A 68,409-nucleotide genomic window follows, 5' to 3' on the forward strand; every position below is an offset into this window, starting at 1 on the left:
TTTGTCTGATATGAGAATTGCTACTCCAGCTCTCTTTTGATTTCCATTTGCATGGAATATCTTTTTCCATCCCTTTACTTTCAGTCTATATGTGTCCCTAGGTCTGAAGTGGGTCTCTTGTAGACAACATATATATGGGTCTTGTTTTTGTATCCATTCAGCCAGTCTATGTCTTTTGCTGGGAGCATTTAATCCATTTACATTTAAGGTACTTATTGATGTGTATGTTCCTATTACCATTTTCTTAATTGTTTTGGGTTTCTTTTTGTAGGTCTTTTCCTTCTCTTGTGTTTCCTTCCTAGAGAAGCTCCTTTAGCATTTGTTGTAAAGTTGGTTTGGTGTTGCTGAATTCTCTTAACTTTTGCTTGTCTGGAAAGGTTTTAATTTCTCCATCGAATCTGAATGAGATCCTTGCTGGGTAGAGTAATCTTTGTTGTAGGTTTTTCCCTTTCATCACTTTAAATATGTCCTGCCACTCCCTTCTGGCTTGCAGGGTTTCTGCTGAAAGATTAGCTGTTAACCTTATGGGAATTCCCTTGTATGTTATTTGTTGCTTTTCCCTTGCTGCTTTTAATATTTTTTCTTTGTATTTAATTTGTGATAGTTTGATTAATATGTGTGTCAGCGTGTTTCTCTTTGGGTTTATCCTGTATGGGACTCTCTGCGCTTCCTGGACTTGATTGACTATTTCCTTTCCCATTGTGGTTTTGATTTGCATTTCTCTAATGATTAGTGATGTTGAGCATCCTCTCATGTGTTTGTTGGCCATCTGTATATCTTTGGAGAAATGTCTATTTAGTGGTTTGGACAGTTTTTAAAGTCTTTATTGAATTTGTTGCAATATTGCTTCTGTTTTATGTTTTGGTTTTTTGGCCTTGAGGCATGTGGGCTCTTAGCTCCCTGACCAGGAATTGAACCCGCACCCCCTGCATTGGTAGGCGAAGTCTTACCCACTGGACTGCCAGGGAAGTCCCATCGGCTGTCTTCTTCTTCTTTTTTTTTTTTTTAGCTGTCTTCTTGAATGTTTTTCTATCAGCAGTTGGGAATGACCTTCCTGTTTTTCTCAAAATTCCACAAGTTAGGGACCAGGAGGTCACTGCCAGAGCTCGCTGAGCTCCTGGAAATGATCAAGTTCAACTGCCTAATTTTACAGAAGGGAAAACTGGCCCAGAGAGGGATAAGAACTTCCCCATGGTCACACAGCAAGTCAGAGCCCATGCTACCTCTGGATCCCAGTTCCTGCTCCTCAGCCAGTGCTCTCAGTGCATAAGCATTCATGGGACGTGTTCAGGAGTCAGTCATTTGAGCCTGTCATGGGCTAGGTGATGGGTGGGAGGAACAACAGACGTGAAGCCCTCAGTGTCCCTGTCTGCCTCTGAGAAGTTCAGAAGGGTGTTTCCCAGCTGGGGCTGAGGCTGAGGTCAGTTGAGAGCACTCACCTGAGGCATAAGAAAATCATGCCAGCAGAAAGGGAATGATGGGAGGGCTGGGATTGTGTGACTTTAGACCCAAGGCTGTCATGCATGGTTGGGCTTAATCACTGGACAAGAATGCCATATCTAAGGGGGAGGGTGGTGCCATTCCTACACAGATTGTACATTTATGTATTTACTATGAGATATTTCCAGCAGATGGAAGTAAAAGGTCTTGTTCTAATAACATCAACACATTGGTTTTAATTTTCCTATAGATGGAAATGTCTTTATTTATTATTTATTATTTATTTTTGGGTGCATTGGGTCTTCATTGCTGCCCGTGGGCTTTCTCTAGTTGCAGTGAGCGGGGGCTACTCTTTGTTGTGGTGTGCGGTCTTCTCGTTGTGGTGGCTTCTCGTTGCGGAACACGGGCTCTAGGCATGCAGGCTTCAGTAGTTGTAGCACACGGGTTCAGTAGTTGTGGCTCATGAGCTCTAGAGCACAGGCTTAGTAGTTGTGGCACTCGGGCTTAGTTGTTCTACAGCATGTGGGATCTTCCCGGACCAGGGCTCAAACCCATGTCCCTTGCATTGGCAGGCGGATTCTTAACCACTGCACCACCAGGCAAGTCCTGGAAATGTTTTGAGGGGATTTTTTTTTTTCTAATTTGCACAAAGGTGTCATACGGCTGGCAGTGGCCCTGGTCCCCTCTACCCTGTAGACCTCAGGTCTTCCTGTGTGAGTTGAGTCTGGTCCCAACATTGTCCAGCATGCATTGCCTGCTCTGTGGGTAAATTTTGTGATCTCTAAAGTTTGGGGTAAGAGCACCCTCTGGCTTCGTAGTAGAGAGTCACAGCACATTAAAGGCTCTGAGAAGGCCTGCGTGAAGAAGCTGGTCTCATAATCCAGGGTGTCCCACATGTATTTGGCCATGGGACCCTTTTTTATTTTTAAAAATTTTATTGGAGTATAGTTGATTTACAATGTTGTGTTAGTTTCAGGTGTACAGCAAAGTGAATCAGTTATACATATACATATATCCACTCTTTTTTAGATTCTTTACCATATAGGCCATTACAGATTATTGAGTAGAATTCCCTGAGCTATACAGTAGGTCCTTATTAGTTATCTATTATGGGATCCTTTTCTAAACTTCTCATGCCCTGAAGGGCCCTGCCAGCTCTGACTTTCAGGGACCTGTGGCTCTAGGGTGTATGCCAAGGATGGCCTGGCTGTCCCACTGTGGGTAGGGACCACCTGTGGGCTGGGTCCTCTGCAAGTTTATGGCCTAGTGGGGGAGGCGGGGGAGGCAAGGCACATACACATACACACACACACAGACCCACCACTCAGATTGTCATCACTTTCTGGGGATCCAGAGTACCTGGAGCCATCACATTCGTGAGTGTGTGTGTGTGTGTGTGTGTGTGTGTGTGTGTGTGTGTGTGTGTATGTGTGTGTGTGTGTGTGTGTGTGTATGTAGAAAAGGAAAGGGGTAATAGCCTGAGGTGGGGCAGCAGCCCAGGGAGGGGGTGGACAAGGTCAGGTAGAGGGAAGTTATTTTGTTCGGGTAGCCCCCATAGGCAGGTAGATTATCTAGGGTACCCCCAGGAGTCAAGGGTACCCATTTAAAACTCCTCACCCTCTGCCCACCACCTAAGCAGGAGGGCTTTGTTTGCTACTTGCTCCTTGGTGGGGTGCAAAGAGTTCCAGCCTGGGAAGCCGGAGACCTGGGTTCTAGTCCTGATGCTGTGGGGGTCACTATCCCTCGCCAAGCCTCAGTTTCCCCATCCATGAAATGGACGCCTTAGACCTGCTACTCTGTAAGTTTTCTCTGGCTGCTGTAGTGCTATAATTTGGGGCTGGGGGGGTCCTTGTTCTAGGCAGGGGTGTGACAGCCCCACCCCTTGGACCCTCCTCTGTCACTGTCCCAGGGTGGATGATGGAAAACCAGGAGCAGGCAGAAGATGGGCTAGTTCCACCCCTGTGACCGAGTAGCTGCCCAGTGAGATGCCCTAGAGCAGAGCAGTGAGGTGACAAGGCTGCCACACATGCCAGCCAGCCTGGCACAGCCAGCAATCTTCGGGCCACCCGCTGTTGCCCCTGAAGGGTTGCTGGGTGTGGACGGGCCACAGGCTGCCCCTTCCTCCACTAGGGGCCAGAAGGAGAAAAAATCCATCCCAATCCCAGCCAACGCCTTGAGATCAGACTCAGGAAGACCTCATCCACTGCCGTTTAGCAAATTTTCGAAATTTTGCCCATTTTAATTCAAAATATGATAATGCTTATGGTTTAAAAATTAAAGTACAAAAGAATAGGTGAAAAGTAGATGCTCCTCCTCCTGTCTCACCCCCTTCCCAGTCCCCAGTCCTCCCCCATGGAGGCAATTGCTACTTTTCTTCTATATCGCCTCAGGAAGATCTATGCATATACAAACATACATTTGTTCATGTAAATATTTAAATATAATGGGTTTGATTCAAGAGTTTCAAGCCCTCAAGGTATAAACATGAAATAGTTTTATTTTTCCAATAACTGCTCAGATACTCATTTTGTTGACACCATCTTTCCCCACTGGATAGCAGCCTCCCTTAATGATGTCTCCATGGAGGTCCCTAACTTTTCTCTCCCTTGCTGTTGTTAAGACAGATTCATTTTTGTTGCTAAGGCTCAACCCATCCATCTTGGAACTCCAACCTCATCTTTAACGAAGGCCCTGGTAGCGCCCTCTACAGGCTACTGGGGGCTGCGCTGCCTGTTCTCCACGCCTCCCCCTTGACCTCCCCTTGCACCCCCATTCACTGCCTCAGCCAACAATTCCCTGCTCCCAGCAGCGGGATGTCTTTCTCCCTCCCGACCTCCTCCCTTGTCACTTCGTCAGAAAAGCTGCCCTCAAGCAAGCTGTCGCCTCCTGCACCAGGTACAAGCATCTCACACCAAGGCCCTGGCCTTCTCTGAACTGGGCTCTTGGAGAGTTTAGGGACTGTTCTCAACAGGTTGCTGTTTCTAACCATAATCCCTGCCCTGGATCAACATTGCAGGGACAGGAAGCGCTTGAGATTAGGAACCGCCAGGCCCTGATATTTCAAAACACAAACTGGCGGGGCAGGGAGCGGCCCCCATGCTGCATGTCACTCGGCACAGTGCCCGTCCCTGCTGGGTGCCAGGTCCGGGCAGCACACACTGCTCTCGGAGGCACGGCCTAGGGGGAGACAGGGAAACCAATAGGCAAGGAGACCACGGAAGCTCAGAGAGGCTCCAACTAAGCCTGGGGTCCACAAAGACTTTCTAGAACAAAGATGTTTTAGAATGCTGGGGCCGCTTTCCCTCAGTTTCTCAATTATGCGTTTTGTGGAAGATGCTTTTAGGCAAAAGTCAGCAGCAATTTTCTTTTATGAAACTTCTTACAAAGAGAAGATGCTGTTGTCCTTTTAGCAGCTGATGGGCCAGATATGAAGGCTGCTGTCTGCCGGAGGTGCTGAAGTGGCTGCAGGGCCCTATTTGGGTGCCAGTATGAGTGTGAGGGGTGTGTGCTGGTGTCCTCTTAATGACCCTAACCTGGGAGATGGGGGGGTGGGGTGCAGGGAGGGGGGTGGCACCAGCAAGTCTGTGCTATTCCAGAGCCCTGAGGGGCTGGCCCAGCCCAGGCCTCACTGTGGGTGATTTGAATCTGCCCATCCCAGTTCCTCGGCCTAAGAAGCTTCCTCAAGGAGAGGGTCTGGATATCTGGAAATTCAGTCAATATTTATTGATCTAATCCATAGACCTGCACAGCACAGGGAGTGCAGCGGGGAGTGAATCAGACCTGGACTCAGCCCTCAAGCCGCTCGGTGGAATAAAAAGTGAATTCTCGTAGTGGGTACACCAGGACCGAGCAGCAGCCAGCCTGTGAGGGACACCAACAGGAGCACGAGGAAGCGAGGGGTCACCCAGCTGGCCCGCCTTGAAAGGTGTGGAATCTAGTCAGCTGGAGATGGGGTGAAGGGCTGGATCCAAGGGGCCACCAGGTGGCAGGAATGGCGTGATGACAAGTACGGAGGTGAGAAAGCCCATAGTGGAGCAAAGGGCTCGTGGAGTCAGAGAAGGGGCAGGGTCAGTCTGGGAAGGACAGAGGGGCCGTGCTGAGCCACCTGCCACAGGGACATGGCTCCCCATAAGGCCACCCACTCGAGGTTCACCCACAGATCTACTCCCTGAGGCCAGGGGTCAAAAAGAAATGTCTCCAGGATCCACGCTGCTCGGTCATGTGAACAAGAGAAGCAGCCTTATTAACACTTCACAAAGAAATGTGCCCTCTTGGCTGTTTCTTGAAACAGGCTGTCTCAGCATACTGCCCACTTTCCACTGTTGTTAGCAGCACGGGTCTCAAGGAAACAGGAGGGTAAGTGTTCTGTTAAATGGCCTCTCTCATTTGGCCTCAGCGCAACAGGGAGGTGATAGGGGAAAGTGGCGACTGTGGCTCACCTGAGACCCCACAGCCCACCCGAAAGGGAGGCCCTCACTACTGGCTCAAACGGTGGCTGCCAGGCAGGAGTGAGTACCCAGGACTGCTCCAAGCTCCTGCTCTTAGAAACCAGAAACCAGGATTAGGATTTGTATGTGAAATCATTCCATTTGTAATTTGGGGCTCAAATTTCTTTAAATACTGGGTAGGCCAAACAAGGCCCACCCAGTCTGTGACCCGCTAGGTAGTGGGAGTTGCAGAGAGGTTTTGAAGCAGTGGAGGGTCAGGCTCAGAACTGCTCTTGTTCAGGGCTCTGCTGCCTGGGACAGGGTCCCGAGCCCCTGGCCCTCTCTGCAGACTGCCAAGAGGCCCCTGCCTGGGCGTTGCTTTCCCCGAGCTGCCTCAGAAGGACAGTGGCACCTGCCCCAGCCCCCCTCCTGCATCCCTCCATGAGATGGCAGCCTCGGCTGGTCCTCTTCCCAGGAGCCTCTCCTCTGCCTGATGAAACCCAGGGCAGGGCTAAGCTGCCAGCCCTCAGGTCCCAGCGATTCCCCTATGACCAGGAGCTCAGGGACAGATGCCCTGCACTCACACCAGTAAATGCTGTGATAACCCAAGGGGGTTACACTGGGCAGGGCCGCCTCTGAGAACTGCAGGGGCTCACTGGGATCCATTTCACAGACTTCTAGGATGGCAGAGGTGGGGGGTCTTTGGCCATTATCTAATCCACCCTCACCTGATGCCAGAATTCCCTTCACAATGACCCACACATGGGCTTGACCAATCTCTGCTTGAATACTTCCAGAGTTAGGGAACTCATCACTTATTAACAGTAATAATAACAGCTGACATTTGAGTGCTTACTTATTTTCACTGTAGGGGCTGATTTTAGGAACCAACAGGAATAAGTCTAAGTCTTCTAGTCCCTGAAAACTTATCAAATATTTGAAAACAGCTCTCATGGTCCACCCTGGAGCCATTTCTCCCCCATCCACTACTGCAAAGGTCACAGGTTCCAGCTCGTGTCACTAGTAATGTCCCATTTCTTAATCCGGGTGCTGGTGGCATGGATGCATCCATTGTGTAATCATTCATAAACTCTACACTTATGATTTGTACACTAGGCTATATGTAGGTTATACTTCCATCAGAAAACGTCAAACAAGAAAACAAAAGAAACAGTGGGAAGAATGCATCAAGGAGTGTGAGGTTGAAGGTGTGAGAAAGAGAAGGATCGATGGATCCTGAAAGGTTCCTGAGCTGGTGGGAGGGGAGGGGCTGGCATCTGGAGCCGGAGGGGGAGCAGACCTAGGACAGAGAGGGCAACTTTCCTGTTGTAACTGGAAAGATAGAAAAACAGGAGCAGATGGGAGCATATTTGGTGCTGAGAAATGAGGAAGTTCCTCTCTGGTGGCTTCTGTTTTCTCTGCCAAGTAGGAGACAGGAGGCAAGGCCATCTCAGGATGGGGTGTGTCCAGGTGTTTGAGGTGAGCGGAGAAGGAAGATGGCAGCCCTTCCTGTGGAGAGCAGGAACTAAGACGTGTCGTGGGACTGCCGCTGTCCTGGAGGCCCATCCCAGGTTGGTGACATGAATTTAGAGTGGAGCCACTGGCCTGCTGGGGACTTTCTCCAGCAAGGCTCTTCCGCTCAGGTGTAAGTGGGTTCACCTGGGGTTTGGCCGGCAGTGCCACTGGGAGACGAGGGGCATGGGCGTTGAGGGTATTGCCAAGATGTTACTGAAATGATGGACCATGGGATCTAAGCTGGCTCCGGCTGGAAGGAAGATGCCCAATGCAGGGAGGGGAGACAGATGGGGTTGGGGGCTGGAACCTCCAGGAGGTCCAGAACATTCCCCAGGGGGAGCAGTTGAGCAAAGCAGAGGAGAGGTGGTTTGAGCCAGAGAGGTGGTAAGGACTTGAACTAGTGATGTGGGAGCAGAGAGTTATGGGTCAGCAGTTATGGACGATTCCTTATCTCTCAGGAGCCACATGCCCTGCTTGGAGGCCCAGGAAATCCTAGAAAGCAGGAAATGCACGGAGCCAGCCCAGCCTGGGAGCATGGCAGTGATGGAGAAGGGCCACGAGATGGCAGCATCAGCCTGATGAAGCCTCAGCCTCCCCCTGGTGGCCTTCCTGCTGTGCAGGCTCTCCTTATTGCTTAACCGCCTACAGGTTTTAAGGCTTTGGGTGAAATGAGGAGTTTACGTGAGCCTCCCCCGCCACGTCCCCACTCCCAACCTCCTTTCATGGAACCCCTGACTGAGCTCTGGAGGCAGAAAGGCATTGATTTGAACTTTGGCTCTGTCGCTTATCAGCTGCGTGACTCTGAACAAGGTACTAACCTCTCAGTACCCCGGGTTCTTCATACGTAAAATGAGGCTAACCAGAGTACTGACCTCACGGGGTTGTGTGTTAGGCTCAAGGAGATGGTCGCTGGGGGGAGGGGGAGGGCAGCCAGAGCTTTTGGAGAGCAGTTGTTACTATTTACAGGCCCCCCCTCTGGGCCTCATAGAAGGCTGTTAGGTTGGGATGATCAGAGGAGGGAACCCAGACTTGTCTTCCTGGGGATGCCTAAACAGCATCCAAGCCCAGGGCCATCTGGCTCCTGTTCTGTCCACCACACCAGGTGGCCTCCCCAGCCAGTCCTAGGCATCACATCCCAGCTCCCTGGGGCCAGGAGCAAGTCCCTTTGTAATAGTGAGATGGCTTGTGTCCAGCACTCAGAACTTTCAGGGTATTTCCAAGCCAAGGAGTGACAGGATGCTTTCTCATAGCGCTGAGAGTTGTAAAATATCAACCCAGTGGAGAGCACTTTGGATGTTTTGAGTTTTCCTTCCTTCCTTCTCCTTTCTTCCTCCCTCCGTTCTCTTCCCCTGCCCTCCTCCTTCTCCTTCTCCTTCTTATTCTCCCTCACCTCCTCCTCTCTCCCCCCTTCTTTTTCTTCTTCACGTGCATTTTAGAGCAATGATGATGCCCAGTGGCTGTGCAGCAGTGTACTGTTTACAAATATTTTCCTGACATTCTCTGGCAATGCCTGCAAGCAGGCATCAACTCCGCCCACTTGCAATGCCTCTATGCCTCATCCCCACCCCAGACACAGAGTAGAGGGCCCTCCAGGCAGGAAAGTGTTGCTACTCCATTCCTAGGCCTTATCAAAAGAGGCCTCCACAGTCAGCCCACAACAGCGTCGGGCCAAGGGAGCGGATCCCACCAATCACCCGGGCCTGCCCACTTGCGCAGCCGTTCCCATCCCCTCCCTGGTCCTAGAATCGGTCTGCTCTCGAGTTGGCTGTAGCCGCAGGGTTTCCTGTATCCTCCACCCCTGCCAGCCTGTCCCCCCAGGGAGACCACAAGTTCCTCCAAAGCAAGACCCCAGCCCTTGGCACCTTTGGGTCTTTGCACTGTTTTTACTCTCAACACTTCTGACAACAAATGTGGTGGGTTTCTTTTTTCTTATATACATACCAACAACAAATTCTCCAGCTCTCTGGCAACCAACTAGGTGTCCTACAATTCAATTCAATTCGGACACTAACTACATGGAGCCTCAGACCCCACAGGTTGAGGGCTCAGTGCCACAAGGTTGCCCCCACTTCAGACTCCAGTCACAAGTATGGGGTACCTAGGGTGCCCAATCTTCTGTCCAACTTGGTGACAAAATCGAGGGTTCCCACACATCCCCTTCACTTTCAATAATTTGCTAGAACGGCCTAGAGCACTCAGGAAAACAGTTAACTTACTATCACTGGTTTATTATAAAGGATACAAATGGACAGGGTACCAGGTCCAGAGCTTCTGTCCCCATGCAGTTGGAGTGTGCCACCCTCCCTGCAGGCGGATGTGTTTGCCAACCCAGCAGCTCTCTGAACCCCCATCATTTAGGGGTTTTTCTGGAGGTTCACCATGTAGGAATGATTAACTCATTGGTCATGGGTGATTATGTCAACTCCAGCCCCACTCCCCTCCCTGGAGGGGGTGCGTGGAGCTGAAAGTTCCAACCCTCTAATCCCTGGGTGGGCTCCTCTGGTGCCACCAGCCCTCAGCCAGAAGCAATCTGGAGCCCACCAAGCCCACCTCATTAGCATAAATGCAGATAAGGTTGAAAGGGGCTCGCTATGAACAACAAAAGACTCTCCCGTCACCCCCATCACTCAGAAAATTCTATGGGTTTTAGACAGTCGAGTCCAGAACAAGGTAACAGACCAAATATATATGCCTGATTCTAACACAATATAATGGGGCCCCATTGCAGGGCAGGGCACAGAGTAGGTCTGCTTAATGAAGGAAGTACAGTGTTCTGTGAGCCTCACCATGAAACAAGGCTGCCACCTCCCCCCGCCCCGAGAGCAGCCAGCACTGAGCCCACTCCTGTGGGGTCAGGGGCATCTCCGCAGGGATTTTAGACCCAGACAGAGCTGGTGTTACATCCCAGCTCCATCTGGGCTTCCCACAAGCCCAGCTTCCTCAGGGCCCTCCGTAATAGGGGCACAAGGCGACGCCAGCCCCTCAGGGCATGTGACAATAATGAGACAGTGGATGTCAGGGGCACAGCAGAGAGAGGGTAGGATAAAGGTGGCTGCCTTGGCCTGTAATTTAGACAGGAAGGTCTAGCGGCTGGTGGGAGGGCCTGGTGGGGCCGGGATGGTCCTGAGGACTGCGTGCTGCCGGCCCAGCTACGCCCCTGCCTCAGCTAGACAACGAGCCTCTGGAAGGTGTTGGCACACAGGAGGGTCCCTCAGGCGGCGCGGGGGGTGGGGTGCGGGGAACAGCAGGGGATCAGGAAGGAGTGGGTGAGACTGCAGGAGTCCGGGGGCAGGTGGAGAGCTCTTCCGGGTCCTGGGGAGCAGGGCTCTGGGAAATGATGGGGTCGGGCTCCACGGTGGAGAAGCAGCTGCGGCAGCACAGAGAGCCGGCTCACGGAGCGCTCGCACGCCCGCCTGCGAAGTGCACCTGGCGGCCCTGCGCCTCACTCTCTCCACCTGTGAAATGGGGAAGCCGCGCAGAGAGCGCCGGAAGGAGAAAGGTTTGTAAACCGGGAAGCGCCGGCGGTGGTGGGCTGGGCTGGGCGGGGCCTGGAGGCGGAGCCCGGCCTGCGGCCCAGCAGAGCCCTGAGTTGTAGTGACCGCGGTAAGCTGGGAGGCGGCGGCGGCGGCGACGCGGCGGCGACAGTAAGTGCGGGCCGGCGGTCGGGCGCAGGTCTGGCCCCCGCCCAGCTCTTCAGGTTCCCGGTCGCCCACTGGGCTCGCGCAGTCTGCGGCCTCCCGCCGCGGCCCTCCTGGGGGGCTCCACGGGAGCCTCAGGACCCCGGCTTCTGTCTTGGCTCCTCTCGCTGTGACCCCCCTCCCCAGCGTCCCTCCCCTTCCTCTCTGCTCTCTCCTCCTCCCCCTACTTTCCCTCTTTCTGGGTCTCTATCTTCTTTCTCCCCCAGATTCTCTGCCCTCCTCCCCATGGATTTCCTGAGACTGGACCTCACCGCCTGGATATGGGGGCCCTGGGTATGGACAGGTCAGCCCAGAGTATCCAGAAGGTGGCTGACTGTCCAAACTGGGAAGCCTGAGGCTGGGGTGTCCACAACCCCATGGCAGATTCTGCCATGGCCTCTGGGTGGCACCGTGTGTTTCCCAGCAGTGCTTTCCCGTAGGTTCGCTTCACCAGCTCCCCTGCCCCCATTTCATAGGTGAGGAAATAGAGACACAGAGGCGAGATTGACTTAGCTAGAGTCAGTCAGAAACTTCCTGGAAACCAGCACCCAGACCCGGAGGATGGCCTGCAATGCTCCAGGCCCCGCGAGTTTCCACTGCTTTGTGCAGGGGCTGCCCCTTGCCCCAGGTCACCCAGGACGGGAGCAGGGCTGAGCCCAACCAGCTCCTGCAGATGCCTGAGGAACACTCTCCAGGCCACAGCCAGCCCACCAGCTGAGGCTCTTCCTTACCTTTCTTTTTAATCCAAAAGCCAGCAGCTAGTTTTCATAAAGAGTAATAAGACTTTGCTCACTGCAGTGCCTTGGCCTGTGAGCTGGGTGAGAGGAAATTCCAGGCTCCTTCAGAAGCTTTGTCAAGGCTGAATGGTCCTGGACAAATAGATGCCTGGAGCTGAGAATGGACTCTGGCAGAGTGTGGCATGGGTGACCGAGCTGTTGGCCCCTGCCCACCCTTGGAGCTGGAGCATCTGGAAGGAACCACTTGGTCTTTGTCTGTTGTCCTACGTGGGTCATAATTTTTACATTTTTAAACACTAATTTAGAAATGGTGTGTGTGTGTGTACACGCATGTGCATGTGTGGCCACACTGTCTGGTTAGTGCTGAGCTCCCTGTGAGCAAAGCTGGGAAAGGGCTCTGCTCAACCAGGGGAGTTTAAAATAGACTTGCTGACTCGGATGCTCTGGGTATCCGGCATCCTCCTGCCTGCCTGCTGCAGGGTATATGCTGCCCCAGCAGGGAAACATCCTGGCTGCACAGAGTCCATTCATTCAGCAAACATTGATGAGGGTGCCCTGCAGTGCTGCCTTCACCGCTGCTCACAACTCAGGGGCAGGAGACCTTCCAGAAAGTCTGTACTTCGAGCCAGCAGACAAGGGTGCACGTTGCCAGCCACCTGCCTCCCAGGGACGACAAGGAGTCCACATGGGCTCAGACTGCTTGGCTATGTAACCTTACTCTTACTGTATGACTTTGGGCAAATTACTCAACGTCTTTGAGACTCACTCTTCACCTGTAGAATGGGTCTTAGAGTACTACCTACTGTACTGGGCTGTTGTCAGCCTCAAGTGCTAGGTACAGACCTTGACATGCATGAGTACTGGATTTAATTTTAACTATCGGGAATTCTTACTGTTTGAATGTGGGACAAATCAAGTGACTTTAAGTCCTCATTCTTTGCTTCTGATAAAAAGGAGACAATAATTCCTGTCCTGCCTAATTCCGGGAAATGTTGTGAGGCTGTCCCGAAATAGTAGCAGAGCCTGATAAGGCTCTGTACCTCTGTGACAGAGTGTTCCCATCTCACCTGGCCTGGCCTGATGCTCTGAGTTAAGGCTCAGACTCCTATGTGAGCCGAGATGCATTGATTTGTTTATTGCAGAAGGGACTACAGAGTATCCCATCCTCAGCTTTATGGAAATAGTTCCCATTTATCAAGCTGCTGCCATGGCCGGTGTGCTATATAGAGCATAGACGTAGGCATGCTACCTTGCAGCCAAACTCCGCAGCCAGCCAGCCAGGTGACAAGCGCAGGATGGCAGGGAAGATGCTGACATTTGTCAGCATTGCCAGCCAGTTGCAGTTTACAGAAACCATTGTAAAAAGGCTTCCCTGGGTTTGTGGATGGGGATGGGGAAGGTGAGGCTCAGAGCATGGTGACTTGCCCAAGGCCATGTACACAGTTGTTACTGGCAACCTGGAATCTTCAGTTTGTCTTAGCTGCTACCACAAATGGGGGGTTGCTATCTCATGGCGGGATATGATGAACAGAGGTGGGGACCCAGGCCGGAGCTGCAAGCCCAGGCTTGGCCATTGGCCTGGTCTGTGACCCGTTCTTTGGACCTCGGTTTCCCCACAAATTAAATCAGAGAACGGACTATTAGATGTTTCAAACCAGCTTCTGGGGGCAGCTCTAGACACCATGAGTTGTTTGTTTGTTTTTTTTAATATTATTTAATTTGAATGCCTTTATTTTTATTTATAATTTTATTTTTGAACAGATAATACATTCACAAAGTTCAGAATTCGAGAGGCACAGAAGAGTATGCAGTGAAGTCCCCACCCACCCCATCCCTAGCCTCCCATCTCAGAGGCAACCACTGTTTGAAATTTTTTGTGTCCTTCCAGAGGATATACGTACATATGTGTGTACTTTCTCCTTCCCGTCTACCCCATCCCTGCTTTTTTGCACCAATAGTACCATATTCTGCACACTTTTCCTGCTCCTTACTTTTCTCACATAAAGTTGAAGAGTTTAGAGAGCATTGTGTGCTCATCAGGGGTCCTAATTCCTTTTCTTATGGCTGCTTAGAAATTTCGATGCCTTGAGACCAGATTTGCCCTTGAAGATTGATTGCCACAGGCCCCACCATGCTGAATTGCCTTACTCCCAGCTGCCCCACAATTATTTGCTACTCTGTTGCTCTTGTATGGACTGGGGGGAACCTGAGGTCACTTACAGTGTGACATCTTGTCCTTCTCCCTGATCTTTAAACCTGAAGCTCTCGAGCCACGCCTTGGTGACCCTGTAGACCTCAGAGTGTGGACATAGTCAGCTCTGTAGGACGGGTGAGTCCCGGCCTCCGCTTCTGATCACCTGCCCCATCTCTGCTTCTCTCTCTGCTCCAACAGTGGCCGTCGTCTCAGAGGATGACTTTCATCAAAGCTCCAACTCCACCTACAGAACTGCAAGCGGCTCTCTCCGAGCTGACCAAGAAGCACTGCTTGAGAAGCTGCTGCACCGCCCGCCTCCCGGCCTGCAGAGGCCCAAGGACCGCTTCAGTGGTACCTACATCATCTTCTTCAGCTTGGGCATCGGTGGCCTGCTGCCATGGAACTTCCTTATCACGGCCCAAGAGTACTGGATATTCAAACTCAGCAACTGCTCCAGCCCAGCCACAGGGAAGGAGCCTAAGGACTCGGACATCCTGGTAAGGCGTGTTCCTCCTGGGAGGCGGTGAAGGGCGACTTCATTTGGGTGCACCCTTCCAGGGAGGCTTGCAGCGTCCTAAGAATATGGATGCAAATTGGGAAGCTGTGTGGAGTATAGTACGTAGATGGAATTCACTTCAGCCCTAAAACATGCTCTGTGTTGTATATGAGGCCTCATGCTTCACGTGGCAGGGGAAGATGGAAATGGATAAGACACAGTCCCAGCCTTCACATTGATTAGTATTTAACTTGGGGAGGAGATGCAAATAATGATTCTGTGCAGTGTGGTATGGTAACCAAGAATCCAGAGTCCATGCCTCCAGGAGTTTGAAAGGGTGGATATAATAGTGCTAAGTTCAGCTGTGAGTTGCAGAAAATTCCATAAGAGCAGTGGCTACCACAAGATAGAAGGTCATTTTTCTCTCATGTGCAAGTCTGGAGGGGGCCAGCCCAGTGCTAGTGTATGTTCCATGTTGGCAGGAACCTAGTTACTCCACCATGTGTAGCTTCCATGTTCAAGATCACTTCATAGTCCCAAGATGGCTGTTGGAATTCTAGCCATTACATCAAATAGGAAGAGGAAAAGGACAGGCATAAGAACATAAACACTCTGGGAAGTAAAACACATTGCTTTTGCTCATATTGCATTGGTCAGTCATGTGACCACAAGCACTGCAAAGGAGGCTGAGAAATGTAGTCTTTAAGTGTTGTCTTTATCCCAGAGAACCATGTACCCGGCTCAGATAGGAGTTTGTGTAATTATGGAAGATGGGGAATTGAAGACTGGGCGTAAGTAGTCTTGTCATTAGGGGAGAGATCTCCAACTTAGAAGAATGGGGAGGAGACATTCCAGGTGGAAGGAAAACTCTGAGCTATGGCAGGTTGGGAGGAAAGTTCAGATGTCTATGAGGAACAGTGAAGCATCTGGTTTTGCTGTATGTGGAGTGCACATAAGAGAGAAATAAGGCTTGAGATAATTTCCTGGGCCTTGAAGGCTTTGCTTGGGCCTTGAATGTCAAGGTGAGGAGTCTCAGTTTGCTTGGCAGTGGCATCAAGCCCTCTCTCTCCACCTGGGGCTGCTCACTTTGTGGGGTGACTTTTCCCACGGGCAGGGAGAGTATTAAAGAAAAAATTTTTCTGCCACTTGTTAAAGCGGTAAGGAAACCTTTACTCAAGACTGTTGCAGTAAGGGAGAGAGATTGGGCTCAGCTCCAAATACTGCAGGGGCAAGTGGGGATTTATAGCTAAGGAGCAAAGTGAGGGGGTCAGTGGTTGGAACATTACTAAGAGGAATCATCAGGGTAGAGCGATTTTTTTTTCTCATAAATTAAGGTTTCATTATAATTTGGTTTAGTATAAAAATTGTCACTAACCTTACTTGGAAAGTAGCCATAGCATTTGAGAATTATTTCTGTTTTTAATGTTGAAGTATAGTTAATTTACAATGAAGGGTAGAGGGGGATTCTTGCTAAAGTCAGGCCAAAGACATAGACACCAAGGGTGGGGGATGAAGAGCTTGATCAGATCTCGAGGGTGATAAGATATCAAGGGTGGGGGGATTCTCCATAAACTGCCTTAGCAGGATTCTTGCTAAGACTGAGCTGGCAGGTGGAGATAGGACAGGGGCTAAGGTCCAGGTTTAGTGGAGAAGAGGGCTCAGTGTGGTTACTCTTTGTCAGGAGCCTCAGTTTCTGCAGCTGATCTAGGGCAGGCTCTGCTCTCTCTTGAAAGCTCATGGATGGGGGAAGCAGGGTGCTCTAAAGGCATGCCAGGCTAGGGGTTGCCAGCTGCCCCTCTCCTCCAGGGGTGCCCCAGGGGACAAGAAGAGGATACCCTAGCAGACCCTAGCCATACCCATCAACTGGCCTAGGAGTTGACTCGCCACCCCTTTTCTGAGAGCACCTTTGAAATCCCTGACCTAACCCCCGGAACTTTCTATGAGTCTGACGCGTTGACGGAGGCATCCCCACTGTCTGTCTGGAAGGGCTCTACCATGGCTACGCAGTCGAATCACCCAGGGAGCTTTTTTAAAATTCCAGTCTGGGCCCTACCCCAGAGATTCTGATTGAATAAGGCCGAGGTGAGGTGTGGACATGGGTGTTTTAAGACTTCACACTCCCTCCTCCAGCCCCAGCCCCTTGATTCTGACACCCTGTGAGGGCCTCTCCCTGTTAACTGAGGAATTCACAGACGCCTCCAGAGGCCAGAGCGGTGCATATAAACTCATTTCTGCAGTGAAGCTAGTATAGTAATTTAGAGCGTCCTACTCAAGGCGTGGTCTTGGGACCAGGCCTCACTGGGAGTGTGTTAGTGATGCAGAGTCGCAGGCCCCCAGACTGGCTGAGTCAGGGGCTGCCAACATGCCACCCTGGTGACTGGCAGGCATGGTAGAGTTTGGGAAGCACTGGCTAGGGCAGGGATTTTGGAAACAGACTGCATGGGTTCAAACCCTGCCTCTGTTCTTAGCTCCCTAGCCTCTCGGTGCTGCCTCATCTTGCAGGTATGTAACAGGAGGATAATACACCCACCAACTTCTTAGGGTTGTTGTGAGGATTAAGTAAATTAATAGGCATACAAAGCACTTAGAACAGGGTCTGGCACCACTACTGTGAGTGCTGTATAAACATTATTATTGTTACCATCCTTCGAGGGATGGGGCCACACTTCTGAGCTGCATGTGGCCCTGGTGTATTTCCAGACGTCTGGCTTAGCCAGGGTGCTTTATGATGCACTTTTATTTACCAGTGACTCAAGCGTCCCAGCTTTCTGCCAGCCTCCGTAAATCAGCCAGCCCACTTGGGCTTCATCCAGAAGATCCCTGTCTGGGCCAGCACCCGGTCTTGGGTGGCCCCCAGGGCTACATTCCCTGTGCACCTGTCCTGCCTCCTCTTCTGCCCGCTGCCCTGGCCCCGGCAGCGGGCTGCCCAGGGCAGGCGAGGATGTGCGGTCCAGCCTCTGGGAGCGGCCCTCGCCCGGTGGACGTGTGCCGTGAGCGGCTCTTGCTGCAAGGCAGTCCCTTCCCAGCTGCAGGCACTTAGCATTCCAGGCCCTGCTACTATCCTTTATTGCCTCTTTCCAAGTGCTGGCAGGTGCAGATGTAGTACCTGCGGCTGCCCGGAGCTCCTGGCTCTTGGCATCGGAGATGAGAGACCTGTCACCCCTCGATTCATGGACCAGGTTTGGGAAGCAAGCATGCTGGAGTGTTTCTGCATTTTGTGGGCCTTTTTTCTTTGCCTAATTCCTCATTCCTGCCACCCGCCTCCCCAGTTCTTTCCCCTTCTCTTCCTGATTTCCCTGCGAGAGGCGGCTGGTCTCTGCTGTCACCTGAGGGCTACTCTGGGGGGAGCGAGTGGGGGAGAGTCAAATGGGTCTGTCTGCAGCCACCACCTGCAACTCAATTAGCTGTGGGTCTGGATGTTGGTTGTTCTCCATACTTCCTTTTTATATTTCCCAGGGATGGATACCATTGGGTGGGGAATTTGACTCCGTAGGGGTGTTTGCACAGACCCACCCCCCAGTTATGTCACTTTCAAGGTCACCCCCTTCTCAGGATCATTTCCTTCTGCCTGGAACAGCCTTGGGGTGGTTTAGAAAGCATTCTGCTCACCTGCCCCCTTGTCTCCGTTCTCTGGAATAAAAACTTTGAATAAACTCACCACAGGACTGTGGGCCCAGAGCCAAAAAAATTAGAGCATAAATGAGGAAGAATTGATAGGAAAAGATGGTGCTTTGGGGAGCCATCTTCTGAGCCTGACTCTGGGCCACCATGCTGGCAAGGGTGTTAAACACACTGTCTCTCATTAACCCTGTTTTTGTTGTTTTTTTCAGGCAAAAAGCCAGAGGCTCAGAGAGGTTCAATAGCCTGCCCCTAATCACATAGCTAGGAAGGGCTGTAAACAATTTTACGGAGAATTTAGGTGGATAGATGACTGCAGAATTTGTCCTGCTCAGAGGGTAGTGCAGAGGGGACTGTCCTGGAGACAGAGGCCACCCCACACCCTGATTTGGCCAAACCCTATTATCTTTCTTCCTATGGAGAACCTGACCCTGGTCTGGCCTCCTTTTCCACCCTGGAAGCCCAGGTGCCTTAGCTGTACCCCTGGATTCTGGACCCAGCTTCCAAGCTGTCAGCATCCCTCATCCCTTCCCCACACCACCCCTACCACATCCCCCTGCCCCCACCCCAGTCCTCCCCTGGCTCTGGGGTTCGTAAACCATCCCTGATCCTGTCGGGGGCCTCCTTGGCCTCTCCTGCAAGCCTGTAGCGCTGCCGCTGGGCCAGGGACTCTAAGGCGGACACACACCCCTTTCTGCCCCAGAGAAGGTGGTGATGACACCTTCTCCCGGTCATCGCCTGCCACGAGGCCTCCACGGCCCCTGCCCACGCACTCTTCCCATTCGCCATGGCCAGCCCAGGGCTCCTCTCTGAGGGGGCTGCGGGACATGGCCAGGCCGTGGGTGGGACCCACAGTCCGACTTGGTGTCAGCGGGGCCAGGACCCGGGCCTGGCCATCTATTGCCATCCCATCCATCCCCTGACCAGAGGCGCCCCAGTGGCCCAGACCAGGGAGTGGGGCAGGAGGTAGGTGTGTCTCTTACTCCTGGGAACCTCCCCTGCCTCCACCCTTCTGAACTACCGGCTCCTCATCTGGGTCCCCAGAGCCTGACGTACTTCCCCATCAGGTCCTCACCCCACAACTCATGGTATTGAGGACTTACTGTGGGGTAGCAACACTCTCAGCACTTTGCCTGCATTAACTAATTTAACCCCCAGCACGCTGTGAGGTAGGAACTGCTATTATCCGTGGTGACAGTACCCTTTTCAAAGATAAGAATGCCTCCCCCACCAAACCGTTTGCTCTTTGGGAATAGTGAATACAGTTCTCTTACTCTACATCCCTGTGCCCCCAGCACAGAGTTGTGCATGATAAATATTTGTTGCCTTAGTTATTATATGGCTGGGGAAGAAAGCCCCATCACCCCAATCCAAGATAGGGATGGCATGGTTTTACAAGGGAGCAGAAGATCTGGGGGTCACAGTGGCCACCACCAAAGGAGTTCTGACATTTCAGGTGGGTTAGCAGAGACATGAAGTGGGATTCCTGCATAGGGAAGGGATCCAGGTTGATCTGGTTCAGCAGGTCTCTGAGCATCTTCTCATTTATGGAACCTTTGTCCTGGCCCAACCCCTCAGCCCCACAAAGAAGCAGGATGGCATGACTTGGGAGCTATTCTTACTACTAAGGGCAGACATCCCCATTCAAGGAGAAGGGTTAAAGGCAACCAGGATGAACTAGTTTAGAGAAGGACAGATTATCAGAGGTCTTGGTAACGACCTTTTGATTTTACAAAGTCCCCGCCACACAGCCTGTACCTGCCGCCATTGGACCCACCATCTTACTTCATCTGCAGGATGACCTGGTGAGTTAGGTGCTGTAGCCCCAGTTTTCAGATGGAGAAACTGAGCCTCACAGATTTGGAGACACTGACCCAAGGTCACTGACTAGCAAGTGACAGAACTGGGCTGTGGACCAGTCTGGAGGTCAGCGGAGCCTGTGCTGGTAACCGGCCTACTCTGGCCTCTCCATCTCCCCTAGCATCCTCTGCTCTGGCTGTACAGTAGAATCACCCGGAGAGTTGTGAAAACCTACCCGCCTGCCCCACCCACCTGATTCTGGTGACATTGAAGGAGGGGCCTGGGCAGAAGCATTTTTAAGCTCTCTAGGTGAGGCTAACATGCAGCCACATGATCCAAGAGAAAGGTTAGCAGGTGGGGGTAATGAATAGCTGTCTTCTGCCTCTACCAGAGTGTCCATTGAATGGGCTTAGGCTACATCATGAGAGACTTAGGTGAGCCCTCTAGAAGGACTTCCTGCAGTGCAAGAGGTCAAAGCTGGCAGTGGAGGGGAGAATGAGAGCAGGCTCCCTACTGGAAGTCCGAGGAATGGTTGACCTGGTCTTCAGAGTGTGGGGTCCTCTCTGGGACCCTTACAAATGGAGGTGGTGATGCCAAACACTCAGCCTTTTTTGCACCGGTGCCAAATCAAATCTCAGAGACAGAGTTTGGGTAATGTGGAAAAGAATAGCTTTATTGCTTTGCCAGGCAAAGGGGGACACAGCGGGCTCCTGCCCTGAAAAACTGTGTGTCCCAACCTGGAGGATTTGGTGAGGGGTTTTATAGCAACGGTTCAAGGGTGGGGTTGCTGATAAAATCAGGGTGTGTGCAGGGCCTGCACTCCCCTAATCGGTCTCAGGTACTCTTCTTGATGAGCTTCTCTGGTATGAAGAATGCTGACATCTTCCATTTGTTGGGTTTTAATTCTATAAAGAGCTTAAAGACACTGTTGTGTATATCCCTTGACACCGGGGCCCTGCCCCAGGGCTGCACTATTGTTTCTTGGCTACCCCTCCCTTGTCTTTGCATCTCCTGCCTTCCCTGATTAGCAACTGTTCGAATCTGCCCTTTGGAACTCAGGGAAGGTCATGGAGGCTGGAGTCTGTTCCCTACGAGAAAGGGGGTACAGAAGGGCTTCTGTGCCCAGGAGCCCCATAGAGTCCTGCTCTGTTTCACTGGATGGAGCGTCTGATGCTCACCTGACCTAAATGCTTTGGGCTTAATTCCTCAACGTGACTGCTGTCCCCTGATGCCTGACAGCCTGGAAAGAGACTTCAGCCTTTCCTCTGGGCACGTGCTCAGTGTGAGCTGAGGGGTTCCATAGCCACCTTCCTCTTTCTCCTTGTTTGCCAGCCTCCTGAAAAAGAAGCAGTAGGGCCGACTGGGCCCCAAAGTGGATGTCCTAGCACCTAGGGTAACACAGGCCAGAGCAAGTGAAGCCATGAGAACGGAGGACAGGGAAATGGAGACAGTCCTGGCCTCTGCTCTCCTGGGCTGCTGTCACTGCCAGGACCAGCCAGTACCCTCTCTGTGCTGGATCAGGGAGTGGACGGTGACCTGCACCTGGAGTTTTAAGAGCCCTGGGTAGTTGATTTTGTGAAAGCTCTGTTACCTGGGAGGAAGCTGGGTCTGTCTGTCTCGTGGGACTGCAGGGTAGCTGGGAGCAGCCCAGAGGGTGACAGAAGGACTTCCTTCAGCCCCAGTCCTAGCGGTGCCCTCCCCACTGTGTGGCTTGGGGCCAGGCTCCGTGGCCCCTGGGTGCTCTGAACACAGACCCACCATGGAGCGTCCGCAGCATGTACAGAGTGCTCCAGATGTCGCTGGGAGGGAAGTCTGGTATTTCCTGCGCATCTCCTACACGGTAGCTGCGGTGTGAGGACTGGGCCGAATCCTCCTAACATTCACCGCCTCTACCAAACCCTCGCCCTGTGCCAGCCACTCTGCTAAGGGCTCTGATTTGTTGATTAATTCCACGATATTTATTAAGCAACCTACTGTGTGCCAGAAGCTTTCTTTTCCTTATCTCTTTTGCTCCTTACCACAGCCCTCAGGGATAGGTATTATTATACCCATTTGACAGAGAAGGGAACCAAAGCTCAAAAAATACAGGTTAGTTGTTCCCAGGCACAAAGTCAGAGACTCAGGCCAGGCCATCTGAACCCACATTGTCCATGCCCTTAACCCTGGGCTCCATATCAGCCTTTCCAGATGTTTTCAGACTACACATTTCATCTGGCAGAACGTACATGTCTAATGGAAACAGTAGTTTCATGAAGCAGCATCTACACTTAAAAAAATCTCTGATTGTAGTTTTCAAGGAGGAGCAAGTGATCATCCATGCTGATCTTATAAATGGCTTATAAGCCACCCAGGCTGAGGAGGATGGAGAGTTTGCCTTTGGATTTAACCTCGTGTGGGCCCTTGGTGGCCTTGGGGAGCAGCGACATGGGGGTAGGGGCAGAAGCTGGACCCGAGGCCGTGAGGGAGAGGATGGGGGAGGGACTGGGGAGACCGCAAACCCGGGAAATACCTCTAGGAGTTTTGCTCTGCAACTCTTTCCTTCTGGAGGATTGGAGCGGGAGTTACAGGGGATGTGTGGTCAAGAGGGTATGGATTTTCTGGGTTTGTTGTATTTTTAACACGGGAGAAATAGCAGGTAGTTTGTGTGCTCAAGTGAATGGTCCAGTGGAGAGGAGACCGTGGGTGCTGAGGAAGAGGAAGAAACATAGCTGAGTGCAGTCTGCGAGCAGACAGGGCCTGGGCTCGGGGCACAGTGGAGGGGGTCCCGGAAAAGCACGCAGATGATTCATCCAGGAAAGAAGACAGCAAAAGAGAAAATGAAATAAAATTCTGGTTGTGACCCATTAAGTGGATTTCATATCCTTTATGAACAGGGTTGCAACCTGTCATTTGAAAAGCCCTGCTGCACCCATTTGCCTGTCACCTCACATCCAGCCATAAGGATGCATTTTGCCCACGGAGGAGGAAAGTGAAGCAATCGGTGACTTGCTGATGCCACAGGGCTATGAAGACAAGAGTGGGGGCCGTAACCCAGGGGTATCTGAGTCTGCATCAGATTTCCTGGGGCACTTGGCAAACACCCAGATTCCCAGGCTCCGCTGTGCTGGCTCCTTCTCCCTGGGGTGGGCCTGGGCACTGTTGCCAGGTGCTCCTGACATGGCCAGCTGGCAGGGTAGCAGGTATCCAGGTCTCCTCTGTCCACATGCTGTTCCTTGAGAAGCACCGTTCTGGGTGTAGATGGATCATGACGCTCCTGCAGTCCACTCCTAGTGCAACTCAGATCTCTCCGAATGGAAAAGGTGCCTAGATTCCATTTGGCAATCTACTTTTTAAGAGCAGAATTCTGAAGAATAGTGCTAAGTGAGTGAAACACCCTTCCTTACACCATGAAAGCATATTAAGGCGCGATTTTGCCTGAGCCCTGTCATCCCAGAAAAGGAGAAGTTGGGGGCGGTCTGGGGGTCAGGCAGGTTAGGATGGGGTTCTAGGCTCCCTGAGCAGGGCATGGGTGAGTGGCCGCCAGGCAGAGAGGGCAGGTCCCTCCTCCCAGCTGCCCAGTGGCCTGGGCTAGCATGGATGGCTGCTCTAAACCATTTTTAAAAATTAGAACCAAAGTGAGTCATTTTTTTAAAATTCCTTTGTCCACCCTCTGATTCTAACTGCAGACCCAGCCAGCATGCTATTCCCAGTAAATATACCTGTGATGGCTTTTTCTTCTGTTTTTAGCTCTTGCTGTGTCCTGCAGAGGGAGAGAAAAAGCCCGACCTGAAACGCTGTCAGTCATGCCTTCAGTGGCCTCGACTTCTCTTTTTATTTTCTCCCTGTGTGCTCAGGGCCCCTGTCCACAGCTGCGCCCTGCTCCCTGGCCCTCCCAGGCTATCGATCGCTCCCCCTCTGCCTTCGGTTTTATTTCTTCCTGCACACATCCTCAGAATCTAGAGGCAATTTCCTCGACAAATTAGAACACAGCCTGGGCCTTACGTGCTCCAGTGTCTTCTTAATGTGATTGATCATCTCGAGTACCCGGAGAGCAGAACCAAACTGTAGTCTTTGCCGGGCGCCTTCATTACAGGGCCATCATCTGGAAGGGGTCCGTGGTGGCGGCAGCGACCTGGGGGCCCCTCTTGGGAGTCTCATGTGTGTGCACACACGCACGCACGCATGCATCTGAGGCCTGTAGCAGCCTGTGGTTTCTGCCCACATGGACCCCCAAAGAAAAACAGCCTCCCTGTAGAGAAGAGGGCCTGTTGGGTGAGGAAGTGCAGCTGGGTCTGCTCAGGACTGCCTCTTCCTGGCTGTTCTCCTTCTACAGAGAGCAGCTGGAGCACCGCCAGGCCACCTCATTTTTTTTGTTGTTTTTTTTTTGTTTGTTTGTTTTTTGTCTACTGCCTCCCCTTTAGTCACATGCCACAGGGCCTGATCCCTGTCCCCAGCCGTCAGCCCTGGGTTGCTGATGTGTGTCAGCACTCTGGGGGCTGCAGAAGCTGAGGGTAGGTGGGGAATTTCTTTGGAAGGCCTCTTCCTCCTTGCCCTGGCCACATGATCAGGCTGCAGAAGAGGAAGGACAGGCTGGCCGAGCGTCAGCAGGGACTGAGCCCTGAATCAGCTCTCACCCCACAGAGGTTGTGTGTGGATTTACAGGCTCCCTGTTTCTCTGACCTTTCCCTCTACCCGTTTCTGAGCCATCTCCCTGCCTACTTAAGGTTCCAGCCTGAGGGTGCGCAGGGGGCGCATACAGATGAAGATCCAAGGCCTGCTTGCCCCTGGTCAGGGACCTGGCGAAGGTGGGGTGGAAGGTTGACAGAAGTGATGTTGCCATTTTCCGTGCTCACCCTGCGTGGTGGAAAAACCTGGGGCTCAGGAGAGCTGGATTGTTTCTGACTCTTTGTCAAATTTGCGGGGTAACTTAGGGCTCCATTACCTTATTTAAGAAACTAGATCGAGGCTGGCAGACTTTTTCTAAAGGACCAGAGGGTAAATGTTTTAGGTTTTGTGGGCCACAGGATCCCTGTTTAACAGGTACTCAGCTCTGCCCTTGTAGAGTGAAAGCCACTGTGGATAATTGGTAAACAAAGGGGTGCAACTATTTTCCGGTATTTACAAAAAAAGAGGGTGGGTAGATTTGTCCCCAGGCCAGTCTTTTGCCAGGACTAGCCGCTCCCTTGTGGTTCTCCCCCTACGAGCGTTGTGAGATCTGTTATAGAGGTGCCTACCTGGCTTAATTTCTCTTCATAACACTTACCACTGCCTGACATATTGTCTATTTGTTTATGCATTTGCCAGCTGTCGGCTTGACCAGAACGTCAGTTCCACGAAAGCAGGAACTTGGACTGAATCCCCTGTGAATAGCTATAGGGCTCAATAAATATGAACAGAGTGATGAGTTAATCAACAAGCATTTGTAGAGGGCCCGTCACGTGTCAGTGCTGGACTGCTGCGGGGAGAGGGCACGGAAGGAAGACCGTCGTCCCAGGATTAGACGCCGTGGTCCCATATTCAGGGGGTTGGAATCTCACTGTGAGGTCATTATTTTACCCTCTCAGACTACACCGGAGCAGACTGCCTTCCCTGCCCCTGCCCAGTCGAGTTGCTCAAGCCTGAAACTGAGGCGTTACCTTTATTTCCCTCTGTCTTTCCACCCCCACCTTCAGCCCATCAGCAGGTCTTGTCAGTTCTACCTCTGAAACGTCTCAGTCCCTCCAGTTCTCCCCTCCACGGTCTCAGCCGCGCTGGCCCCCAGGGCGCCCCCTTCAGTCGATTCTCCATGGAGGCTGCAGAAGTGATCTCTTTAAGACAAAACAGAGAAGCTGTCCACTGCGCCAAGTAAGGGGACAGAGGACTGGGTCTGAGCTATGTGACTTTGGGCAAGTACCCGACCTCTCTGAGCCTCAGTGTCCCCCTCTGCAACATAGAGGGAGCAAAGACGTGATGAACACTCGGAACAGCACCGTGTGGTGGGGGCTTGGTGAATGGGTGCTGGTACCACGTTTCTCAGATGTTTAGAATCCCACATCCAAACTCCAACCCCAGCCTGGACGCCCAGGCCCTGCCCATGCCCCCAGCCTGGTCCCCTCCTCTCTCCCTCACTCTCTGGATTCCAGAATCACCCTGGTTTTTCAGTTGCTTGAACGCACCAAGCTCATTCATGCCGCAGAGCCAGCTGTCTGCTGTTCCCTCTGTCCAGAAAGCTTTTCTCCTCATCCGTCACACAGCTTATCCTTGGGTCTCTGTTCACACATTAGCATCTCACCACCCTCTCTAACATCAGTCCCCCACTAGGCTCCATTTTACCCCCTTATTTGGTTTTCCTTTTTATCCCATTTGTTATAACTTGCAGTCTTTTTTTAAAACTTGTTGCTTCCTCATTTTTTCGCCTCCCTCACTAGAGCACCCCAGCTCCAGCACACGTTGGGCGAATAGCAGGGGCTCGGCCATTACTTGTTGAGTAAGTGAGTGAGCTTTGGGGATCGACTACCTTTAACATTTCTTGAATGAATGAATGAGTGGACAAATGCATAGCCCCTGCCACCCCCTCCTCCCGTTCCGTTCACCCCAGCCCCTCCTGCCAGGCAACCCGCTACACCTGGCACTGATCATATGGTTTTGCTGCTCAGAGGCCTTCCACAGCTCCCTAGTACCATCTGGAATAAACACCCCCCTTCAGCCTGCTACATGGGAGCACCCGTTAGCCTCCCTCACCCCCACGTGCCCCATCATTTAACCAAACTGGAGCCTGAGAAAGGGCCAAAGGAGAGGGGACAGTGCATGAGGAGCTCCAAGGAGGGGCCGGGAGGCCAGGCTACTGGCAGAGGGGGTGTCGCTGCTGGGCCCTTCGAGGCAGACAAGCACAGGACAAATGGGCTTGGCTTGTGGGTGAGGGGCTGTGGGTGGAGGAGAGAGCTGAGCAAAGGCGAGGGGAGAGCTGGGACCCGGGGGGGTGGACGTGAGCCGCAGTCAGGTGGTGGGGACGTGGCGGGGTCCGGCAAATCATGGAGCTGGGGTGAGGGTGAAAGGGAAACCGAGGAAACTTTGAAGGGAGGACACTGAGAAAAGGAGGGAGGAACCATGTGGCCTCGGGTCTTGGGGGTTCTCTTGAAGGCCTCTGATTTGGGAGCTTGGAGCTTGGGCTCAGCAGGCCACCCAGGCGGGATGGCCTTCCGGCAGCGGAAAGTGTTCTGGAGTCAGGGAGTGACGCAGGCAGGCGTGGGGCGCCGTCAGAGCAGGGGGATGAACTCCCAGGGCAGGGCTGTAGCACGGGAAGGAGGGAGCTAATGAGGCCCCTCCGATGGCAGGAGGGGGCCTGGAGGTGGCCCGTGAGTCCAGGAGCGGGCGCTGGAGGGAAGATGCAGCGGTTTCCCGTGGCTGCTCCATAACAAGCTACCACAACCCATGTGGTGTAGAGCAGCAGGAATTTTATTCTCACAGTTCTGAAGGCTAGAAGTCCAAAAGCAAGGCTCCAGCAGGACCGTGCTCCCCCTCTACCCCCCACAAAGACTCTGGGAAGAATCTTGCCTCTTCCAGGTTCCAGGGGCTCCCAGCGAGCCTTGGCTTCCCTTGGCCTGTGGCAGCACAACTCTGGTCTCGGCCTCTGCGTTCACTGGGCGCCCTCCCTGTGTGTCTGTCTCTGTGCCCTCTCCTTCTTGTAAGGACACTGGTCCTTGGATTTAGGGCTCACTCTGATCCAGTGTGACCTCGTCTTAACTAATTATATCTGCAAAGACCCTATTTCCAAATCAGGTCGCATTTGAGATTCTGTGTTGACGTGAATTTGGGGGGGACACAGTTCAGCCCATTATAGTGGGTGGCATGTGGTGACAGGAGCCTGAGGGCTCAGACCAGGCTGTGGTTATGGGTGGGCTGCAAAGAGGACCCCTTGAAGAAGTCTTTCCCCGGAGCCACCCAGGAGCAGGTAAGGCGTTCACAGTGAGGGCAGAGGCTGCATTTTTAGGGAGTTTGGAGTGAAAGGAAGGAGGGGCCTGGTGGCCAAAGACAGTGAAGTCAAAGAGGTTTTTTTTCTTAGCCCAAGGGAGACCTGAGTGAGCCTCTTAGGCAGAAGATTAGGAGGGAGCAGCAGTGAAGGAGAGAGAGAGGAAATGCGGGTGAGGAAGGCGAGGATTCGTGGCGGAGGTCTGCCAGAAGTCAGCTTCGCTGGAGGAAGAGCACCGTCCTGCCCTGGAAAGCTTTACACAGAGGGGAGGGAGGGCAGGGAGGCTCATTCCAGAAAACCTCAGGAACTTTGCTTATCCTCTGGCAGGAGTTCCAAAGGAGGTGTCAGACTGAGGAGGGCTTCCAAGCTATTGAAGAGCAAGATTTATAGTGGCCCCAGGGAGTCTGGGCCTGGAGAAGGCCTGAGAGTCCATGCTCAGGCCAAGCATCAGGGCTGATGTTAGAACAGCATGCAAAGGTCTCATGGGGCCTTCTTTCCTTGGAGTGGCTGGGTCATCTTGCCGGGCCTTACCTGTCTGGCTCTGACCCCAGCTTTGTTGTACCCTTGGGCCCCTGGCTACCCCGTCACACCTCGGTGGATCTGGGCTCCTGTTTCCCTCACCTGTCTGACCCCTGGAACAGGCATTGCCCCTCGCTCCCTGTCTAGCCAGCCCTCTCTGCTCATCCAGGCCCCCAGCCACAAACCCTAGTTTTCTGAGGCCGGTGCCCCAAACAGGGGGCCTTAGAACCCACAGACAGGACGCCACCTGCACCCCTCGCAGGGACACCGGCCCTCTGCTCACTTCTTGGCCTGCCCAGGAGTGACTGTGACCAGTGCCAGGGTGGAGGCGCTTCCCCTGCAGCATCCCAGACACAGAACTCAGCTCTGGGCTGTCCGAAGGCAGCAAGTTTGCAACGGCAGAGCTATTCTTGGCTCCAGCCTGCTCGCTGCTGCTAATTTCATGCTCCTGTGATCCAGGTAATGCTTTGCTGCCTCGAGCTGCCACCCCCCAGGCTTGAATCGCTTTTTCTCGCCCCGCAGGAGCCCAGCTGCCTCGGCCGCGCTCTTGAGGTGGGGGCCACGCAAAGCTGCCTCTCAGAAGCCGCTGGGCGGCCGGCCCCAAGCTAGCTGGCCGCGGCTCGTGACTAATTTGCTGCACTTATTTCAAAGTGTGCAAATGGCATTCGGGGGAGAGGAAGCTTACCCAGGGCCTGCCAGAGATAAACGGGCTCATTTTGGGGCCTCCCTGCCCGAAGAAACCTCTTTCCCCGGGCTCTGAGCTCAGAATTAAATTCTTCCAGAAGAGATGCTTAGCACGGAACCTCTCAGCCTGGAGGAGAGGAAATGCTGCCCGACGTAAAATGCACCTCACACCTGGCCAGCTGGCTTTGCTGGGTTTTTAGATTGTGTTTGAAGAGCATCTCTCCCCCTTCCTGGTGTTCACAAGCTGGGCTAGAGGGTCACGGACGGAAATGGTTTCCTCCTCTCTACTGCAAGTGGATCAATGCCCTGTGCCCCAGCCACAGGGCTGCTCCACACCGACCTGCTGCCTGGGGGCCGCTGGCACCTAGCGCCCCCCCAGGGCGGGCTCTGTCCACACTCTGGCTTTTGATCCCCGCCCCCACCCGTCCTCGGGCATTCTGCTGGGATTTGCATGGTCAGGAGAGAAGCTGGAAGCCTGCCCAGTGCTTCCCAACTACAATGTCCTCCTTCACATGGCCTGTGCTTATCAGCAGACCGTGTCCATCCGTTTCGGTGGCTGACAGTAGTGAGGGCTTTTCTCTCAATCTTCATTACTATTTTTTTCCTTTTTACTGCTACTCCGATCTGCAGGCCTGAGGAAATGCACAAGGGAATGGACAGTGGGGTTTAAGGAAAAGAGAGAGTTAACAGGCAGAGGGGAGAACTCAAGCCCCGTCATTTGCTGGCTGGGGCAGCGAGGAAGTCGCCACCCTGATGGAACCTTTGATCCCACGGGCTGGTCCCGGCTCACTGCTGGGAAGGCATGTGGGCTGCCAGTCCCGGCCTCAGGGGCGGCCAGTGACATGCTGTAATCCCAGTGACAGTGTTTGGGTTTGTGTGACTGTGAGGCAGGCGGCCTCAGCTACAGTGGCTCTTACGTTTGTGGAGCGATGATAACGAGCTCCCCATCCCACCCCTGCCCTGCATCAGAAAATCCTGCCACCAGCGCTCTCCAAGTGTGCACCTCTGTGCAATTCGTCCACCTCTGTTAGCCTCAAGCTTCTTATCTGTAAAATGGGAGCAATCCCAGTTCTGACTTGCTCTTACAGGCTGAGTTAAGAGCAAATGGACTGGGGTCTGTGCAGGCCACATGTAAGCAGTTTTGTTCAAATGTCAGTAACCTGGTACTCTGCAGGGCTTCCGTGTCCATTGGATTACCTGGCAAGTGCCAAAGAGGACCTTTGATGTTACCTTTGCCAGACGCCGAGCCCTAGGTAATTGCAGAGCGCAGGGGAGATACTGGAGGGCAGGGCGATTAGACTAGACATTCAAGGAGCAGAAGTTTTCCTCTTTGTTCCTCAGAGCTGGGCTCGCCTCGCCTCACATTGAGTTGGAGAATTCAGAATGGTGGGACCGCTCGCTCTCTCTCCTTAGCACCCCGAGGGGGAGGGGCAGGTGCTGTGGCTACATTCCTGCCTCTCTGCCCTGTGTTTGGATTGAATGGATCACAGGGTGCCTTTCTGTCTCAGTGCAGTAGATTCCTGTGGATGCTGAGGAAAGCCTCAGGGTGGTCTGTTCCGACAAATGAGCTGGGGTTAGAGTCCTAAGTGGCAAAGAAGCGTCCATCCCTGCCTTTGCATGTGCTCTTCCCGCCTCTTGGAATGCCATTTCTCTCTCCACCAGCAACACCTCCCCATATCTGTCTGGCAAACTTCCCCCCATCTTTCAGGCTACAGTCCAAGATGGCCTCCTCTGGGAAGCCCCCCCCCCCCACCCCGCCAAACTCCCTCCTTCTCTCCCCTCCCATCCCTTGTATCCATTGTTCTACAGCTGTAGGATTGCACCAGACTACGTGCTCCCTAAGGGCATCAGGCACCCTATCTTGTCTATTTTATACGCCAAACCACCAGCACGATGTTGGGCATACAGTGAACGAAGGAGTGGGTAGAACAGGAAGGGATGCTGATCTGGATGGACAGTGGCCACTCAGCCAGGCTGAGGGCTGTGGGATTACCAGCCTCTGGGTCTCCCGCCTCCTGGGGCAGACAAACCTGCTTGGGGACCTTTCATCATCTCATAGAGTCCTGCCCTGCTACATCCACCCACCTTCCAGCCCTGCCTTCTTCCTGAATCAGATACGGTCTCCCACCTGCAATTATGTCAGGCCCAAACTGACCCCCATGAGCTGTGTAAACAGGGCTGCCTTGCTGCACGGCTCTGCGGAGCTCCATTCATATCGCCGTCCACGAGACTGGTGCCCCCTGGGGTTGTGCACAGCACAGCCTCCACTGTCGTAGGAGGGGACCCAGTGCCATTGCCCTCCTCCACTCCTCTGAGACCGGAGTCCTTGGTGTCCTTGGGTTTAACTCTGGAGGTAGAGGCTGCAGCCTTGTTGCAAGGTGCCTGGTGGGATAAATAACAGCAGAGCCTTTTGAGGGAACTCTCAGGAATTGGTCCCAAGTGGAGGTGAACCATGGTGTGAATTATCCCCAAACATTGCATTACGTAAAATCACCCTGTGGGATGGAGATTTCACATTGCTTCGGAGGGGGCAGCACTGTTATCATTCTGACTGCAATGCGTTTGAACCAGTATTCAGATGTCTTCACATTCCCTTGAGTAAAATGGGAGAAGGTAACCTCAACAGGCCTTGGAAGCAAATGAGACGAACCCAGGAAGTGAGTACCAGCTGCAAGTCTGCAATGTGTGGTATCGAGAATTGAACATAGGGCCTTTGCTGTTGGATGTTTTTAGAAAGGAGCCCGAGGCAGCACCTTACCTGTGGTACCCCGTGGGGAGTGCAGCCCTAGGGAAGTAAGAGTGAGGGAAAGGGGAGTGAGGCAGGGATGGAAGAGAGCAGATACAGGCTGTGGTATCACTGCGCTGGCCACAGCTTTGCAACTAAACACAGCTGCTTGCTCAGGCACACAGGATGTCTCCCGAGGAGCTACGTGGAGCCACCACATTTTAGAACAGATGTGGTAGAGGAGGGTGAGGAAGGAAAGACAAGCAATGTGTCTCTAGTCTCCTTCCCATCTCCCTCCTCTCATTGGTTGAAGCCTACCTTGTGGGTGGGGCTTTGCCTCCCCCACCCTTCAGAGAGGGTCACCCGGCCCCTCCCAGAGCCACCCAGGGGGCAAGAGCCTCTGTGAGCACAGCCCAAGCAGTACGCAGGCTCAGGGGTCTCTCCTTGGCAGCTGGCCCCCCTGCTGGTGGCGCCAGTGGCTTTATGACCACGTGGGACCCAAGTAGCAAGGCAAATGGCCTAAGGGGCAGGTGAGGTGAGCAGATCTGGGGTGGCACGTAAACTAAGTCCAGTTTCTTGAAATCAGTGCATGCTGCTTGCAAAAATGATCCTAATTTTAGCAAAGGATTTGGAGAGGAAAGGCTAGGGGGACTGATGTGGTCGGCAAGCATAACCTTCGTTCCCCTCGTGGGCAGGCACGTTGGTCCTCATGTCTGGCAAGAAGTTGAATAAAATCATGGTCAGCTCTCTCTGCCTTCATCAAGGAACTGAATTTAAATTGCAACAGGAAGGCTGTGATATTCAGAAAAACCCCCATTACTAGGAGCTCAGCTATCCCAAACCCTCACTAAATAGGAATCTACTGCTGCAGAACAGAATACTACCAACTTATCGGCTCACAACAACACACGTTTGTTATCTCACAGTATCTGTAGGCCAGGAGTCTGGGTACAGCCTAACCCAGTCCTCTGCTCAGGGTCTCACATGGCTGCAGTAAGGGGTTAGCCAAGGCTGCAGTCTCACTGGAGGCTCAACTGGAGAAGGATCACTTCCAGGCTTACTTGGGTTGTTGGCAGAACTCAGTTCCTTGCGGTTGTAGGACTGAGAGCTTCAGTGTCTTGCTGGGTATTGGCCAGAAACCACTCTCAGCGACTAGGGGTCATCTGCAGCCCTTGCCACGTGGGTTTCCTTAGCCTGGCCCCCTGCCTTCTCCAAGCCATCAAGGGAGGAAAAAAAGAGTCCAGCAAGATGGGTACCACCATCTCATGTAACATAATCCCGTCCACATAATTGTGTATACCCTTCACCTTTGCCGTGTTCTGTCAGTTGGAAGCAAGTCCAGGCAGGTCCCAGCCACACTCAGCAGAGAGGATGATACAAGGGCATGAACACAGGAGGCCGGGATCATGGGGGCCACCCTAAGAACCTACCCAACACACCTCATTTTGCTAGAACTCTGCTTATAAGCAAAAGCAGCAAATAAGTAAAAACCACCACATGTTTATGTCAGGAATTAAGTTTAAAAAAAAAAGCTCTGTGGGATGTGCTGAGTCCACCTGTCACTAACCACAGCTCCCGGATCTGAACCAGTAGAAAGATGGCCCAGGGTCAAGTCCATTCTTCCCCGCCTCTGCGCCCCACCCTGCCCCCCACCACGTGCCCTTTGTAAAGCAGAGAAATGGGCTCAATCAACAGAAAGGGAGTCCTAGCCTTACCCAGTTGTCAATATTTAAAAAGCTTTTCCAACATTAAAAGGAGCTTCTTCTGCTTAAATATCAACAAACCAGAACATTCAGTTACCTAGAAAATCCCCATTCCTAAAATGTTCAAGCAACCTGAGCCTGCTTGAAAAAACAAAGATAGAGCTTCTGCATCCCACATGATGGCCGTTTATAGATTTGCCACAAAATGAACAGCCACTGAAAGGAAGGCTGTCATGAGGAACTCGGATTTGGGGCAGTCCTGGCCCCCACCTGCAGCTGTCTCTTCCTTGGGGCCCTTTTCCATTGCTTCCAACCACCCAGCGCCTGCCTGGCCTCACCTACGCCCAGCCACTATGTCAAGGCATAATTGACTGAGTGCCTCGGACCAGTCCAGGCTCCACTGAACCCATCAAGCCAGGACAATTAGGTGGCCCCTCAAAGAAGGAAGGCTATTTCTAAGGCTCATGGTTGATGGACCACAGTAGCTGTGATTATCATTTTAATTGCAAGGCCATCACAATCTTATATTCAGGGTGTGGATTTCAGAGACCACAAAGCACTCTGCAGCCTTAAAAACAGACTGTGGAAACGGTCTGTGCTTCAGACCAGAAGTGGCCCATTATGACATCTTTCTTTCTTGGCCTCCACATTGCAGTCACTCTCCCAGAAAGGAAAGATCTTACCATCCCTTTTAAGGTGTGATGCAAATCCTACCTCCTCTGGGATCTTTTCCCCAAACCCATATTCATTCCCATTCTCTCCAGGACTCAGCCCCCTCGTCCTACTCCCCTACCCAGAACTCCCTTAGAACTCACTGCTCCTACCACTGATTTGACAACAACCCCCCACAGAATTCTGACAGCTCTTCCTACGGTGTTTTGAGACATTAAAAAACCTCACACTCTATCTTACACTCTCAATGGAACACCCTGTTCTTAACAGGGAAGAAGCATGTCTTAAACTCTGCAGAGATCCTACAATTGCCCGAGCTCTTTGCACATTGGCAAGATTTTTGCACACATTGTTCTTGGTACTTGGCACATTTGTACTCAAAATAGTTCCCCAGTTAAGTTCAATTTTGTAAACTTTCCAGAGTACTCACAGATTTTTTATTTTTTAGGGTAAAGAATATCATTCGTATAAAGCCCTTGTACTTGCACATGGTATGCTTAATACATGGAAGCTGTTTTCACGGTTTAGAACCCATTGTCATTACCGACCTGGGGTTCACGGTTTGACTTAAAAGGACCAAAGCCAAGATGTGTCCGCCTTTCCAGTGTTTTGGCTTTTTGTTCGACACGTATATTGAGGGATGAGGTACACTCAGTAAAATCTACCCTAGTGAGTGGACAATTCCCTGAGCTTTGAAAACTGCATACAGTTGCCACTCAGCTTCTTCAGCTGAAAGTTGCAGCACATTATAATCAGGAATCTTCTCCTTTTCTGTGGTCTCATGCACTCTTTGTCTATAACACTGTCGAGCTACTTCCAGGAAAATGCCCTTCTTCCTCATCTTGGCCAGACTAAGAGGCACTTCCTCAAGTGGCTTTGACCTTGGGTAGCAGCTCTATTGAAGGAGCAAATCCAGAGTCGGAACAGAGTTTCTCTGCAAGGATCAGGGCCCCATGTATTTCTAAGAGGCCTCACTTGCTTGCAAGCATGTGAGAATGTGGATGAGTCATAACAAAACCCATCTGGATATCTCTGAAATTTGACAATGGGCTAAGACGACTGATAGGATAACATTTTTCTTTGTAAACATACATCAAGTCCTGTCTCCACTGCCTCAGACGTGGGTGGAACAGGTAGATGGGTGGGAGCGTGGGCTGCAGAGCGTTAGTGCAGGGACAAAGTCCTACCCTTGCTTATGTCCCCAGCACTTAGCACAGCTCATTGCTGGTATCTGTTGTGTGACCGACTGAGTGGTCTTAGGTTAGAGATGGGGCAAGACCATGCCATCTCGCAGTGGACTTCCCCATCACTCGTAGGTGTCTAAAGACAGTGGGGAGAAGACCCACCAAGAGGGGCCCTGTCCATGCTCTCAGGTGGGGCCCCTCCCCTCCATCCTGAGTGACCTCAGCAGACTCCTCACTTGTGTGATTGCAGAACTACTTTGAGAGCTACCTGGCCGTTGCCTCCACTGTACCCTCCGTGCTGTGCCTCCTGGTGAATTTCCTGCTTGTCAACAGGTAGGCCACTTTCCTCCCTCTCCCAGGCCCCTGACCTTCACCTCCAGCCTCATCCACTCCCCTTTGGTCCTCAGTTGCTTCTCTTCCGCTGGCTTACATGTGTCCACTAAAGTAGGAAGCAGGCAGTTCAGACTCCTCCATGAAGACTGAGAGTCAGATCAGTTACCTGGGGCCCTGCCTGTGGAATTCCCGGTCAGGGAGCCGCACGCTGCCACATGGGGTCAGAGCTGACTGTCAACAGCTGCCTGGGCCGCAGGGACACCACGGATGGTGGGTGGGGCCCGGGGAGCAAGGTTTGTGGAGACTGGTCTTCCGAGCCTTTCTGAGAGCCGTCGAAAGTTAAGAGCCTGGGGACTTCCCTGGTGGTCCATTGGTTAGGACTCTGTGCTTCCAACGCAGGGGGCACGGATTCGATCCCCGGTCTGTCAGGGAACTAAGATCCCACATGCCGCGTGGAGCAGCCAAAAAAAAAAAAAAAAAAATCAGGGCCGGAAGTTAAGAGGCTGGCACCCCACCACCCTGGCTCTCACTATATGGGAATGGGTCACCCAATGCTCAGTGCCAAGCTGGTAACAACAGCTCATGAGTCGACCACCTATGGGGGTGGTCAGTGGGTGACTTCTGACACAGCATTTGTGAAGCGTAGGATGCACTGTGGAAGAAGGAATGATTTAGGAGATAGCCCGTGGCCCTTTCACCCCGCTGGGTGACTGGTGCCATCCGTTCTCCATTTAGATTTACAGGGGTAACAGCCTAAGCTACTTTGCCTGCATTTCCCCTAAGCTATCATTAGCTGATAAAGGCAGCTACGTTGTGATTCAGAAACTTGGGCATCTCTTGGGCACGGCCTACTGAAACCTTAGGTCGCTGGTGGCAAACCTGTTTTACCCAACTCTGCTCAGTTTGTAGTGACTACCTGGATCTCTGCTTGAACAGGATTCTGCGGCAGGTCTGACCTCAGGGAGTGTGCTGTGATTGATTATTGATGTCTGTTCTGAGTCCAGGAGGAGAGAGGGCAGCGCATGTGCCTCAGGTGTGCTAAGCCTGAATAGACCAGTCTTTCCAAACATATTATGTTGTGGGGTTATTCCAATGATCTGTTGCAGAAAAATGATCCCAGAGCATGCTGGCTGAAAACACTACCACTGTCTCTCATGGTTTTGGGAGTCAGCAGGCTCAGCCGGCAGCTCTGGTTGGCCCTCTCTCATGCAGCTGTAGACAGCTGGGGCCTCCGCGGGGTACCTCTCTCTCTGTCTCTGTCCCTCCCCTCGGTCTCTCACAGGTTGGCCTCAGGTAGCAGGACTTTTCATGTTGTGGCTGAAGAGCAGGCGTTCCAAGAGAGCAAGGCAGAAGCTGCATGGTTTTGGTAACCTGGTCTCTGCAGTCACATACTGTCCCTTCTGCCCATTTAGTTTTAAGGGACCGGGTACCCCACCTTTCAATGGAAGGAATGTCAAAGAATTTTGCACACCTCTTAAAACCAAAGTGAAGGCTAGACGAGCAAGAGGGAGAATGTTGTGAGACGGCCTGGGGGCCGAAAGCCAGCTGGCCCCTAACCTGCCTGCTCATTGCCTGTCCCTGGCACACGGGGCTATGGTCAGTGTCCTGGCAGGAGGAACACAGCCACCAGAGATCCCGCCCAAAGGAGGCAGGGAATGGAGTTCTGAGCAGGGTAGAGCTGGGTCCCTGGCAGTGACTCAGAAGAGAAGGCATGAGGAAAGGAAGGGCATGCAAGAAGAGGACGACAAAGAAGAGGTGACAGAGCCATGGCGGTGGGCAGTGCCTCGGCCTCTCACCGCCCTCTCTCATTTCCAGGCCCCTCTCATGAGCCTCTGTCCAAAGTGGAGGTCAAGAGATGTGCACAGGACCACAGTGCCAGGAAGGGCTGGCCTGAGCTGGCGTCTTACCTGGCACTGCCCCCTCTGTGGTCGCGAGGTCCAGCAGGCCGGGAGCCAGCCGGGACCAGGGAGCAGTCATCGTAGTTAGCATTCCGAGCACTCAAAGCCCTTGGAGGCATTCTCTCCTTTAGTCTGCAATGGCCAAGAGCAGCAAATTTATTCCCCTGTTTTACAGATGGGAAAACAGGCTGACAGAGGTGACCTGCCCAAGGTCATGTGGCCATTAAGAGGTTGGAGCCAGGATTGGAACTGGGACCCTTCTCCCCCCACATCTGTGCTTGGAACCTCTGGGCCACCTGCCTCCTAGTTCTCCAGCTTCGCGGGATTCCTCCCTGCAGCCAGAGCCGCATCTCAGACCTTATAAGTGAGAGCCCATTTTTGCCCTGGCTTCAGGCTACTGGAGGGAAAGAGGTGGTGAAGAAGGTCTGGGTCTGTCTGCAGTGGGCACTGCCCTCCCGAGGGTGGCTGGGAGCTGGCTCTGAGGGCTCAGTGTTACAGGGCATCCTCCAGAAGGGTCCTGCCCACCCCAGGGCCTGCCTATGCCCTTTCCCGGCTCCAGGAGAGGGGTGAGGGCCATGTGGAAAATGCTCCCAGCCTCTGTCTGTTTCTGGACTGTGGGAAGATGGTTTGGAGCTAAGTTGTTTTTTATTTAATGTGCGAGATTGAAATGTCCCCTTTTCTCCCCTCCTGGAGAACCCTGGCTTTCTCTAACTGGCTCATCCATAATCGCCAAGTGTTTTATTATGTTAAATCTGTAGCATCATAAATACTTATGAGGAGGATTTACATTTTGGAGACTTAAGAAGAAATCAGTCCCCTGGGGTCCTGAGCCCTGGTAAGCAAGGGAGGGAAGCTGGCAGCCTGGGTACATCTGGCAGCCCTCTCCAAGTATCTCATATCAGTATGACCTGCCCCAGGGTCCCAGGGCTGGAGCTGTCACTTCAGATGTCCCCTATGCCAGAGCAGAGCCACCAAGCCTAGGGCAGCACTTGTCTAGACTTGCCCTAAAATCCCAACGGTGTTAGCACCCCCTGGGCCGCTGTCCAGGTGGAAGAAGCAGAGAGTAAGGCAGTGTGCCCCCTTTAGTGGATGTGGGGTGGACTTGCACGAGGCACATTTTGTACAGCTTTACAAGCGTTGGCAATAGCCCCAGGCAAGATCCCTGAGGGCTTGGAGCCCCTGCAGGGAAGCTCCAGCTGAGAAGGGGTTCTGCAGCTTCACCTAGCTGGCGAGGAGGAGACCTGTGCAGGTGAGGGATGTGATGGGGGCGGGGGGTGGGGGGCGGACGGAGGCAGAGTTGGGAGCCTCGTTGCTTTTGTAATGCATTTGGTGTCTACCTCCTCCTCTCTCACTCTGCCCTCCTCTCCCTGCCCTGGGGGTGCCTGGGTAAGAAGTCCCCCAGCTCTCTCCAAAGCAACTTTCCTGCTCAGGCAACTACTTACCTTGTTTTGACAGACACAGAGAGCTTCTGGGATGCCAGCAGCGTTCCTGGGGTGGACCTTTCCTGCGTTGCATCTGGGAGGAGGTGGTTGGAGACAGAGGCCATTCCCAAGGCTGGCTGGGATCGCTGCTGCTGTTTCCAGCTGTCTCCCTGCCATGCTGAGGGGGTCAAAAAGCAGAGCCTGAAAGGGAGCTTGAGGCCCAGCGTGCACTGCTGGGACCCCTTAGTTATCAATTTGTGCGTCCAGCAGGTGTTTACCAGGCGCCTGCCAGGCCCTATGCCAGCCCTGGGGGTGAGAACAAGATGGGGCCCTGTCCCTGTGCTGCTTCTCATATCTCCTAGTCTGTCCTTTGCCTTCTTCTTGCCCCAAGGAACTGCTAAAACTTTGGGGCATTAGTCCCCAGCCTTTCTCTCCACTTGAATTTTTTCAGATTTAGAAGCATAAACTGGAAGAAACCTGAACTTTTTCTTGTCCCACCTCTTCTTTTTCAAGGAAACTGAGGCCCAGAAAGGTTGAATATTTGCCTGGGGTCTCACAGTGAATTGGTGGCAGAGTTGGCAGGGTTTCTGTCTCTGGACTCAGGCTCTGTGCCCCTGTGGCTCTTATCTTTGGGGTGGGTGGGGAAGCTCCAGCTCCTGGGAGAGAGTTGGGGGTGTGGGTCTGTGTGACAGGGTTGAGTGTATAGCATCACCCTGAGCATCAGAGTAAGGTCTGACCACCAGCCTTCAGGGCACCTGGTGTGCATTTAAAATAGATATTCAGGAGCCCCTGGGGTCCAGGTGCTCACCTGACTGCCCACCAGCTCCTGCCCAGGCCAAGTCCCCTGCAGACCCTGGGAAGATGTGTCTTGATGTGGAGTTTCTCAGAAACAGACCCTAGAACAAGGATTCAAGTGCAGGTAGTTTATTTGGGTGGCCACAGTAGGAGAAGGGGGGGAGACTGGGAAGGAATGGCAGTCAATAAAGGAAGCCTTATCAAGCCAGCTCCCATAGAAGGTGACCGAGCTTCAGCTGCTCAGAACTCTGGCAGCCAGTGTGGAACACACACCTGAGGGGGTGGGAGCTGGGGTGTTTATCCACCCACTTCCCCATCATTGGCTGAAGGCTGTTCTTGGGAGGTGTTAATCAATCACCTGTCACTTGCAACCTGCTTCCTGGTAAGAGGGGAGGGCAGGAGGGCAGGGCACCCATTGCTCAGAGGTGGAGTCTCTATGTCGCTCCCCAACTGGAAACCCTGACGTGCCTCTACGTGTTGGTTGGCACTCTTGGTAACAAAGGAAAGAGACACAAAAAGGATTTTCTCATTCTTTCCTTAGAAAATTAAAGTCAGGGCTGCCTCCATTGCTGGATCTAGGGGAGTACAAACGTCCTTCTCATCCGCCGGCCCTGGGCTCTGTGTGTGCCTCCTTGGCTTCATCTCAAATGTGGCCTCTCCCCGTGCAGCTGGCCACATAGGGACCAGCAGCCCCCGACACAGTCCTGGCAGAGACCCAGCTTCTCTCTATCCTTGAGTCCCAGCGATGACTGACTGGCCCTGCCTAGGTCACATGCTAACCCCTGACCCAATCCAGTGGCCAGAGGTATGGGTGGGACACCCTGATCACCCCAGACCAGGTCGTGTGCCCTCATTTGTGGATGGGTTGGTGTGGACAGTATGACTGTCCACCTCCGCAGGACAACTTGGCATGGAAGGAGTGCTCTTGGTGAGAGGGATGCTGGCAGACAAAGCCTGCATGCCCACTCCACGCCCCACTCTGAGGATCAAGTCTTGGCATTTATCAGTTGGACTAGGCCCTTCAGAGTGGGCTCCATGTCTGTCTGGTATCCTCTGCTCTCAGTGTCACCTGCAGCCAGAGTCCATTTTAATTCCCTGAGTGTGCTACGCTCTCTCTCACAAGATATGTGCACTCACATCCAGACATACCTTACACTCCAGCTTAGGTATCGCCTCCAAAAAACCTATGAGATGCTCAGAGTGGGTTTCGTGCCCCTCAGATGTGCCCAGGATGCCCTTTGGCCCTGCTGATGGAGCACTTTGCACACTGGAACAAAATGCCTGTCCCTCATCTGTCCTGTGTCCCGGGCATCCAGCCCAGTGCTGGACACACAGTAGTTGGCCAGTGTTATTTGTGGAATGAACACACCAGAGAGGACGTGCCTTAGCAAGACAGCCATGGCCTGGGGCTCAGCAGACCTGGGTCCTCATCCCAGCTCCTCACAGCACAACCCTGAACTATCCCTTCACTTCCTCGGGCTTCCTTCTGCTCCTGACACAGCCCAGGCAGCACCTGCTCTCCCTTCAGCCAAGGATAGGAAGGAAACTCAAATTAGCCTGGGGCCACAAAAGCACCTTGAAAAAATCCTTTCTTGCTTTTCATGCTCATCATTTCACACCTCTTTATGTATGCGTATATTTTTTTCTACCTTTCATTTCTTTCTTTTTTTATCCAGAAGAAATTTGTGAATAACTAATCTGGATTTTCTCCCAGCCGCCACCCACTGGTTAGCAGGAAAATTAACTAAACATCCAATCTGGTTTAAAGCTTAGTCTAATCTGATGATTTAAACAGCCTCTTTAGATGATGTTCTCTCTCCCTGGAATAAAAATGCACTTTCACAGAGAGCTAGGCTTCCCTGCTTCTCCCTGCAGGACGGTGTCTGGGCAGGTTGGAGGCTGGGAGAGGTGTAAGGCTTACATGCAGGAGTCGGGTTGGATGGGGGTAGCTGGCTCTAGCTTGGCGTCAGCTGCTGCCCATGACAACTGAGACCATCACAGGAGCCTCCTTCTGCCCTGGCCACCTGTTCTGGGCCACCCATATTCCCTTCATTCCCAGGGAGGCAGTAGAGTGTCGTTCTGAGAGCACAGGTGGGAGCAGCTGACTGACCTTGGGCAAGTTGCTTAGCCTCTGTGACCTCGGTTTCCTTATCTGTATATGTGGGGTAGGTAAGAATACCTATTTTGTGGAGCTGGTGTGAGAATTCAACAAGTTAGCATTTGGAAACCACTTAGAAGGGTACCTAGCACAAATGAAGTACTATCTCAGTGTTTGCTTTGATGACGACAGTGTTTGTGATGATTTTCTTCTCTTCTCCCTTCTCTCCCTGCCACTGCTAAGTTTTGGGGGAAGGAATCCCAGTGGGTGGTTGTTCTGTTTAAACACTAGACAAAGCCAGCGGGAGCTCATCCCCGTGGCAAGAGGAATGGGGGTCTTGCCTCAAGAGCCCTCATCTCCTGTCCTTGAGCCTCACAGCAAGATGAAAAGAAGCAGCATCTGAGAACATTTGCCCTGAGCCGGGTACTGCTGCCTGGCTCTATACACTCCCCCCCAGAGACCCTCACAACCACACCTTCAGGTAGATTGATTCTCCTTTCTTTTGTACAGATGCAGAAGCTGAAACCAGAATGATAGAGTCAGTAATCCAAGTCCACACAGGACTGTGAGCCAGGAAGGCAGGATTCAGACCCAGGCCTCCTGACTGCAGAGTGCACGGTCCCAGCCACTGAGCACACCTGCTTCCCTTAAGAATGTTCACCAACCCCAGCCTGGCATGGGAGGCCCGAGGGGGTCTCTAACTGCTTTTGGTATCCTCACCTTAGGGTTCCGATTCACGTCCGCGTGCTGGCCTCACTGACTGTCATGCTGGCCATCTTCGTGGTGATGACCGTGCTGGTGAAGGTGGACACCTCCTCCTGGACTCACAGCTTCTTCGCCGTCACCATCGTCTGCATGGCGATCCTCAGCGGCACCTCCACCATCTTCAATAGCAGCGTCTTCGGCATGACTGGTTCCTTCCCCATGAGGAATTCCCAGGCGCTGATATCAGGTGAGAGCTGGGGTCCAGACAGCTGAGCAGGTCAGTCTACTTGGGAGTTATTTGAAGGAGCCAGAGGTGAGCATGTGGTAGCCCTTCCAGAAAAAGAAATGAGTGTTAGTTGTGTCTCCATGATCTATTATTGTGTAACAAAGCACCCGAAAACTTCTTAGTGGCTTAGAACCATAAGAATCATTTCTTTGGCCCATGAATCTGCAGTTCAGGTAGGAGTTCGCAGGGACAGCTTTCCTCCTCTGCTCCACGTGGCATCAGCCAGGATAGCTCGCCTGGAGCTGGAGGATCCACTTTCGAGATGGTGTGCTCACCCAGCTGGCGTCGTGGTGCTGGCTGTTAGCTGGAAGCTCAGCTGGGGCTGGGGCTGGGGCCAGGGTTTCTCTCCATGTGGACCTCACCACGGCTGCTTGGGCTTCCCCATAGCGTGGCCTCTGGGTTGCAAGAACAAGCATCCCAAGAGGCCCAGGCAGAAGCATTATTTCCTTTTATGACTTCGCCTTGAAAGACATTTAGGGGCACTTCCACTATAGCCATAAGCCTACCTGGATTCATGGGGAGAAAACACAGACCCACATATCTCAGTGGATGAGTATGAAAATCACACTGTAATGGGAGGGGAGACATAGTTGCAGCTCCTTTTGGAAAATACAGTCTGCCTACCAAGTGCGTTTCCTGAACCAGTGTTCCTTTCTTTCCCTCCCTCCTCTCCTCCTTTCCCTTATCCTTTCCTCTTTCCTTCTCATTATTTTTCCTTTCCCTTACCTTTTCCCCCTTCTTTTCTCCATCTTTTCTCTCCTCTATCTGTATTTTCTTCCACTGTAATTTTGTAGAAGACCTACTATGTGCCAGGGATTCAGAGATGAACAAGACTCAGCCTCCCAGGAGCTGATAGCCTATTAATAAACTCCTCTGTTACCCTGAACTTTGGCATTTTACGGGGCTGCTGACATGACTTGGGCCGACCCCTTTAACTAAAATTTTGATCCTAACCTAAGCCTGTTGCCTAGAGCTTAGCAGTTCTGTTCTCTCACCCAAATGTCTCAACAAGATAAAAAGGAGGTGGGTCAGGAAGAATCTGTGCTTTCCCAGGAGACCACCATCCCTTAAAGCAAGACTGGGAGCTCAGCTGCTCTGTTCAGTGTCTCTGCATGTCCATGTTGTGTGGAGGGGTGCAGTAAGCATTTGCCCACTTGAGAAGCATTTTGCGAAGAATCTGCTCTGTGCCCATTAATTGATAATGCAAAGTAGTATGTGACAGGGATGACAAATACCTGGACAAGTGTATATCTCCTCTCCGTTCCCACACCAGTGCCAGACATCACTAATCGATCTGTATCTTTCCTCCTAAGCGTCTAAATCCTTCTCAACATAGCACTGGAGACACTTACTGTCAACAGATCAGAGTTCAGATGTGAGCTCAAATCTGTTTGCCATTTTTGATATAAGGTTAGGCTTCTGGCTGTATCCTCAGAGAAACCCTTGGGCGTAAAGTAAAATAAAAGTAGACCCATCGCTAAGTTTCCTGAGTACAATCAATATGCCCCTAGCAGTGCTTCAAGAAGGGCATGCCTAGGCTGAGGGAAGTGGCCACTGAACACTGCATTTAATCCCTTCTGTCCGCCTCGTCTCTTGTCCCCTCATCTCCCTCCATCCTGCTAGAGGATTTTTCAATATAACAACCTTGCTGGCTATCTCTCCAGGAGCCAGTGACCAAACACACCGATATGTTGGCAAGGCGCCCTTCAGGTTCGTCTGGCCACCTGCGGACTTCCAGAGAAGGAGACTCTCCCGTGCATTTTTAAGAAAGTCCGTTTTTGAAAAAGTGGAGAAATCTAGTACTCACACTTCAGTATTAACTACCCTGGGCCCTAAGCCGTTGTCACCACTGTGTGCCGCTCCCAGTGGGCACCCATCACCCTGGAAGATTCGAGGTGTCCCGATCTTCCAGAGGCCTCAGTGCCACTCACCAGCCCCTGTTGCTTTTCGTCCAGAGGAGCCCATCTGTGAATTCTGTGTGTGTTGGCATCTGAGGAACAATTCATTTGTTTTGTACTGGTGTTTTTTTAAGTCCCTCGTTTGCATGTATTTCCATAACTGATGAGATAAAAGTAGGGAGTCATGAAGGATGAGCTCCCGGAGGCCTGGTTTGTTGTTGATGATAATATTATAAATTCTCTACAAGTTGGGAAGAGAGAGAGGAAAATCAATAGGCAGTGATGTTAAGATCTCTTCCTCAGGGCAGCTAGGGAATGTCTTACGGAGTTTAACTCCAGTTCTTACAAATCACCCAGGTGGGGATTACAGCTTCTCAGAAGTTGGCACCCTCTTGGCAAAGAGTTTACTCTGTTGTTGCTGTTTTTATGTAGGAAGGACAGAAATAACCAAACACCTAATTGGGAATCTGAGAGGATTTATATGGCACTTCTCAGTACCAGACACTGTCCTGCTTTACATGTAATGATCCTCTTAATCTTTGTAACAGCCCTAAGAGGTGGGTTTTAACATCCCCGTTTTACAGATAAGGAAACGGAGGCACAGAGAAGTTAAATGACTTGCTGAAGGTCACACACATAGAAGTGGTAGAGCCAGGATTGGACTCAGATGTTTTGATTCTAGAGTCTGTGCTAGAATTAAAACATTACTATGCTAACCTTCATTTCTTTGCCCTCCTCTCAAATCCCAACCTCTGGCCCCACCCAGGCTAATAGAAGTCATATTGAGAAGGTTGGAGAGAAAAAGGGCCGTGGACTGTTTCCGGCAGAGCCACAGAGGTGTCAGGCAGAGTGTGGGTGAGGCAGTGAGGATGGGCATCGTGTGGACGAGGGCCCGACTGTCCCTCTCCCACCGCTGCTCTGTGCAACAATGGGCAGTGAAGTGGTGCCTGGTCAGACCTGCCAAGTAATGACAAAGTAGCTCGTGCCCACACGGACCAGTTTGCAGTCTGGCTGTTTGCAGTCAGTGGCCCTCTTGCCTCCTTGAGACTCAGTATCCTGATCCTCTAACGCAGGCAAATCCATCCGTGCAGCCAGGCAATCCTGTATTCACAGGCACTTACTGTGTTGACCCTATTGGACGCGTCCATGTATTCATTGTTTTTTCCATTCACTGTTTCCATTTCCATCCCACTGTAGTCTCATGGGAGGGACAGGACAAGTGTGAGTCCCATCTTCCAGGCACATAAACAGGCTGAGAGGAGTAATGATCTGCTCACATGTGACCATGTATAAGCTCTGACTCGTGGCCAGCACCAGTTGACCACCCACGGTTGTGAGGGTTCAACAGAGAAGCAAGACACATGCCCTGCCTCCCAGAAGTGACTGTGTGATTGTGGTGAAGAAGGGGACCGACATTTGTAGAAAGCCTGCTGTGTGCTGGGCTCTTTCTAAACATCATCTCATTCAGTCCTTGCTCTGCAAGGCAGGTGTCATTGTCCCCATTTTACAGATGAGCAAACTCTGGTCCCAAGAAGTCATGTTGCCCCCAGGTCACAGCGAGCAAGTGGCAGAGTCAAGGGTCAGATGTGCATCTGTTTGGCTCCTGGACCCATGAGTCCCCTCGGCTGGGTTGTGCTGCCTCTTCTGTTAGGTAGCAGAGAAAGATGTGGTGCCATGTGGTCACCTGGGCCAAGTGCCGGAGCCCTCAGCAGGAGAGCACATTCCATGTGGTGGGGCAGTTGCGTGCACGCGAGTGTGTGTATGAGTTTGGGGTGGCATGGTGTGTGAGTATATAGGAGCGTGCGACTGAGTGTGTGGGTGTGTGTGACAGTGTGGTTTGTGACTGTGTGTCGGTGGGTGTGTGTGTGAGAGCTTGTGGTAGCCTATGTGTGTGTGTATGTGATAGTGTGTGTGGGGGTTGGTGAGCGTGCATGCGTGTTCACACGTGTATGGTGCACAGCTGCCGTGCGGTACAAGGTAAGCTCCATGAGCTCCTGGGTGGCTTTCTAACCGGTGAGGACTCCCCAGATCGGCTGGCCTCGCTCAAGGCAGCAGGGAGCCTGTGCTCGGACAGGCCGGAGCCTCTTCCATGCCCCTTGGAGAAGAGCTGGGCTGGGGATACCCTCCTAGAGTCAGAAAGCTCACGGCTGCAGGACCCTCCGGGTCTGCCACGGCCTCGCCGTACTGTGAGAACAGCAGCATTCTTCTCAGCAGGGACAACGTGAAGCTGGAGCAGAGCGCGGGCGGGCCTGAGAGGCAGGGAGGATGGGCCCGCCCTGACCATCTGTGGGGTGTCCCACGCTCTCTGCAGGAGGAGCCATGGCGGGCATCCTCAGTGCCGTGGCCTTGCTGGTAGACCTGGCGGGGGCCAGTGACGTGACGGACAGCACGCTGGCCTTCTTCCTGACGGCGGACGTCTTCCTGGCGCTCTGCATCGGACTCTACCTGCTGCTGCCGCGGCTGGACTACGCCAGGTGAGGCCCGCGCTAGCTCTCTGCGGCATCCTTCTCTTATGTACGCTTATACCTTTATCCTGTCTACTTGAGTTCTATCCTCTAGCTAGAGCCCATGTTCGTTTCCTGGTTTACTGCCTGTCTCCCCGCTGGAGTGTGACCTCCCCTGAGGGCAGAAATAGTGTGGGTTTTGTTCTTTGCTGTATCCCATGCCTCGAGCTGTGCCTGGCTCATAGTCGTTGCTCAGTAAATTGGCTGGGCCGTTGGACATGAGAAGTTGGCTTTGCGTAGCGACCCCAAGCAGCTAAGCAGCTGGAGTCTGCATGTTTTCTGTCAGAGAGGGCAGGCGGCGGCAGTGGGACCTGAGGAAGGATAATGATGAAAAGTAGCTCCTTGGGCTGAGCGCCTCCCCTCTCCTGCTCTGTGCTCAGCCCGGCCTCATGGGGCTTCTTAAAGCTCACATACCCTCTTCTCATGGGGGTACAGCACTGTGACTTATCGTAATTATGCCCGTTCACACGTGAGGAAACCAGGCTCAGAGAGGCTGAATTACTTGCCTGAGTCCCACAGCCCGTCAGCAGCAAAACCAGCATTCGAGCCCAACTCCAAACCTCTGTTTCTAACCCCTGTCTCTTGGGGTCTCTCTCCACCCTGCAGGACCTCTTTCCTTGCCTTCGTCTCTCTCGCTTTCTCTCTCTCCTTCCTTCTTTTTCTTTTTTGCTTCCTGCTGCTCTTTAAAAAACAACCCGTGACGTTTTCTTGCTTTTTATTCTTTTCAATGCATTTTCATAACCATTGTCGTATTTGATATAGGAATGGCAGGAATTATATTCCCCGTTATACAGGTGACTAGACGGAGACAGAGAAGGCCAGGTGCTTGGCCTGTGGTCCCACAGTGTGCGAGCCGCAGAGCTGTGCGAGAGCGCGGGTCCTGGCTCTGCCGGATCCACGGGAACCTGTTTGGTGCGGGGGGCACGGAGCTAAGCAGTCCATTTTGTTCGCTTAGGATATATGACAACCTTGTGCAGTTTTTACTGTATTTTCCCATTTCACCCACGAGGAAACTGAGGCTTTGGAGAGTTAACAGACATGCCCAGGTTTCTTACCTGGTGAGTCGTAGGCGGGGATTGGAACCTGGAGCCGTTTCCCGGCTGCACCCTTTCCACTGCATCCTGCTGCATCCCTGGCTTGTGACTGCGAGGTCCTTCCTCACCACTGACTCCTCCTGTCCCTGTGAGAGTTGCCTTGTTAATCCCCAGAGCCCCCTGCCTTCACCAGAATCCTGAATCTGCCGGGGCAGGTTGCTCTCCCCAGTTAGAGGATTGTTGTAACTTCAGCTGGCCTCCGTGGCCTCAGGAGGATAAAAGGGGACTGAGTGATATAGCCACCATGTACCCCAGGTGGCTACAGACCTGAGTCTGCCTGCCCCTTCAGGGCTGTCATCAAAAATTATCCAGGTGTGCTCCACGATGATGTCCCTGTGATTCCTGGGGTCTGACTGGCTCGCTGTCCTCCCAGCCCCTCATATACTGCCTGACACCTTGTTGCTGCTGATTAAACTATTTTGAGTCAATGAACAGAAGGCAGGAGGTTCCCACTATTCCTGCTGTTTCCCTGTGTCCTGTTTCAGGGAGCCTCGCGTGGGCTGTTTACACCCGGGTGGCCAACCTTCCTTGTTTGCCTGGGACTGAAGTCCCAGGGGTTCCCAGGACCGGGAGCTTTCAGGGCTAAAACCAGGATAGTCTCGGGCAAACCAGGACAGGTGGTCACCCTAGTTTTCAGTCTCACTTAAGCAAGCCAAAATCCTTTCCAGCTGAGCACGTGAGACAAGAGAACAACCCAGGGCTATGCCAGCCCATGGAAGTTTCTATTTCTTTGCATATTAACACTTCGGTCAAGGCTTCTGGGTTTACAGAAACCCATCTGAGGATGGAGCTTTAGAGCTGTGCTCCCAGGGCTGCTCAAACTAAATCTTACTTAAAAGGGAGGCCACAGGTGCTGCACCCAGGAGGGCTGGGCTAGGCTGCCCCATGCCACTCAGGAGGAACTGAGCCTCACGCAGTGGTGGAAGCTGCTGATTGTGGTAGGGTGAGATGGGGCGGTTAGATTTGGAAGAACTTGTGACGAAGAGCTTTAACCAGAAGAACTTGGTGGGCAGCTTCCTCAGAGCAGACTAAGGCAAGGACTTGATGCTGAGTAGAAGCAGAAGTAAGAATAGTCCTTTCTCTAAATAGTGATTGGGAAACAAGGCAAGGTTCAAGGCCGAAGTGCTCAGCTCAGCATTACATGGAAAAGTGATTCTGGGGAGGAGTCCTCCCACTGCCTCGCTTATGGACAGTATGTAGGCTCTTAGCCTACATACATATGGGAAGGCTGGCAGGGATCTCAGAAGCTACAGCTTAGTCCTTTCTCTAAATAGTGATTGGGAAACAAGGCAAGGTTCAAGGCCGAAGTGCTCAGCTCAGCATTACATGGAAAAGTGATTCTGGGGAGGAGTCCTCCCACTGCCTCGCTTATGGACAGTATGTAGGCTCTTAGCATGGGAAGGCTGGCAGGGATCTCAGAAGCTACAGCTACAGAACCCCTCCATTTTACAGAGGAGGAAACTGAGGCCCCGAGAGGGGAGTACCTGGCCTAAGGTCACAGTGGGGAGGCAGAAATAGTGCTGAAACCAGAACCCAGCTATCACCAACCTACTGTTCTCCCCGGCCCCACACCAGTTCTTCTGTTTGAGATATATTACTACAGTCAGCCCATGCCTCCTGGTTTTTAGGGACCCAAGGCCCAGAGAGGTTGAGTGACTCAGGAAAGGTCACACAGCAATGCAAAGAGACCCAAGCCTCTACCCAAGTCAGAGTAGCAGAAATTGAAAAAATTGATCATATTCAGTGTTGAGTATATGCGGGAAAAGATACTTTTATAGGCTTATCAGTTCTTTCAACAATTATGTTTTGAAGGGTTATTGTGTGCTCAGAGGTTTAGCTGGGAACAGCCAAATGTGTCTTTGCCCCAGAGACCTGTCTTCTACTGAAGAAGACAGATGATAAACCAGTAAACCAACACAATGATTATAAATTGTGGTCAGTTCTTTTTAGAGAAACAGGTGCTCTCATGGAGATTGAAGGGTTAGGTTACTTTAGTTAGGGTAGGTAGGTGGTACAAAGCAGAGAAAAATTGGTTCTACCTATCTGGAGAGCAGTTTATCAATATCTATCAAAATTTTAAAGGTACAAACCTTGTGATCCAGCAGTTCTTCTAGAAATCTGCTCTACTGAAATACTAGTATATATGTGCAAGGATTTATGTATAGGGACATTCATTGCACCATTATTTGTAGTAGAGAAAAACTAGAGCTAACCTAAATGTCCAGCATTAGGGGAGCAGTTAAATTGTCTATCTATAGTGAAATACTCTGCAGCAACAGAGACAGAGCCGTCTGTCCCTGTGTGAAAGGATGGCCACAAGATACTCTTCTTTAGGCAATTGTGTGTATACATTTATGTATAATAGTTATGCATGTAGGCAGTTATATGATGTATTTATATTATGTTAGTTATACTGTTGCAGAAAGTTTTACAATATGTATAGTTTGATCCCACTTTTGCTTAAGAAACATAGCTGTGTGTGTGTGGTGTTTGCACGTGCATGGAACAATATACATCAGACTTTTAATGATCTGTACCTCTAAGGAGTGAGACCAGAGGTGGGAGGTGAGAGTTCTTGTTCTACTGTATCATTCCTCTTATGTATTATTTGGGTTTATTGCATCAAGCGTGTGTTACTTTTATAATTTAAGATTTTAAATTACTTTTATATTTGAAGAATAAATGCTACTTTAGCTCCACCTCTCCCCACCCCCAAAACCAAACGAAAAAAAGTGAGTGAAGACTGGATCCCAGGCTCACCATGCAGTGGTCAGTGCTGGTTTCCTCTCTCCCTGCTCATGGCACGGCCAGCACCACAGAACAATGGACTGGAGTCCAGCCTTACAGGCAGCTCCAGGACAGGAAGGCTGGGGACTGTGCAGGCCTCCCTCTGGCCACCCCACAGCACACGTGTCATCTGAGGGCATCCTGGGGCTTAGGCTTTACATGCTGGACCTAAAGACCCCCCCGGCCTTGTCTCTGAAAATCCCGAGTGACCCTGCTTTCCAGCCCCTCTTACCACTAGCCTCTCTCCTGCAGGTACTATTTGAGGCCTGTCTGGCCGGCTGTGTTTTCTGGTGAAGAGCAGCTGCCCCAGGACTCCCCCAATTCCCCTTTGGTGGCCCCTGGATCCAGCGACTCCCAGACACCACCCCTCCGCCCCATCTTGAAGAAGACTGCCGGCCTGGGCTTCTGCATCATCTACCTCCTCTTCATCACCAGCCTCGTCTTCCCCGCCCTCTCCAGCAACGTCGAGTCCCTCAGCAAGGGCTCGGGCTCGCCGTGGAGCACCACGTTCTTTGTCCCCCTCACCACCTTCCTCCTGTACAACTTTGCCGACCTGTGCGGCCGGCAGATCACAGCCTGGATCCAGATGCCAGGGCCCAGAAGCAAGGTGCTGCCCGGGCTTGTGCTCCTCCGCACCTGTCTCGTCCCCCTCTTTGTGTTCTGCAACTACCAGCCCCGCGTCCACCTGCACACGGTGGTCTTCCAGTCTGACGTGTACCCGGTGCTCTTCACCTCTCTGCTGGGGCTCAGCAACGGCTACCTCAGCACCCTGGCTCTCATCTATGGGCCCAAGATCGTGCCCAGGGAGCTGGCCGAGGCCACTGGGGTGGTGATGTCCTTTTACGTGTACTTGGGCCTGGTGCTCGGCTCAGCGTGCTCTGCCCTGCTCGTGCACCTCATCTAGGAGGGGCGATGGCTAGACCTCAGTGCTGTGCGATGCCTGGGAGCCTCAGCAAGATGGGCAGGAAGCGCCAGGAGGGCCCAGGCGGCGAGCAGGAAGGGCTGGAGTTGGGTTCTGCAGAGCGCAGAGCACAGAGCACACCCAGGCCTCGTTGCTGCCAGGGAGCTGGGACCAGTGCTGTCCCCGGGACCAGGTAGACATTCCAGATACTTTGACAGATGTCCTGAGATGTTTTGAGGACCGAATAAGACACAGTTACAAGTTGCACAGAAAGCTCCTTGCCGATGGGTACATTCTGCCTGTTGTTACTCCCTCTTGGGGAAAGCGTTGCCAGTGTTTGGCTCTTGAGTTGTCACAGGGTGAGTGCCAAGACCGTCTACAGGCCCTTTGCCTTCTCCCAGCCTTGCTCCTTCCAGCTGATGGCAAGATGAGAGACTCCTTAGCCCTCCCTACCCGGAGGAGGTCCCCCTGGGATGGCCAGTCCTCAGGCCTAAGACCCAAGCCTGTGCAGACCCCCACTTTCCACCAACCAGACTGGGAACCCCGGGAAGACAGGCCTTCCAGGAGCCCTTCCTTCCCTGGACATGGGCTCCAGAGGGCCTCCCTGCTGTACCCAGGACCAAGCATGTCAGGCCTGGATTTCAAACAGGGATGCTTAAAGTGGTCTATGGCCTGGGCCAGGGCAGGGTTTAGTGTCCGTGTTTACAATATGTCAAGGCCATTGGTTCAGGGGCCTAATAAATACCTGGGTATTTAATGAAAGCCTTATTGGTGGCTGTTTTAGGGTCTTGGCAGGAAACAGCATAGTCAGATTGAGTAATTTAAGGATATTTGAAGAGTGGGTGTAGGAACCCTAAGGGGTTGTGCATTATATCCCAGAAGTATTGGGCTGGCCACAAAGTGCTTTTGGGTTTCTCCGAAAGACGTTGGCCAACCCAATAGTAAGGCTGTTCTACCCCAGGTCTGAAGGGAGGGACACGTCCAGCCTGCTGTGACCCCCAGGAGGCATGTTCCCTCCTCCCGTCCATCTCCTCCGCGCCCCTGTGGACTGAGTCACAGCCAAGGAGCAGGCAGAAGATGGAGACTGGACTGGAGGGGCAGAGGGTGTCCAGAGGGGGCCACTAGCCCCTTCACCTTCCTAGGTTGGTTTATTAGGAACATCAGCTGAGCTCTGAAGCTTTGGTCAACAATTAGGTGTTGCTTTGTCCTGGTTTTTTCTGGGTAGTCGTATATTTTGAAGCTGTTGTTTCAAAAGGCAACCCTCAGGTTCTGAGGCCTGCACACACTTGTGATTGCCTGACATGAGTAGTAATTTATATTTTTTCAGGTTCCTTGAAGGCTCCCGCAAGGCTGTTCCTTGGGGGAGCAGGCTGACATGGGAATCCGAAAGAGGAAGGAACTAGATCAGACCAGGAGTTTTCTCAAGAGTTGTGCAGGAAGCACAGAGCTTGCCCCGAGAAGTGGCAACCCTGAGAGCCGTGAATCAACCGGCTCCTGCTCCGAAGTGCACCGGATCTGAGATGTCCTGTGGACAGCTGATTAAAACAGGAAGCAGTCAGTAATCCACCCAGTGGCAGCAGCTTATGTTCCCCACCGACTCGGCTGGTCCACACTCCCTCTCTTTGGCCAGGGAATTGAAAAGGACACCCTTGAAAGGTTTTCTGAATCTTGATACTTGAAAAAAAACCTTTTTTTAAATTAAAAATAAATACTCCCCTCCCCTTGCAGGAAGTTGAAATCTCCCCCTTGGTTTTTTTTCACTGACTTCAATGCTGTTGATCATTTGGGGCATCTGTCTGGGAGGTAAGGTGACTCATCTCAACCTCAGGTATCTTATAAATGGGGAGCATGTCTGTTTTAAGGTAAAACAGCAGTCTGAGCTCAGGGGTAGGGACCACCCTGGAGCTAACAGAGGAGGAGGGGTGGGGGTCTCGCATGCTCTGTTGAAGGGGGGTAGCTTTCCCCTGTTAGTGAGTTGATTTGGAATTAGCGTGGAGTGAATGGGGAAGAGGGTGGCCAGCGTGATGATGCAGTGTTGTGGGGAGCTGAGGAGATGACAGGCTCGGTCAGTGCCAGCTGTGCTGCCGTGGCCGCTGCCGGAAGAGGGGCCGGCTGCTTGGCTGGTGGGAGGGCTATCCAGGCTTTTGCCCACTTTTCTTTGTTGCTCTCTTTAGTGGGCATTTTGCAAAGGATCATTCCTTCTCAGGGAGGAAGGTAAATAAAAATACATCTCCAAGTAGAGGGGCAGACAGTGGAGTTCAGTCACCCTTGTCCCCCATTTATTGTAATAGCAGCTCATGGGGCTTGTCTGCTCTGGGTCTCAAGTCTCATGTGACCCCAGGAGGCTTGTGGAACTAGCTCACGTATTTTGGGGCGTGAACAAAACTTGCTAAAGAGAAGGGGATTTTTCAGTGAAAGAGGTGGAGGAGAATCCCTGAGAAGTTGCCTTTGTCTAGTAGTACTCTCATTTAATCCCAAGTGGCAGTTTTTAGTGCATGCCTTTGTGTATTTCCATACCACACACATCTTCATTTTCCTCCTTTCATTCAACAAAGAAAGCTAGAGGCAGCCAATTGACGCTTTAGCTAGTGGGTTCCTACATGCATGGGGACATGAGGAGGCGTGGGCATTATTAGCAAAGACCATTCATTCTGCTGTCTTCAGCCCAGTGCTCCTGAGAACATTTGGGACCCTCCAGTCAGCTTGGATGTGATGTGAGAGCGGGGTTACTGCAGGGTCCTGGCTTCTGAGACCATGGCATGCTTTACTACAGAACTTCAGATAGAAGAGAGAAAGCCAAGTCAGTTGAAAGATTTTATTCTACTGGAGGTTAAATTTAAAGCCCATGCTCATCTTTTTTTTTAAAAATTATAGTTGATTTACAATGTGTTAATTACTGTTGTATAGCAAAGTGATTCAGTTATACATATATTTATTCATTTATTTTATTCTTTTCTATTATGGTTTATCATAGAATATTGAATATAGTTCTCTGTGCTAGACAGTAGGGCCTTGTTGTTTATCCATTCTAGATATAAAAGCTTACATCTGCTCACCCCAACCTCCCATTCCATCCCTCCCCCAACTGCTTCCCCTTGGCAACCACCAGTCTATTCTCAAGGTCCATGGTTCTGTTTCTGTTTCATAGATAGGTTCATTTGTGTCATACTTTAGATTCCACATATAAGTGATATCATATGGTACTTGTCTTTCTCTTTCTGACTTACTTCACTTAGTATGATAATCTCTAGTTGTACCCATGTTGCTACAAATGGCATAATTTTGTGCTTTTTATGGCTGAGTAGTATTCCATTGTATATATGTACCACATCCTCTTTTTTTCTTTTTTATAAATTTATTTATTTATTTATTTATTTTTGGCTGCATTGGGTCTTTGTTGCCGCGCGCAGTCTTTCTCTAGTTGTGGTGAGCAGGGGCTCCTCTTCATTGCGGTGCGCGGGCGTCTCATTGCAGTGGCCTCTCTTGTTGTGGAGCACGGGCTCGAGGCGTGCGGGTTTCAGTAGTTGTGGCTTGCAGGCTCTAGAGCGTAGGCTCAGTAGTTGTGGCGCACGGGCTTAGTTGCTCCGCGGCATGTGGGATCTTCCCGGACCAGGGCTTGAACCCGTGTCCCCTGCACTGGCAGGCGGATTCTTAACCACTGTGCCACCAGGGAAGTCCAGTACCACATCCTCTTTATCCATTCATCTGTCGATGGACATTTAGCTTGTTTCCATGTCTTAGCTATTGTGAATAGTGCTGCTATGAACATAGTGGTCCACGTATTTTTTGGATTATAGTTTTGTCTGGATATATGCCCAGGAGTGGGATTGCTGGATCATATGGTAGTTCTATTTTTAGTCTTCTGAGGAACCTCCATATTGTTTCCCACAGTGGCTGCACCAACTTACATTCCCACCAACAGTGTAGGAGGGTTCCTTTTTCTCCACACCCTCTCCAGCATTTGTGACTTGTAGACTTTTTAATGATGGCCATCTGACTGGTGTGAGTGGTACCTCATTGTAGTTGTGATTTGTATTTCTCTGATAATTAGCGATGTTGAGCATCTTTTCATGTGCCTGTTAAGCCCAAGCTCATCTTAACCCTGTGTGCTTTCTGAATGAAAGTATCTAGTTTCTACTTTACCAGCATCACTTCCTTGGTGGCAGCTTTGTCAGTGCCAGTTATGCCTGCGGTCTGAGTCACTGCTGCTCTCCACCCGTTGGCTGGGGTCAGCCCAATTTCCAATCCAGCTTTGACCCAGGCAGGATCCCACAAGGAATTTCAGCCCCACTAGCCGGTGGAGGCAGGGACTAGCCACCTGGCCACAGACCCAGGGTACTGGGCAACCTTTCCATCAGCTGCTCAGACTCCTGGCCCAATGCTCCCTGTGCCAGATGCTTTATCTGCATTATTCCCCCATCTGTAGATGAACACAGTGAGGCTCAGAGAGGTTAAGTAACTTACCCAAGATCACTCAGCTACTAAGTGCCCTAGACAAGAAACCTAGGTCTTCCTGAACTCAGAGGTCCTCACCCACCCTGCCCTCATATTCCCATATTGAACCTTCACTTTCTCCTTGGTTCTGTCACCCCTGTTTCTCACTCACGGATTGCTGGAGTGTTGTTCTGAGTAGATATAGTGCCCAGAATCCTGGCCTAGTTGATCTGACTAGTGCAGCTGGCCAGACCCCGTACTGGACTGGGCCCCCATGGATGTAGACCCTGGGCCACGTCAGGCTCACCACTCTGACCACTCCGTGCCGTGAGGCACAGCATCTTGGGCTGCTTCCAGGCCTGCTCTGTCCAGTCCATTTCAGTCCCCAGCCCCTGCCCTCCTGGTCCCATGTCCCTATCTCCCCCACGCCAGCCCCTGGTGCTGAGGTCACCCCCTGGTGCTGAGGTCACCCCAGCGTGACTGCTGCTGATGGACCCGTCTTTGAACCCAGCCCCACCAGGCACTGGCTGTGTGAATTACGAAGCTACCCTGAGCCAGTTTCCTCATCTGTAAAGGGGGTGATAAGTCCAGGAGTTGTGACTACCCGCGGTGCCAATGAACTGCCCCAGGCAAACCCGGTCACGCTCCCTTCCCAGCCCACACAGGCAGAGCTGCATCAGCTCACAGCATTTGTAACAAGGTGACTCAAGGGCACAGTGCAAACCCTCTGCTCCCCCCCAGGAGCTGGCCATGCGGGAGTTACAAAGGCAGCATCAGCCTGACAGGACAACCTCAGCTTCAGGCTGCTGTGGGCTTGACTCCAAAGGAGAGCAATGATGACAGCCATGCTCTGTGCCCCACAAGAGTCCAGTCAGTTGACCCTGTGCACCCCACTGAGAACAGTTCCCGCCCTTGACTGCAAGTTAAAGGGAGATCGGGGTCTGCAGCTTCGGATGGGGGAGTCAGTCATAGCTTCTGATGCCCAGCAGAGGCTGGGATTCTGGTTCTGCCGCCTCCTAGCTGGGTCACTTTGGCCCAGTCTTGCTGACACCTTCTCACATCTAAAATGAAAAGTCTCTCAAGGCTGTTGGAAGGATTAAATATGCCCCAATATTGTAGGTCAAAGTACCTAGCATATAGCAGATCCTCAACAAATGTGTTTTCTTCACACTTTTTGCTGCTGCCTGGACAGTCTGTTGCGATGCCCAACGCGGGTACCCTGTACCCAGTGCTCAGTGCCCACCCTTTGTCTGGTCCCCAGGCCCTGCATTTGTCTGGGCCAGCACCTCCAATTCTGATGCCTGCTGTTTGATGCCCAGGCCCCTGCCTGGGTCATGCCTGACCTGGGGCAGGCAGTGTGCATGAGGCAGAAAGCTGGAAATCCAAGACCCCAGACCAAGCTCTGCCCCTCACTCTGATCTCTGGGCAAAAGCCACTTCACTTTTTTCTAAGCCTCAGCTGGAAAAAATGGACACCCCAACACTTATCCTGCCTTCCTCATGGACATGTGGCCAGGTACCCAGATGCCCTTTAGAAAGGGCCACCTGGTCGTGTCCAAAATGGTTCCGAGAGTCTGCGCCCTGGAGCCAGGACTGCCTAGGTTTGAGACCGCACCACTTCCTAGCTGCATGACCATGGGAAAGTTCAACCTGACTCTGTTCTCTCAAATGACTACGGCGGTGATGAAGTCCCCCGGCCTCGCGTCTGGTGGTTGTATACACTGAATGGTAACTAGGAATGCGTATAAGACATTTAGAGTTGAGCCTGGTGCATAATCAGTGCTAATCACCTCCTCCTAGAAGGCTGTGTCTTCAGACCTTTCCTGTTTACCTGACGCTAAACTGTCAGTACTAACCCTCGTTTCTCTTCCTCACTGGATGCTGGGCTGGCCTCCCGCATCCCAGCTCCTGGCCCCTCCCCTGCACCAAGTGCTGCCCATAGTTGGGGCCAATAGTCTGCTTGGAGGAGCTTCCCCAGGAATGTGGCTTTATGGTGCTGCTCACCCAGTGATGTTTTTAAAAAGGGTAAAAGAAGAGAAAGGAAGGGAAGGGAGGAAGGGAGGAGGAAGGAAGAGAAAAGAGGAGATGAGGATGGGCTGGGAGTCTGGGGTCTGCTCTAGGATGCAGGCAGGTTTGTGAATGAGAGTAAGAGGGTATCATTTAAGTCTCTTAAGTGCAGAGTTCTGGGAAGATTCCAGCTGTGTCCACTGGTTCTGTCTGGAAAGTAGATGCTTTCTTTTCCTTTTCTCCTCGCCTACTTGTTTCACCTGTCCACCTTTTTGGTGGAGGCAGCTGGAAAGGCATTTCTGGCCCATGGGATGACACTCTGCTTTGTTATCCCCAGGCGGGGTTTGGTGCCTTTAACCTTGGAAGAGCACTCATTGGATAAGGTGTTTCTCTGCTGGGCAATGTCACAGACCACAGTTCTAAGGGAGTCTCTGTGAGGCACTGGCCTGGCTGAGAGCCTCTGAGCAGGCCTGGCTTCTGTAGCAGAGCAGGGCACGGCCTGCATCACAGTTAAGGAGGTGCTGATTACTGAGCGCCTACAACGGCTAGGCTGTGCCATGTATAAGAACCCTGCCAGGTGGGGCTGGCATCCCATTTCACAGAGAGGGAAACTGGGACTCAGAGGGGTTAAGTCAGCGAGAGGCTGAATTGGAATTCAGACCAGGGCTGTGAGGCTCTGAAGCCTGTCTTCTCTCCTCTCCACTCAGCTGCCTTAGAAGATTGAGAGGGCACTGCCAATTTAAATGGTTTGCAGATCTGAGGAGCCCCGGGCCACATGCTGGGTGGGCGGAATGGGGTTCCCGGAGGCTGGATTAACCTCTCCAGTGTGAGTGACATCAGGCACCCAGCCTGCCCTCCGTGCCTCTGTGGGATTTGGTGCGGAGTCACTGGTCTTCAGAGACCAAGGCTACGGTCTTTATGGGCACTTGAACCACAAGCTCACCAAGCTGAAGGCAAGGTTTACAGAGATGTGATGGAGGCAGGAGCCTCACTGTGTGGACCTTACATGTCAGACGCCTTGCGTGTATCCCCTCCAGGGTACCAAGGAACCAGGGGGCCCATCTTCCCAGACACAGAGCAAAGTGTGACATTCTGGGATCACCACACCTCCTATCCCTGACTTAAACACACACCCAGAGCTGGGAGGGGCCCTGCGGTCACCGAGTCCACACCCTGCCTCTTGGCAGGGCGATACTTGGGTTGCTCTAGACCGGCTGGCACCAGGCCTGTGCTGCCCTGCAGATTCTTCCAGATGGAGTCCCGGAGCCCCAAGGAGATTGAGCATCCTCAGTCCTGCTCTTATTCTGGAAACAGCCTCATGTTCCCAGCACACCTCTCACACACTTCACTCTGGACAGAAGAAGGACATGGGATCTTTTCCCCAGCAGCCTCACCCGACGGCATCCATCCCTGCTGCTTTGGCCCCAGTCCTGCTCTCTGGAGTTTAATGAGGGCAGAATGTCTAATGCCCCTGGACTTCTAAGTCCTTCCTACTTCCTCCTAAGACTCTTACCCAGGTCTCGACTGGAGATCTCTGGATGGAACGCGAGGTTCACGGAACCCTGAGATCGTATTCGGAAGTTGGCGTGCTTGCCGTGGACCAAGGAGCCATAGCTTCCATCACATTGTCAAAGGGGCCATGTTCCAAGGCTTCAGAGGCCCTGGGTGCCTGGCTACAATGACCTGTCCCATCCGATGGTGTCCCTGTACTGGGCACGGTGCTGAAGGGCAGGACTCTGGAGCCAGGCTGCCTGACTTTGAATCATGACTCTCATTAGTGATTTGGGACAGGTTTCGTAACCTCTCTCAGTTTCCTTATCTATAAAACAGGGTACCTGCCTCATGGGGTTGTTGTGAAGATTAAATGAGTTAATCCACATAAAGCTCTTCATCTGTGCTAAAGTATTACTTCTCCCCATCACCCTGTGAAGTTGGCAAGTCAAGGGTGATCTTCACTGCTCTTCTGATGAAGAACAGGGGAGACTGTAACTCAGGAACAGAGCCTCTGCCTGCAAGTGCAGCAGGTCCCGCCGGCTAGCCAGTGAGGTCACTGCAGAGAGGAAGTTGGCCTGTGACACTCTCAGGGGTGGGAGGGCTCCGTTTAGGGAAGCTGGGAAATAAACTGGATCTGCCAACAGTTTCAGTCACAGGACACAGGAGGCTGGAGGTGGCTTTAGGTATGAGTCAGAAGCCACACAGCTGAATGGGCCTGACACCCTGGCCTGTGAGCGTCTCCATGATGTGGCCTCCTTGAGGCCACCCTGTCTAATCTGATTTCCAGAGAAAGAGCTACCATTTATCGAGCACTGTGAGCCAAGCATGTTAACACGTAGTCTTAATCCATTCATTCACACTATGAGGAAGCATTATTATCCCCAATTGATCGGTGCCAAAACTAAGATTCAGACATAGCTGCTAAGTGGAAGAACTGCGATTCAAGGCCAAAGTCTGTCTGACTCCAGGACTCCAGCTCCTAAAGATTTTGACAGCAGCAATTTGCATCAGAATCACCAGAGCACTTGAGAGCCTGCAGACTGCTGTACCCACCTGCAGGGATTCTGATTTCACAGGTCTGGGGTGGGGCACGAGAAAGCGCATTTTTTAACAGGTTCCGAGGCGGTGCTGATGCTGCCGGTCTAGGAACCCCACTTGGAGAACCAAAGGTGCTGGACCACCAAAGACGGATGAGGGGCTGTCAGGAGCTGGTGACCTGGCCTGAAAAAAGAGAGAGCAAAGGCTCCATCTGCTATTGTTCCAGTCGAGGGCTCAGGACTGGAAGGTCTTTAACGAAGCGAATGCATTGTGGGTGCTCACACATCGTTCCTTAAGATGATCACGGATCCGGGGCAGAGACTGTGTTTAAGTGCCAAGCTCAGCTTCTCCACCAGCCCCCAAGGTTGGCGCCCCGTGGCTTTACTCCTCAGTTGCATCTTTCCCACCTGCTCCCTTCGCCATCAATATTCAGGAGGGAGGAGGGAGCGAGAAAGGGTAGGGCCTGAGGGCTGAGTCAGCCCCAGCCCACTGCTTGGAGTTGCAAGTGCGGGGGGGCGGTGCAGGGCCGCCTCCTGCTAGGGGTGCGGTCACACCTCCTACCTGTTCTCGGGCACCCATTAGCTGCTGAGGTGGTATTAAGTGTTTTTCAATTTGCTGAGTCTTTGCTGAGACTCAAAAAGGGAAATGAGCCATTACCAGACAGCAGCCCTTTTTGAAACAGAAACTGAATTGACTGCATTTTCTTATAACATTTTGTGAGCTAAGAATGCAGAAGTCTGGCCTGGCTTTATCGCAGTTGTCTTCCAGAAGTAGTTGTCTCCGGCTTGCCTTCTGCTTGCACAGTTCTGTGAGAGGGACGGGAAGGGTCATAGGCCCAAATGTGCCAGCTTCTTAGTGCCACACCAGCTGGTATTTAATGGCTGATCCATAGCCTATGGTGAGGATGTCAGGAAATTCCCCTTTCCTTGCTTTTTGCTGCTCCAGACCTTTGGGCTCTGCCCTGATGGGTAAGGACTAACCAGCTCAATTCTTGAAATAGAGAGCCAGTGTGCAGAGCTCACGATCAGGGGACTTTGGGCAAGTCACTAACCTCCCTGAGCCTTAGTATGCTTACCTGCAAAATGGGGATATTAATCTTGCATATCTCAAAATCCTGATCAGGGCAGAGTGCCCTGTAAACTGCAAAGGGTATACAAGATATTAGCTCTTGTTGTTATTATTAAACTACCTGTAGGTCCATTTGTAACCCCATTTCATGGGGCAAGGAATCTGCAGATCTAAGGGGACATGACAGCCTGGAGGTCACACCTCTTCCCCCTTCTGGACCATCCTCTGGGTACCCAGGATCCCTTGCCTAAATGGGCTCAAACTGCAACCAGGACCTGGGCAGGCTCTTTCCTAGGTCCATCCCCCCAAGGGCAGACTGCTCGAGGAACTTCTAGATTCAAGGGATGGCTGTGTGCAAGTGGTGCTGAGTTGGGACATATGGGTTGGGGTAGCCACATTGTGCATAGGAGACATCTCCAGGTGTGGGACAGAGCCATCACATTCCAGAGTCAGAGAATTCCAGATTCAAACCTTCTGGGTTGTTATTAATGGTGTATGTGTCAAGGTAAGAGGGAGAATATATTGTACTTAAGTTTGCTACCTGATTTATAACTAACGTATTGAGACACATGGTATATGGGCCTCCATTTGTAGTCTTGCCCCGGGCCCACAGATGTTCATTTTTATTACTAGAAGTTTGAATTCCACTTCCTTTGAGCCAGGTCAACCTCTGATTTTCCTCATTGAGTCTATCCTCCTATTTCCTCTTCTCTGTCTTTCTAAATATTCAAAGCCGTGCCTTATTAGAAATGTAGCCAGGACTAGTAGAAATTCGTCGAGATTCCAGGGGCTCCCTTTCTTCTCTTCCTTAAACCATTTCTCACCCCCTAGAGACAAACAGGACAGACCGTGGGCAGGAACATGAGTCCCCTCGTCGATGGCTGGCCTCCTTTTTGTCTCCTAAGCAGTATCCAGACAGTGGGTGTCTGTACCACTTCGGGGTATGAAGACAGAGCTCCATGCTGCTGCTACTGTGGTAACCCCTAAACCATGGGGACTAGATGATTCCAAAAAAAGCCATGGGCTCCATCCTGGGGGGTGGGGGAGGCCCAAGAAGCCTAGAATTTTGTACAAGGAGCAACTATAGGAAGAGGGGTCCTGCCTGGTCCTCCTCCATCTCCATCCTGGAAGGGTGCAGGTCCTCAGTTGACAGAAGGGGCAAAGGTTGGTGAGAGGTAGCAGCCAACAACTGCACGCTGTGAGTTGAGGCCCCATCAGGTTCCCCTACCTCTTCCTTGGCTTGCTGTTGCTGGTGTCATTATCCACATTTTGCTCCATATAAAACCCTTTCCCAATGTCCCCTTTCCTATTCAGACACCCTTTGGCAATGCAGAGACTCTGATGCGGAAGTAGGGTTGCTTGCCTCTGTTGAGTTGTCTCCCCCGCCCAGAAAGTAAGACAGGAAGAGTTGCTCTTTCTACCTTGCCTTCTGTGGTCCTGGGAAGATGCAGACAGTAGTCAGACAGCCTTTGGTGCACATCAACTTCTGCTGAACGGCTGTTTATCTCACCTGTGCCTGAGATGGCTATATGTAGAGGAGGAAGGGCAAGGGTTGAGAAAAGGCTTGCAGTGGACCCACTAGGGGCTATCTCCTGCTCCCCATCTGCCCCACAGACCCTGAGAGAACCAGCCCAAATGCTGGCTATTAGACAACTCCAAGGACTCCACTGTTTTTCCAAGTGTTGAGAGTGCACTGTTGGTACTGTGCTGGGTGAATTTAGGTGCCATCCGGCAGAGCATTAAACAACACAGAATCTCAGCATGGGGAAGTTCTTCCCTTTTCAGTTCTTTCAATCCTAATTACCCATAGGAGGAACTTTCAGTTTAATTTGTGAGTATCTTCAACACCTTGCTAAAACTTGCTCTGCTTTCTTTTTAACAAAATGAGATCAGGTCTCAGTTCAAGGTCTTGCCTGCTAGAATTGAGAACAATGGTTTGTTTTTATTTGTATATTTAGAGCTTCGTACCTTCCACTTATGGCAGGTGATTATTGGTTTTCCAGTGAAGTAATGATATACAGTTTGCTTCTTAAAGTAAATTTAAGTAAAGCAGCTGAGTTAACGAATATCAAATTTAAAAGATACAGGTAGTATTTGGATATGGCAAACATCATTCAATTTTATTATTTTACAGGCAGGCAAACTGAGACCCAGGCAGGAGTCCCCAGAACCCAGGATGGGTAAGTGTCTCTAACATTTAGGAAGGACACAGACATCTATCTGCCCTGAAAACCATAGACTGTGTTCTGCTTGAAGGTCACAGGCTAGGTAAGGCCCCCTTCTAAGTTCAGGCTCACATTAACTCCTTTCATGGCTGGTGTTTACTTCCATTTTAGCCAATAAAAGTGAGAACTTCTGAAGTTACTGATTGTCCCTTTTAAACTCAGGGCACAAACCTGGCCATTTTCAGAGACAAAGGCCTTCATCCCTGTAGCTAGCAGTGACTGGTAGGGAGGAGAGGAATGAGATAAAAATAGAAGTGGAGAGAAGTGTTAAGTAGAAAGTAAAAGACACAGCAGCTTCAGCATTTTTAAGGACCTGAAACTCTGGAGTGGGGCAGCTACATCTCCCAGACTGTCCCTATCTTAAGTGGACAAAGCAATATGTCTCTGACAAAGCTCTGGCCAAAGTCACCCTTTCTTGCTGATATGACTTATTACTTGTTACCAAGACTGTGATGATTTGACCACTAACCTTGCTTGAGCACTTAGTAAGTGTCTGGCACTTGGCTAAGATGTGACATTCTCTCATCCATCCTCACAAGAAGCCTTTACGTTAAAACCTTGGCCTCTGGAGCTGCACTCTGGGTTGGAAAACTGGCCTCTTGGAGCTGTGTGACTTAAGGCAAATTAAATCCCTCTCTGAGCCTCAATTTCCTCATCTCTCTAAAACAGGCATAGTAATATACCTATCTCTCAGGGTCAGAATGGTTCTATAATAGTACGCTTATCAAGGGTAGAAAGTAAGCAGTCAATAACGATGTCACATTATTAATCACTATTGATACTAGCACCAGGAAGACAAAGCTTCTGATAGTCATTCTACCCAAGGTCACAGAGCTGACCCAGGTTGGCTAAATTGGTGGGATAAGTCCAGGAGTGTTTGGGCCTCTGGGCTTCGGGGCCCAGAGCTGGGGTGGCATGTCTGGGGCTACTGGACGGGGCCCAAGCCGCCCGGTGGGTGCTCCAAGTGGCCTCCAGGACCCAGACCCATTTTCTGGGGCTTTGGCCGGAGACTCACACTGCTGTGACCTTCCAGGCGGGAAGCGGCAGATCCTCAGCCCCGCGAGGCCGTCCCGCCTAGCGACAAGTAGCGATGACCGGCCAGCCGCGGCCAGCGGCTCTCACCTCGGCTGGGAACCGATCCCACGCCAGCCCTTGAAGCACAGGCCCAAGCGCGGCTTGAGCCGCGGGGCATACCGGGAGCCGGGCCGTGCAGCCAATCCCCGCGCGGGGGCAGGCAGCAGTTGCCCGGCAACGGTGGGGGCGCCCAGGCGAGGGGGCGAGGCCTGTAAGGCTGGGCCAGCAAGTGTGGAAGGCGGAGAGGTAGGTGACCTGCAGATCCCGGAGGAGTCTGCTTTTCCAGTTCCCAGTTCCTTCCCTCCTACCTGGACTTGAAGGAAAGAGATTATCAAGACAAATGATAAGAAGCAAGAATAAACCATGGGAACTAATAATAATAAAAAGATATTCATATTGATTGATCACGTACTGTGATCTGTAAACTGGCTGTTTACAGGCATTATTTCATTTCATCCTCATTTGATCTTGCAGGGAAAGTACGATTACTGGCCTCATTTTGAAAATGATTAACCGGAGGTTTAGACAGATTAGGCACCTTGCCCAAAGTAATTCAGCTAGAGAGTAGCAAATCTGGAATTTGAACCGGGTGGTCCTGAACCCAGGTGGTCTGTGTTCTTACTGAGTCAAGCAGTGGACACCCATTTCAATTCAGCAACAGAAGCTGCTATAGGCCTACCTGCAGGGGCCAATCCAGGCTTTATCGGTCCTGAAGCTTAGACAATTGGGGGGCCCTCTTTAGGAAAAAGAATAACAAATTGCAAATATAAAATCAGGTAGAAAAGAGACTTGTTTAGAATGTAAACAAATCACAACAAAACACTTTGGCTAATTTTACAAAAACACCTGATCATGTGAACGTGTTGCTAAGGCCCTACACAAAGGCATCCTTGGCCCTTAGCTCCCACTGAAGTCCTTCAATCAGACGTCAAACTACCTTGCAGGCTTCTCTGCCCTTTCCCTGACTACCCTGTATCCCAGCCACAGGCCCCCCCTTGCCTGGGCCCTGGCAATGGGATTTAGTAGGGCTTTTCTGGCTGTGGCAGCAAGCTTGGCCTGCCCAGTGAGCAGGCTGAAGTGCTGGAGAGTTAACGCCCTTGGTTGGAAGCAGCCCTCAAACGCTGATGGACCCAGAACTGGTAAACATCGGCAGTCAAGTAGGATCACGCTGAGAAATCTTATACCAGTGGTTCTTAGGGTGTGGCCCTGCAGCACTTAACCTGTTAGAAATGCACACTCTCAGATCCCACCCTATACCTACTGAATCAGAAACTCTGGATGGTGGGGCCCAGCAGTTGGTGTTTTAACAAGCCCTCCTAGAGAGCCTGATGCACGCTCAAGTTTGAGAACCACTGTTCTACCACACTGTTTCCCAGAGTTCCCTGTGGCCTGGAGCTCCCATGTCTACAATGGTACCCTGCTCAATAATACACCTTTTTTTTTGTCTCCTTCCTTTGCTTGTCTCATTTCCTCACTCTTCAACTGGGGCTTCCTAGGATCATCTCCAATAAACTACCTGCACTTGAACCCTTGTCTCGGGTCTACTTCTAGAGGAACACCAGCGCAGGTGAGAACAGGAGGAGGTGTCACTGCCCAGTGAGGAGGAGGATGGCACCCACTGGATGGAGGCTGAATGTTCTGCTAAATGCTTTGCTTTCATTGTCTCATTCCCCACCCCACCCCTCCACGAGGAAATTGCGGTCGGAGGATTTAAGTGGCTTTGAACCCAAGGATTTGAACCCAATTCTGCTTGAGTCCCAACGGTGAGCTCCTTACCCACAAGGGTAGAGGGCCAGCCCACGTTATGTTCACCTGTCACTGCTGCTCTTCTCAGGGCAGTCAGGAATTCAATTTTGTCACGAGACCTGCTACAGTCTCCGACCTTTGGGCACAGCCAGAGTGCCCACCGTGGGACGCTGAGATGATGCGTGCACTGGCCTCATGGAGGGCGCAGCTGGAGAGGCTCCCTCACTCCAGTGCTGAGGTCCCTTGGGTCCAAGGCTGGTGCCTACACCCTCCAGCCCACTGCTGTGCCCAAGCATGTGCCCTTAACTCAGAGCTGGAGCCTTTTGTGTCACAGATACTGACATATGGCCAACTCTGCAGCTGAGGGTCCTACTTGTGGGGATGGTGGGGGAGGGTGTGTGCAGACCCTTGAACTCTGCATCCTCTGATGTTAGAGGCCCTAGGCCGCTTGGTTCTGCACATTTCCAGGAAACTACAGCTCTCACTCCCATGTCACCTGCCCTAGCCCTCTAGGCTTGTACCCTCAAGAGGAATGGCCTTGCCTTCTCTAGGCCCACAGCACCTGAGGTCCCAGCTGTCTTTCTTGTTAACAATTTCTCTCCACTCCCTCTACCTGTGATCCAGGAACGATGGCTGTGTTAACGGGTGTGGGGTAGATGGGGTAGATGGGGGGATGCCGATGAGAGCACAGAGTCTTTGGCTCTGCTGCTTACTTTGGGCGAGTCTTTTTTTAACTCCCTTTTTTAGCCTTGTTTTTCTCATCTGTAAAGTGGGGAGCCCACCTCCCCTCCCTCGAGGTTGTTCTAATGATGCTCACAGGAGATAGCAATGTACATATGACACAGGCATGACACAGGCATGAACAGTGATGGGTGCAGTCTGCACCTGGGGCCTCCTGTTCCCTCCATCACAACGAGGAGGGACCTGGGGGCTGGTCTTGTGTTCTCCAGGACCCTGGTCTGCCAGAAGGCTGCTGGTGATGCCCAAAAGGTAGAGGTCTCCCCAGGACACTGCCAGCCCTCCCTTCAGGGTGGAAGAGACAGAAAGTCTTACTTGGGCAATCACTAGCTTGAGGATGTCTCAATGCCTCACCCTGCCAAAAACAGACACCCGGCTCTCTGGTTGAAATCAGGTCCCTCTATAATAATTTCTCACCACATATTTGTTTTTCCTTTGTGGCAGTTATCATGAATTATAATTATTTATCTGCCTTTTTTTAGACTTTAAAAAATTTTTTATTTATTTTATTTTATTTTTGGCTGCATTGGGTCTTCATTGCTGCGTGC

At 52.0% G+C, this 68,409-nt stretch overlaps 1 protein-coding gene across 4 annotated transcripts; it reads left to right on the forward strand.

Moving 5' to 3' along the window:
- Positions 1-10,816: 10,816 nt before the first annotated feature.
- SLC29A3 (solute carrier family 29 member 3) lies at positions 10,817-52,795 on the forward strand. Of its 4 annotated transcripts, none has more exons than XM_028481736.2 (6): positions 10,817-10,881; positions 14,189-14,487; positions 35,569-35,651; positions 42,589-42,815; positions 47,064-47,226; positions 51,390-52,795. In XM_028481736.2, the coding sequence occupies exons 1-6, from the start codon at positions 10,845-10,847 to the stop codon at positions 52,039-52,041; spliced, it is 1,461 nt and encodes a 486-aa protein (XP_028337537.1). In that variant the 5' UTR covers positions 10,817-10,844; the 3' UTR covers positions 52,042-52,795. The 4 variants fall into 4 exon arrangements, with proteins under 4 accessions (XP_028337537.1, XP_054937239.1, XP_007111421.1 ...); XM_007111359.3 differs by lacking the exon at positions 10,817-10,881 and adding an exon at positions 10,938-11,026; XM_055081264.1 differs by lacking the exon at positions 35,569-35,651.
- Positions 52,796-68,409: the final 15,614 nt, after the last annotated feature.

This window comes from Physeter macrocephalus, chromosome 20, assembly GCF_002837175.3.
Source record: "Physeter macrocephalus isolate SW-GA chromosome 20, ASM283717v5, whole genome shotgun sequence".
Lineage (NCBI taxonomy): Eukaryota > Metazoa > Chordata > Mammalia > Artiodactyla > Physeteridae > Physeter > Physeter macrocephalus.

Coding starts and splice junctions, on each gene's coding strand:
- SLC29A3 (XM_028481736.2), top strand. CDS start 10,845: ATGGGGAAGCCGCGCAGAGAGCGCCGGAAGGAGAAAG. Junction 10,882..14,188: donor AGAGCGCCGGAAGGAGAAAG/GTTTGTAAACCG, acceptor CTGCTCCAACAG/TGGCCGTCGTCTCAGAGGAT. Junction 42,816..47,063: donor TTCCCAGGCGCTGATATCAG/GTGAGAGCTGGG, acceptor CGCTCTCTGCAG/GAGGAGCCATGGCGGGCATC.